Source organism: Bubalus kerabau, chromosome 16 (genome assembly GCF_029407905.1).
Source record: "Bubalus kerabau isolate K-KA32 ecotype Philippines breed swamp buffalo chromosome 16, PCC_UOA_SB_1v2, whole genome shotgun sequence".
NCBI classification, from domain to species: Eukaryota; Metazoa; Chordata; class Mammalia; order Artiodactyla; family Bovidae; genus Bubalus; species Bubalus kerabau.
The window spans coordinates 63,772,934-63,845,022 of record NC_073639.1 but is presented as its reverse complement, the minus strand read 5'-3'; the positions used below and the strand labels follow the sequence as shown (position 1 = coordinate 63,845,022).

At 42.6% G+C, this 72,089-nt stretch overlaps 1 long non-coding RNA gene across 1 annotated transcript; it reads right to left on the bottom strand.

Annotated features, from left to right (window-relative positions):
* Positions 1 to 36,102: 36,102 nt before the first annotated feature.
* LOC129629967 (uncharacterized) lies at positions 36,103 to 65,972 on the bottom strand. Its single transcript, XR_008703439.1, has 4 exons — positions 65,884 to 65,972; positions 56,550 to 56,637; positions 48,126 to 48,192; positions 36,103 to 38,942 (listed from the first exon to the last, which is right to left on the bottom strand). It is a non-coding gene; the product is annotated as an uncharacterized LOC129629967 (long non-coding RNA).
* Between the last annotated feature and the right edge of the window lie 6,117 nt (positions 65,973 to 72,089).

Genomic DNA, 72,089 nt, shown 5'->3' with positions numbered 1-72,089 from the left:
AAGTTCACAGAGCTGGTCACTCTCAGTACGAAGCAACAGACGTAGTGGTTAAGTGATGGTATATGAAGATTTAAAAAAGTAACCCAGGTCAGGTGCTTAAAAGAGAACCGATCACACAGGACATGCTGTGTATATGCTAGTGAGTGATACTGCTCAGGAAATTTTAACAATTTTGGACATTTTCACAAATATATATATATATATATATATTTAACAGCCATATATTAATACTACTCTAAGGCAGGGGTTGGGCTTCCCTGGTGGCTCAGAAGGTAAAGAATCCGCCTGCAATGTGGGAGGCCCTGGTTCCGTCCCTGGCTCAGGAAGAGCTCCTGGAGAAGGGAATGGCTACCCACTCTAGTATTCTTGCCTGGGAAATCTCATGGACAGTGGAGCCTGGTAGGCTACAGTCCACAGGGTTGCAAAGAGTTGGACATGACTGAGCAACTAACACTTTTCACTTTTCAAAGCAGGGGTGAGCAAATTGTGATTTGCTGGCTAAATCCAGTCCCCTGCCTGATTTTGTAAATAAAAATTTATTGGTACACAGTCCTGCCCATTCATTTACATATTGCCTATGACTGTTTTGAGAAAACAATGGCAGAGGTGAGGCGTTTCAGTCACACCCGACAAGCTTTAAGTCCCACAAAGCCTAAAATACTTACTACCTAGCTTTTCACAACTCTTTGCTGGCCTTGCTTATAATGGATAATAGCACCTATTGCTATACATCAGATTGAGTCAATTTATTCTATTTTTTAAATTGAAGTATACTTGATTTACATTATTATTTAAGCTTTGGGTGTACAAAATTGACTCACAATTTTTAAAGGTGATAGCTTATAGTTATTATAAAATATTGGCTATATTTCCGGTGCTATACAATATATCCCTATAGCTTTATTTATTTTGCTATTGTCTCTGTATCCATGTATTTTTGTACACTGATGCTGATTTATCTGTAGGATACATTGTTAGGTGCTGGATTGCTCAGGCAACTAAAACGTAGGGAGCTTCTGAGAGCAAGGGCTAAGAACAGTCACTTCCATAGAGTAGGCTCCTGACCCCCATTGTTTAGAGAGGAGAGTTAGCTATGAGTCAAATTCAGAGCTTTCTAAGTCCTTCACTCAGAGCTGCAACGATTCCAGCACAAAATCAGAGCAACTCAGAATCCACCTGACTATAATTCCATCAAAGCTGTATGCAGTGATCTGGTGACAGGTATTTTCATGGGACTGTTGTGGGTCAGGTGCCATACCAGGCAACAGGGATAAGAAATTCAGAGAATTCAAATTTTATTTTATTTTTTAATTGGGGTATTTACAGTATTGTGTTAGTTTCTGCTGTACAATGAAGTGAATCACCCATATGAATACATATAACCCCTCCCTCTTGGACCTCCCTCCATCCCAACCCTCTAGGTCATCACAGAACACTGAGTTGAACTCCCTGTGCTGTGCAAAAGCTTCCCACTAGCTATCTATTTCACACACAGCAGTGCATGTATGTCGATCCCAATCTCTCAGTTCATCCGATTCCCCTCTTCCTCACCCCCTTCCCTGCGTCCACATGTCTGTTCCCTGGGTCTGCATCTGTATTTCTGCTCTGCAAATAAATTCATCTGCACCATCTTTCTAGTGCAGGGAGTTTTAAAGGAGTTTAAATCTAGAAGTCATTTGAAAACTCACAAAAGCTATGGAGTCCCTATCCCTTAAGTTGCCCATTCATGTAAAGTTTTGCAAAAGGTTTTCAGGGCTTGATAACTTCCCCTGAAACACTTTCACTGACTTTCCTCCAGCTTTGGGGTTAGATGAGCTTTCCTCCTCATCTATAAGGAGAGACTGACCTGTAAAGGATAAAATCATATAAAGGATCTTAAATGGTGTCTCTGTAGTGTGTACACACTAGAATGTGTGTCCACAGAGTGAGAGACTCCGCACTGCTGTGTGACGGAGCACAGAGTAGGGAATATCAGGGAAGGGCTCTCATAGGAAATGGGACTCGGAGGGTGTGTAGGAGTCTTCCGGATTGTCTAGAAAGAGGAGAGGCAGTTTCACTGTGGAAAAATCAATTAGGGTGAGAGGAACTCTGAGAAGATCCTAATGTTGATGCCCAGAAGTCTGGACTATTTCTAGTTTGTCAACTGACTCCGGAAAACGAGAGCAAGTATCTTAACCTCAGTGTTCCCTCTCGTCTCCCTAGCACCCACATGGCTGCATCAGATGAGGACCAGCACAACACTCACTGACTTTTTAAAGTTGTCTGAAATCCACAGATTAAAGGCTCCATGTTAATAAAACATCATCATGAATGCCAAAAAGGGCCAGTTCCTTGGTTTCACATGTCATGGCTAAAGTTTTATTTTTTCCTCTCCACAGTCTCAGTCTGCTTCATCAGACTTCATTCAGCCATTTGGATGTCCTTCTTTTTGCTCTGTCGTTGACAGTTGGTATTTGAGTTAGGAAAATGGTAAGAAGGTTTCTTGGTCATACCATCTCTTTGAAGTGTGTGTGTGTCTGCTTGTGTGTATGTGTGCGTGTACACTTCTTCTGAAAACTCAAGTGCTCCGGATTACTGAATTTGGGAACATGAAGACCTTGAGGTGTTGCTGGGTAGTCACTCAGTTGTAACTGACTCTTTGTGACCCCATGGACTGTAGCCCTCCAGGCTCCTTCGTTCATGGGATTTCCCAGGCAAGAATACTGGAATGGGTTGTCATTTCTTTTTCCAGGGGATCTTCTCCACCCAGGGATCAAATCCACATCTCCTGCATTGGCAGGTGAGTTCTCTACCACTGAGCCACTAGGGAAGCCCAAAGACATGGAGAACTGATTCCAAATGTTTGACTTCTAGGTTACTGGTAAAGAGTTTGGGCTGATGTTCTGGTTCAAATCCTATCTCAACCTATCTCCCAGTGGTTTCCTGGGGCTTCTGGAACAAAAGACCACAGGCCAGGTTGCTTCATACAACAAAAAGTCTCTAGAAGTTCTGGAGTGCAGGAGGATGAAGCCAGGTGTTGGTGAGTGTTGGTTACTTTTGAAGGCTCTGGGGCAGATCTCTTTCATGCCTCTTTTCTATCTCCTGGTGGTGCCAACAATCCTTGGTGTTCCTTGGCCTATAGACACATCCCTCCAATTTCTGCTTCCATCTGTGTTCCCCTCTGCTTATCTCTTTGAAATGACACTATTCATTGGATTTAGGGCCCGCCTAAATCCATAGGAATTCCATCCTGGGATTCTTACTTACACTCGAAAAAATCTTATTTCTCCATAAAGTCTCATTCACAGGTCTGAGTGCGCATGTCTTTTGGTAGGCACTACTCACCCCAGCAGAGACATCACTTTGCCAACAAAGATCTGTCTAGTCAAAGCTACGGTTTTTCCAGTAGTCCTGTATGGATGTGAGAGTTGGACCATAAAGAAGGCTGAGCACCAAAGAATTGATGCTTTCAAATTGTGCTAGAGAAGATTCTTGAAAGTCTGTTGGACAGTAAGGAGATCAAACTTGTCAATACTAAAGGAAATCAACCCTGAATACTCACTGGAAGGACTGATGCTAAAGCTGAAGCTGCAATACTTTGGCTACCTGATGCGAAGAGCTGACTCATTGGAAAAGACTCTGATGCTAGGAAAGATTGAAGGCAAAAGGAGAAGGGGGTGGCAAAAGATGAGATGGTTAGATAGCATCACTGACTCAGTGAACATGAATCTGAGCAAACTCTGGGACATAGTAAAGGACAGGAGAGCCTGGCCAGCTATACTCCATGACGTTGCAAAGAGTAGTCATGACTTAGTGACTAAACAATAACATTCACCCCCACTACAACCACATCCTCTGTATCTTTGGGTATGTTCCTTACCCAATGCTGAGCCTTAGCAGTGACCTCATCTGGAACTCGTGGTCACTCATAGAAGCTCAATTCAGAAAATAAGATAATGCACATAACACTCTGCACCAAGCTTAGCACGCTCAGTGCACACACAAGAAAGGGCGGAGCTGTTATCTGCAGTAGCAGGAATGATATCAGTGTCGCTGTCTCTCAGCCAGGAGCTCTGACATACGGAGGGTGGGGCAATGCAACCTCAAACATCTGGACAACAAGACCATGGTGCTTTCCAACTCAGGCTGTTTGGCATCCTGTAGACCCCAGAAACAGATGACAGAATGTCAACATGATTGACTACCCTCTCCCCTTTCCCCCAGACACTGGCGGGTTGACTGAGCCTAAATGTCATGGATGTTTTCCACTTAAGACACACATGCTTATTTTCCTGGTCAGATGCCAGTGGTTCCCATGGACCATAGGATTCAGTGGCTGTCCCAGAATGGTGTCAGATCATACATAGTCTAGAGGTCCATCAAGGTCTATTACTCAGATGGAATGAGTGAGAAGTGTCATGAACTTCAGAGGTCACACAGTACTGTGGGTTTGAATCTCAGCAGAGCTACCTGGGAGCTGAGTGACATTGAACAAATTATTTTCTGCCTTTAAGCCTCACCTTTCTCACCCTTCAACTGGAACCAGTCCCAGCGTGATTCTGATGATTAAAATCACATGTATAATTTCTATACCCTGGAAGAGCCCATTAAGGCTTGCCATTTTTTGTTGTTATCATTATTCATAATAAATCATAAAGTGTATTAGTTCAGATGACTCACATGAAAGGATCATTGATTCAGTATCACCTGACAGTGTTTTGCTTGGCAAGTGAATTCGATGATTCCAGATCACTCATTCCTGGAAAACAGGCTCAGATCTTAATCCCTTCTCTTTCCACTTAAGTGACTTCCTGTCTTTGGAGTCTTGGTTACTGCTTTTACAGAAAGGGAATGTTCTTGTTATGAAACAGGGTTACTCTGGAGGCTCAAACAAAGGCTTAGGTGCTTATTTGTTGAGTCAGCAATCATTTGAGTCTTGACAATGTTTCAGGCTATGGAAAGACATGGGCAATATGATGGTGAACAAGACACAAATTGTTCTTGCTTTCAAGAAGCTTAGTAGAAGAGAGTGTGAGTAATCATGAAATGTACAAATGTAACAGCATTTTATTCTTGTTGATCATTATTATGCCTTTCCCTCTCACAGCTGATACATGTTGGTGGAATAAATTTAACAAAGCTTACTCAAATTTGTCGATTTGGGGATGTCAGTCCTTGTGTTCCACTGGATAATGTGGTAGGTTGATACATTCTTCTGCATCCTAGACCTCCTTGCCCACCATCTCTCATCCAATGGCAGCATTTGTGGGGCATTTTACAGATGCTATAAAATAGTTTTTTAACCCAGAACTTTTGCTGTGTAGGAATCTGGGTTTCTGGCTTTCAAAAATCTAATCCCTCTGAATTGCACACTTAGAAAATGGTTAAAATGGTTAAATGTTGAGGCATGTATCAGAATTTCATTTATTTTTATGGCTGAATAATCTTCCACTACGTGTATATACCACATTTTCTTTATCCAATCATCTTTTGATGGACACTTAGGTTATCACCACCTTTCAACTACTTTGAATAATGCTTCAGTGGACATGGGTTCATAAGTATCTGTTGGAGTCTCTATTTTCAGTTCTTCTGGGTGTGGAATGATGTGGAAGTACCCAGTCATATGCTAATTCTGTATTTAGCTTTTGGGGGAACTGGTAAGCTGTTTTCCATAGCACCTGCCCTAGTTGGTATTCCCACCAGCAATGTGCAAGGGTTCCAATTTCCCCACATCCTCTCTAACACTTGTTATTCTCCTGGTATTTGTTTTTGTTTTGTTTTGTTTTTGCAACATTATAGCCATTCTGGTAGGTGTGAAGTGGCATTTCTCTGTGGTTTTGCTTTGCTTTCCCTGTGTACCACAGCTACTGAACCAGCACACTCTACAGCCCTCAGGCTGCAACAAGAGAAGCTTAGCCCCTGCTCGCCACAACTAGAGAAAGCCTGCACAGCAACAAAGACCCAGTACAGCCAAAAATAGATACATAATACAAAGCATGGAAATTAAATAAGAACGCTCTCAATCTTGGGGTCATGCAGACAAGAAGATAAGAATTAGTATCTGAGAGTGAGTTTCTCCTTTAATTTGTCACCCTAGCTGCCTCTTGTCCCTTCCTCAGTGGAGCCCAGGTAGGTGGCAAGTCCCCTACAGGGAGCTGAAGGTGAGAAGTCTAACTGGGTTGCCTTGACTAATGGGCCCAAGATAATAGTCCAGTGAAGCTGAGCCTGGGGAGTGCCAAAGCCTTCTCATGGTCTCAAGAGTGGCATGGACGTAACTAAGGAAGATGGCAGGGCTCAGATAAGCCTGACAATGGGACTATGCAGAAGTGAATTTTAGGGGCTGGTCCAGAAGACAAGCACTGAGAATGCTGCACATGTGCTAGGGTGGAGAATGGCAATGGGGCTGAGGAGCCAGTGTGGCCCCACAATCAGATCTTGGCCCACAGAACCTGCAGATCTTAGCCATCATCCCAGAGAAGTATAGGGATGGAAAGGATCCATGTAGCCTAAGAAAACCCTGAATTGACTATAAGCGGCCTCAGTGAACTGACAAAGCTCTTGTGAGATCTACATTAAGGTCAGTGGGATCTACATTAACTGACACCGTAGACAAAGAAAGAACCATTGTGGTGTGAGATTCACACCATTTCCAAAGATGATCTCCATATGTGAGCAGAACACAGGAAGGTGATATGTTTTACCTCAATTTCATCTCATATTCCATGTCACTCATCTCCCCAGCAAGAGAGAACTGTTTTCTAACCTATGTTTCCATTTCAGGGCAACCATAGGCAAGCAAAACAGTGACAAAGAGGCAGAAATCTCTACAGCGGTGGTTTCTCCCTGGGGATGATTTTTATCATATTGGGGGGACATTTGACAATATCTGAAGATGGCTTTTAGTTGTCAGAGCTGGGGATGGGGCACTTCTGGCATCTAGTGATAGGGACCAGGGACACTGCAAAGCATCCTGTAAGATATAGGGCAGCCCTCTGTGACGAAATCCACTCCCAAATGTCAATAGTGGAGAGGTGGAGGAGCCCTAGTGTGCCGTGACGTATGTCATGCTGTCTCTGCAGACAGAACGTAACACATCATCACACTTTTCCTGCAGCACATCATCAGGTTGCAGAAAGAGCACCAGGTTATGAGATGTTAGGCTCAGGTGTCTCTGACTAGCTAGAAGCCTTGGGTAGACCCCTCCAACACCAAGAGATTCATTTCCACAGTGTAAAATGTGCATTGTGAGTCCTGCCCTGCCTTCCTCCCAGAGGTGGAAATGAAAGCTGTAAACTGTGAAATTCCAAAAAGCATCTTTATAATAGATAGCAATGGTGAGAATGAGCTAGCTGTCGAAAAAAACAGTGGAAAATTCTCCAAATTCTTCCAAACACTCCAGCAGGAGTCTAAATCCCAGCCCAGACTGACTTTCTTCTGGATGTTTATGTACTTCAGGAAGTGTAACACTAGCTTCTGTAACAAACAGCACAAAATGTTAGTGGCTTAATAACACCTTAGCAGCTTATATCTCGTTGATGCAATAATCCAACTTGATTGGGTAGCTCTCCTAGATGACTTTTCATGAGTAACAACTCAGAGCCTCAAGAGCCCGTTTGCCTTCCTTTTTCCCTTTCTTTCTTTACGTCTTCCATCTCAAGATTTGTGAAGTACCTTGCTTCTACTTTCACAGATGGTGAGAGAGAGTATGGAGGTTTGTCAGGGAAATTTTCTTGGGGGGCAGACCTAGAAGTGGCAGGTATCATTTCTTCCTGTTTTCCATTGGCCAGACCTGAAGTCACATGAACCCAGTTGACCAAAGAGGAGGCTGGAAAATGTAATCAAACTACGTGTGTGCTGAGGACAAAAGGGCAATGGATTTGGTGAGCACAGAGTACCTTCTGCCTCAGCATCTTTTTTTTCCCTCCTCACCAACACAATATATTAAACATAGGCAAATTCAGTCTGGATAGGGTTCCGAATCATGGAGATATGGGAGTTTATCTTTCATAAGCAACATATACTCCTCTTGAGGATGTTACACCTCCCCCAAGTCTGAGTAGAAAGACCATCGACCCTGGATCTTGCTTTGCCTGAGTGCAATTCTCTTCTTTCATTCAGCAAGGGTCTATGTAGTGCATGCTGTGTGCCAGAACCAATGCTAGATGCTGTGAATACAACGGTGAACAGGCAGAGGGAAAATCCTGTCTTTATGACACTTGCCATTAAAAAAAAAAAAAAAAATCCTGTCTTTATGGCACTCGCAGCTCCCAGGTGATGCAGTGGTAAAGAATCTATATGCCAATGCAGGAGACGCAGGTTCAGTCCCTGGGTGGGGAAGATCTCCTGGAGAAGGGAATGGCAACCCACTCCAGTATTCTTGTCAGGAAAATTCCATGGACAGAGGAGTCTCGTGGGCTACAGTCCATGGGGTCGCAAGAGTCAGGCATGACTGAGTGACTGAGCACTCCGCATGCACGGCATGGCACTTGCCTTCTAACTGGGGGAGACAGTGAATAAGCACATTATAAACAAACTAATCAGTGGACCGTTGTTAAATGCGTTCAGCAGACATCGGCCTGCCTTTGTTTTAAGACGGTTTGGACCAAGTATCCGTGTCTAAACCAACTGATCAGGGCCAGTTGGATTTTTCCCTTGGGAATCAGAAGTGGGAATTAAGAGATGCTACAATGTTGACAGGGAGGCCTGGCGCTGCGATTCATGGGGTCGCAAAGGGTTGGACACGACTGAGTGACTGGACTGGACTGAACTGAACTGAACATGTTGACAGTTCTGGAGGCCAGAAATCCAGTGTCAAGGTGTCCACAGGTTCGGTTTCTTCTGAGGATTCTCCATGGGCATGCCCAGCACCGTTCTCCCATCGTGTCTTCAACCGGTCATGTCTTCACGCATATGTATCTCCGGGGTCCTTTTCTCTTCTTGGAAGGACACCAGTCAAACTGGACTAGGGCCCTGTCTTAACAGTCTTAACTTAATTACCTCTTTCAAGTTCTTATTCCCAAATATTGTGACATTCTGAGGTTTGGGGGCTGGGACTTCAATATCTGATTTTGGGGAGAGGGGACGCATTTCAGTCCATAACACCTGGCCAGGGCCGGATTTTCTGTCCTCCCATTCTGTGAGAATGCTTTTTTCATTACACCAAGTCTTTGCTTTTTTTTTTTTTAAGAGATTTTTTTTTTCTGATGGGTACAATTTTTAAAGTCTTTATTGAATTTGTTACAATATTGCTTCTATTTTATGGTTGGTTTTTTTTTTTTAGCCCTGAGGCATGTGGGACCCTAACTCTCCAACCAAGGATTGAACTTGCACCCCTTGCTTTGGAAGGCAAAGTCCTAACTACTGGACCACCAGGGAAGTCCCAGGTCTTTGTATTTGGTTACTCTCTGTTCCTCTCTGTTGCAAAATCCCTGCCTATTTCTTCCTCCACCTATCTTGTACTCATCACTCATTTATTCTGCCACAAACATGCCTGGTCATATACTTTGGGACACACCCAGGGACACAACAATGAACAGAACTTGGTTGACGTCTCCAAGGAGTTGGTGCTGCAAGCTTCTGTCAACTGCAATCTCAGATTTTCCAGTAATAACTAATTTTGATGGCTTAGGCATATATGGTCTTGGACTGTATCATCTGTTAACTTGGTCTCCCCAGAGAGTGTTTCTCTTGACTTAGGAACAGATACCATGGCACTGGGTAAGTCTATGGTTTGTTCACTGAGTAAGAATCACATACACACAGAGTTTGGAAAGGTGCAATTTCACAAAGAGAGATTTCAGTTTGCTATGTACAGTCTGTGGGGTTGCAAAGAGACAGGCACTATTGAGCGACTGAGCATGCACGCACTGCTCATGTTAAATTGATGAGCCTTGCGCTTATCCTGACATGCATTATTACTACTATATTAGGAGGCCAGTCTAACTATAAAATTACAGATCTCAAACAGACAAATCAGAGGCATGATGAAATATTCAACTTCCCCAGCACCAAAATGAAAACAATGCAATGACTTATCATGTTTCACCTAGCAAAGTAACAATTTTTGTTTCTTTGTTTTTAATGAATTAAAATGTCCAGTTTGGGGCCAGAGTTTGGGAAAATGGACCACATGATAAGCTGTGATGGAAGAATATTGCTCAACCTTTAATTACCCAACGAATCCAGCTTTGCAAGAGCTTCAAAGTAGCAAATTCACTGCAAGGAATTTTTTTAAGGATAGAACACAAAAGTTCAACTATGAAGATGTCTATTGCCATAATATTTGCATTTCTAAAAATGGGAAAAGCCAAATGTCTAATTCAATCCTAATTACTGAGTACATTTTGGTATCTCCAAAAAGTGGAATGTTCAACCATCATTGACTGATTCTGTAAAAGGCTCTTTAATGACATGGAATATGTTTAGATGCATATTTGAGTGAGGAAATGAGATCATAAGGCAGGATAGAGAGTATGATCCCATTCTGGGGGAAAAAAATGAACGCATAGAAAAAACACACAAAGAACGGACACTAAAATAGAAACAGTGATTATCGTCAGGTGGCACGCATATAATTGGTTTTCATTTTATTCTTTTGTACTTCAGTGAGATAATGTGCCATGCTTAGCACTGTCTGACATGGAAAAAATCACTAAATAGATGATTACGTTTGATATTATTCATATGATGACTTGAGTAAATATCAACTTTTCAGGTTTGCTATTAGACGTGAGCAAGAGTGGAAAGTACCTGGTACACAGTTGGCCTTCAATAGATAATTTTTTTTTTTTTCTGGGAGACAGGGTTTTGTACCACAGTTCAGTTCAGTCACTCAGTTGTGTCTGACTCTTTGCGACTCCATTGGCTGCAACATGCCAGGCCTCTCTGTCCATCATCAACTCCCGGAGCTTACCCAAACTCATGTCCATTGAGTCGGTGATGCCATCCAACCATCTCATCCTCTGTCATCCCCTTCTCCTCCCGCCCTCAATCTTTCCCAGCATCAGGGTCTTTTTAAATGAGTTAGCTTTTTGCATCATGTGGCCAAACTATTGGAGTTTCAGCTTCAATATCAGTCCTTCCAATGAACACCCAAGACTGATCTCCTTTAGGATGGACTGATTGGATCACCTTGCTGTCCAAGGGACTCTCAAGAGTCTTCTCCAACACCACAGTTCAAAAGCATCAATTCTTCAATGCTCAGCTTTCTTTACAGTCCAACTCTCACATCCATACATGACCACTGGAAAAACCATAGCCTTGACTAGGCAGGCCTTCTTTCCCTGATAGCTCAGTTGGTAAAGGATTCGCCTGCAATGCAGGAGACCCCAGTTTGTACCACAGGAGTTGAGAATAAGGATTCTTTAGGCAGGTGGACTTAGATTCAAATCCCTCTCTTTGGCCCTTTTTTAAGCTGATTAGGAATGTAGGCAAATTAATTATGTCTTCTGAGCCTCAGTCTCTCCATTTGAAGACAGAGACAACAACATCTGTAGCTCAGGGGGCCCCCAACCTCAGGGATCTAATGCCTGATGATCTGAGGTGGAGCTGATGTAATAATACTAGCAATTAAGTGTACAATAGATGTAACGCACTTGAATCATCCTGAAACCATCCCTCCACCCCCACGTATATGGAAAAATTGTCTTCCATGAGACTGGTTCCTGGTGCCCAAAAGGTTGGAGACCACTGCTCTAGACTAAGGTTATTGTGAGCCTGAAAGATTATGGACAAACATCATGTAGCCCACAGGCAGTTTAGTCTCTGATTTCTACCATATTGTATGAAAATAATAAGCATTCTATCTGTCAAACCAAAACGTGCAGTTTTAAACATAAGAAATACATAGATCTTGAGGACTAAACCTTTTGCCTACATCTTGTTGCTATTCAGTACAGTGAAAATGCATTTGGCAAAGAGCTAGGACATTACCAGTTTCAGGAAAGGAAAAGAGTGTCGAAAGAGCTTACAAGAGCCAAGAGGTGATTTCAGGAGAGAGAAAGAAGGGAAGAAGCTCTTGTGACCTGAAAAGAGTCCAACTCAAAGTTTCCCCTCCTCACCGACTCCACAAGGCTTCCTTTAAGCTTTAAGCTAGATAGGAAAGGTGTTGGACACACGAGTCTCACCAAGTTTACTAGAATCATCTGCTTTCGATATTACACAAATCCCCTGTGAGCTCCGAAACAAGGTCCGCTCAATTAGCAAGCTGCCTTCATTTGACTAGTAAAGAAGTGATTTGCAAGCAAAATGCACAGATAAAGATATACTGTTAAGATGGGCATCATATATTATGGGTACACATACATGTGTATCTCCAAACTATCATCATTCCTTTTTCCCCTACTTAATAGGTTTCTTTATTTTTCAGCTTTATAGGGATATAATTGGCATATAACAATGTGTAGGTTTAAAGTATACAATGTGATGACTTCATAAACATATATATTGCAAAGTGATTACCACAATAAGATTAGTTAACATTCATTATCTCAAAGAGTTAAAATGCTTTTTAAAAATCTTTTTTTTTTTACTTTTTATTTTGTAGAGTATAGCTGATTAACAGTGTTGTGCTAGTTTCAGGTGGACAGCAAAGGGACTCAGCTATACATATACACGTATCCATTCTTCCCCAGACTCCCCTCGCATCCAGGCTGCCTCATAACACTGAGCCAAGTTCAATGTGCTATACAGTAGGACTTTGTTGGTTAGCATTTTATTTTTTAACATAGTGTGTGTAAGTCCATCCCAAACTCCCTAACCATCCCTTCCTACCATCCTTCCCCCAGAAACCATAAGTTCATTCTCTGTGAGTCTGTTAAAATGCTTTTTTAAAAAATGAGACTTTTAAGATCTACTCTCTTGTTTAGTTGCTCAATTATGTCCAACATTTTTGCGACCTCATGGACTGTAGCCTGCCAGGCTTCTCTGTCCATGGGATTTCCCAGGCAAGAATACCAGAGTGGGTTGTCATTTCCTTCTCTAGGGGATCTTCCCGACTGGGGAATCAAACCCGAATCTCCTAAAGTAGCGGGCCAATTCTTTACCACTGAGCCACCAGGGAAGCCCTTCTACTCTGCACTGGGAGCGCAGAGTCTTAGCCACTGGACAAGCAGGGTAGTCCCCATAACTCCTCTCCTGTTGTAGGGTAAATGTGGGCTGATACCACAAGTGTATTCCAGAGTAGGCGCGTGACCTAGTCCCAGCCAATCAAAGCATTCCCTCTTCCTGGTAAGTGATTGGCTCAGGAATGAACATGTGACTCTAATTAGACCAATGAGAGTCATTCCTGGGAAGAATTACTCTTGCTACTCTCTTAGCAACTTTCCAGTTTACCATGTTATATGTTAAATTCCTCAGAACTTATTCATTTAGTAACTGTAAGTTTGTATCTTTTTACAACCTTTACCCATTCCCTGCCTTATCCCCCTGTCCCTGGCAACCACCAATCTACTCTCTTTTTCTAAGAGTCAGGATTTTTTAAATTGCAAGGTATAAATGCTATCCTCAGTATCTGTCTTTGTCTGTCTGATTTATTTCACTTAGCATAATACCCTTAAGTTTCATCCATGTTGTACCAAATGTCCTTCTTTTTATGGCTGAATAATATTTCATTACACATAATTATATTAATTACATATATTATATATAATAATTAGCAATATGTCCTATTCCAGCACATTTATATACATATGTATATAAACAATATACATGTATATACACTCTGTAATGTAACATGCTGCTAAGTTGCTTCAGTCGTGTTCGACTCTGTGTGACCCCATAGATGGTAGCCCACCAGGCCCCGCCATCCCTGGGAAAGTATTTTTTATTTTCTTTATCTATTTATCTACTGGCAGACATAGGTTGTTTCTACATCATAGCCATTGTAAATAATGCTGTAGCTCCTACACTAACCCTAAAGCTTGGGGAAGTGAAAAGGTAGGGACCCACAGCAGCTGACTTTGACCCAGACAAGGCCAGGAGAGTGCCAGAGGAGGGCAGACTTCCCAAAATGAGGACATTTATTATTTAAACATTGATTGTTCTGTTTAAGTCACAGAGACGGAAAAGGCTTTCCATTTGTAAAAGTCATTTTTTAATGGCAGATCAAAATTGGCCCACATTTTGCTGGATCATGACTGCTTAGGGATGCCAAAGAGGTGTGTGTCCCGCCTGCCAGAGCAGGATTGCTAAGAACAGTACTGAACCCCACGCACCCATCTGGCGTAGATGTAACAAGCTTCGTCAGGTCCTTGTTTTAGTCAGTGTCCTGCCAGGAAAATAAAAACCGTTCTGATCTTTAACATGGAGAGAATTTAATATAGAGAATGAATTACCTAGGTAACAGAAGAGTGAAGAAGCCGAACGGTCCATGGCAAAGTGACAGATCAACAATAAAATGAGATGCTAGTATCCCAAGGCTGGAGGCACAACTAAAAGAGTCAGGGCTGGCTGGCAGGGATTCAGTGCACAGCAAGGGCTGCTCTGCAAGAACTGGAGCCAAGAAGAGACACTTGGTCAAAGTATGTCACAGGGCATACTTTCACGGGAAAGAGACACAGACTCCACCGCTTGATGTGTGGAATGGTATTCACATATAAGGAAAGAAGGAACTGATGGTGTCCATCTTTAGGGACTGTACCACAATAGGCATTTAGGATTATTATGCTGTCTTCATGAACTGACATTTTTGACCCTTTTATCATCAGCTCCAGGTGGCGCAGACGGTAAAGTATCTGCTTGCAATGCAGGAGACCTGGGTTCGCTCCCTGGGTCAGGAAGATCTCCTGGAGAATAGCATGGCAACCTACTCCAGTATTCTTGCCTGGAGAATCCCATTCACAGAGAAGCCTGGTAAGCTATAGGTAATGGAATCACAAAGAGTAGGACACGACTGAGCGACTAACACTTTACTAGGTATTCCCCATGTTTTGAATTCTACCTCACCTGATATTAATATAGCCACCCCAGCTTTTTTATGGTACATGCATGGTATATCTTTTTCGCCTTTTTAATCTATCTGTGACTTTACATTTATGGTATATCCCTTATAACACAATATAGTTGGTTCTTGCTTTTTCAGCCAATCAGATGTTCTCTGTCTTATAATCAGAGTATTCATTTCATTTATCTTCAATACAAATATACAGAGCTGGATTTGTCTACCACCTTGGTTCTTTTTTTATTCTATTTATCCTAGCTCTTTATCCCCCTTTTTCCTATATTCTTTTGTACCAACTGAATATTTTTAGCACAACATTTTAATTTCTTCTATTATATTTTTAGCACATGCATTGAAGATTATAATATGCTTCCCTAACACAGTGTAATCTGAATTAATATTTTACTTATCACCATATAACCTGAATTAATTTTATACCACTCATTTTATACAATACACTTGAATTCATCTCTGCTGTCCTTTATGCTATTGGTATTATTTATTTTACTTATATAAAGTTTGTAAGCCCCACAACATATTACTTTACAACATATTAGTATGTTTTGCTGTAATCAATTGTCTCCTAAAGAGATTAAGAAATATATATATTTTAAAGTCATTTGTATTTACCCATATATTTACCATTTCTGGCATGCTTAATTCTTTTGTGTTGATCTAATTTTCTGTCTAAAGAACTTCCTTTAACATTTCTTGCAGACAGGATTGCTGGTGATGAATTATTTCAATTTGTTTATCTTTGTCTTTACTTTTAAAAATTCTGTGCAACAAAGTGATTGACTTTGATCTTCTCATATGTATTTATTTACTTTTACCTGAAGGTACTGCCCCAAAAATATAAAAGGGAGAATGAGAAAGCTGGAAAAATCCAGGAGAGAAAAGTTCAGGTGGCATAAGTGTCTACTAATGAATCCATTTGTATCTGACACATACAATCAACTCTCTGATTCCCTATTGGGGTGATCCTAGCTTACATTTACCTCTTTCCTGGGTTCCTATCTCAAAACAGGGTTATAAAATTCAGTAGGGCAAAGTTGATGTTTAAAGTCATCAGAAGCCACTGCCTGCTTTCTCATTGGTCCTGCATAAGCGCTTTTCATGGTCATATTTTTCCTCACAATGTACAAAAATCAGGGTGAAGTCCCCACGGTCTTAATTCTGAACAATTTTCCTTGAATATCAAGCCACAGTTTGCTGTTAAGCTCTAAGCTTCCTAACCTGTTACTTGTTTTCTTGTCTTGATCTTCCTTGACCTTCTTCTTAGGTTCCCTTCCTTATACCAATTCAGTCTTCCTCTGTCAGTGTCCTGTCAGGAAACTCTGTTAATCTCCCAATGGAATGCTGTCTTTTGGTATAACGTGAACCAACATATTCTAATCACAGCATAAACCCTCAGACAGTAGGTTTCCATTTCTCTTTATCCCCTTTCCACTTTGTCCCAGATCTGTAAGTAAGATCCAGCTCATTTCCTTCAGTGAGGCAAGAGAATACTCTGGTTAAAACCATGGGTTTCAGAGTTAGACCTGGATTTAAATCTTGGCTCTGAAATTTTTGTAGATGAGTGATCTTGTCTAATAAACTTCACTTCTCTCAGCCTCAGCTCTGAATCTGAAAGGTGGGGAAATAAACTCTTATGAGGATTAAATGAGATGTGAAATATAAAACATCTAAGTCAGGACAAAGTCAGTGTTGTCAATCTTTAAAAACTCTTCCTGGGACTTCCCTGGTGATCCAGTGGTTAAGACTCTGCACTGACAGAGCAGGGGGCATAGGTTTGATCCCTGGTCAGGGAAGTAAGATCCCACATGCTGCACTGTGCAGCCTAATGATAGTAATAATAGTAATCAGGTAACTAAAAAACAACCCTTCTCCTTCCTTTTGTGTCTTCAGTATGAGAATAACAATGTTGGGAAGGTCACATACCCACTGCCATATTCAAAACGGATAACCAAGAAGGACCTGTTGTATAGTACATAGAACTCTACTCAACGTTATGTACCAGCCTGGACGGGAGTGGGGTTTGGAGGAGAATGGATACGTGTATATGTATGGCTGAATCCCTTTGCTGTTCACCTGAAACTACCACAATATTGTTAATTGGCTATACTGCAATAACGAAAAAAAAAAGTTAAAAGTTTGAAAGAAAATAAAATCCAAAGTCTTCACTTAAAAGAAAAAATAAAACAATGTTAGCTGCACCTTTTGCTTAGTTAGATTTGGGGGATTTTTAATCAATATTGAGAAAATCTAGACATGGTATCTCTGTTAGTTCACCCACTGTCCAAACAAATGGTTTATTACTGAACTTCTCTCTTTTAAGTTTCTTAAGACCTCATTCCCTCCCCTTAGGTCTCTAGTTCCAGTTGGTAGAAGTCAAAATGAACCACAAAAACAACAGAATCCTTTTCCAGGATTGCTCAATAAAATCCGATTATACCCAAGGCCCGGGGCAGTGACACCGATGCCGCAGACATGAAACATATCTTCTTCGAGGGGAGGATGATTTACAGGAATTCTCTGGACCTTTCTGGTTGCTTTCATGAAATGGTTCCCTTAATCCACTATCCTCTAGATGAATTGCCAACATTTCCAAAACCACCTCCCATAAATTATCTATATGGTAGAGAGTTAGCATTCGTAAGGGATAAAATTCATGCCAGACATTGGACAAAGTCCCTCAGGTAGATTATCTCTTTTTGACTCTTGAGTCCTGTAAGGTTTGTCCTTAGCTTCATTTTCCAGACGAGAAAACGGAAATTCAGAAAATGTAGGTTATTTGCCCAAGGTCAACTGTTAGTAAGTAGGTGGATCAAACCAGATTCAAACACAGTTCTGTTTGTTTCAACCCAACTCTGCTGCCTCCTTGCACAAACCTTCAACTTCCAAATCCTCATTGCACCAGGAACGAATCTATCACACCGTAATATTTTTCTGTTTCAAGTGTTAGTTTTCCTAGCCTCTTCCCCCATCCTACCCCTACATTCATTTTATTGTAATACATTCAATACCTGCAGCCTTTGAAAGGAGAAAAGAACCTGAAAGCTCCAGTGGAATGAAAATGCGCAGGCTTCTTCAAACTTAAGTGGCATTAGAAGCAATTACATTTGTGCAAATGTAGAAAAGCCTGTTGCTATTTTTGATCACCCCACACCCCAAGGCAGTAAACTAGGAGGAAAGCTGTTAACCATTTCAGATCACAGACTTCTAGCAGCAAAGACCCAGTGCTTTATTTTTCCACCCTCTATTGTCAGTATAATAGGATGGTACCTCCTTTTTTTTTTTTTTTAAGTGAAACCAGTATCTGCTTACTCAAATAAATTAATGTTTTTATTTTTCCTGAGAATAGTTTTACATGGCAATTCTGGTACATGTCTATATGACTCATCTGTTGGAAACAAGACACACTCATAAAACATAACCTTAAATCTTTGCATTTAGCAATAGTTTTTATACCTTTTCCTTTCTTTTTCTTTCATAATGGCATCTATGGACCTAAACCCAGTATTGTTTTTACAGACACAAGTGTACACCTAAAAGGAGAATCTAAGAGGATGATGAAAAATGAGGCAAAGCCAAATGTATTTAAAAATGTATGAAGATGTAAATAAGGCCACTTGAAAAGTGCGAAGATGTAAGTAAGACTTGCAAAGACGTGGACTGTTAAGTCTGAGAGAGAGGAAAAAAATTCTGCCCAGTTGAGTTCAGAACAGGAACAGTTGCTCTTAGTTATCTATTGTTGTGTTATAAACCACTCCAGAATGGAGGAGCTTTAAAAGGACAGTTTATTTTTGCTGACAGCTCCCCCATCGGGGCTGGGCTCAGCTGTGCAGTTCTTCTGATCCATGTCTGCTCCAGTCTGCTGCGGCTGGAATGTCTAAGATAGATGTGAAAACTTGAACAACTGGGGCTTTGGCAGGAATGGGTAGAATAGCTGGGGTCTACTTAGCCATCATGCTGTCTCCCCACATGGCCTTTCTCTTGAGTTCCTCAGGCTTTCTCATAGCGTGGTGAGCTTGAGGTCACTGGCAGAAAGGTAGAAGCTGCCTGGACTCAAAAGCCCCAGGACTCCATTTTTTTCTGTAAATGGCAGCCCACTCCAGTATTCTTGCCTGGAAAATCCCATTGATCGTGAAGCCTGGTAGGCTACTGTCCATGCAGTCGCAAAGAGTCAGACAGGACTGAGTGACTTCACTCACTCACTCATCCATCAAGCTAAGTCAAAAAGGCCAACAGAGGTTTAAGGGGAGGAGAAAACACTCCACCTTTGGAGGAGATGCCCAACCCATAGAGACAGGAAGAATTCATTTGATAGTGATCATTGTTGGACACATTCTACCACTTAGGAGCTAGCAGGCTGCTTGATAACAACTCTGTCGAACACAAGTTAAAATCAGTGGAATATGCCACAGCAATGAAAATGAATAAATTATAGCTACATGCAAATGCACTGGCAAATCTTCCAAACCTCACCACCCTACAAAAAAACAAAAACAAAATAATGCATAACCTATGATTCATTTTATGAATTTTAAAAGCAAGCATAGTAAACTACATTGTTCAATGATACATATATAGTGGCAAAACTATGAAGAAAAGCAAGAGAAAAATATCATAAAAGATTCATGGTCAATTCTAGATAGGATGTAGGTAGTTATAATCAGGAGGTGACATTGGAGGCTTCTGGGTGCTAGCAATATTTTTTTTCCTTGCCCTGGGTGATGGTCATATGCATATTTGATTTCATTGTTAAATTGATCGTGTAAGCATATTTTCTGTGTGTATGTTATACTTCTAAATTAAAAAAAAAAAGCAAAAAGTTAAATTTTGGCTAAAACATAAATTTGTCAGATGTACATTTGCTGTGTGCAGCTCAAAATTCTGACTAGCGTAGAGTGTGATAAAACAGAGAAAAGGGTGCAGACCTGCTTCTCTGCCTAAAACCTCAGGTTCACTCATGAGAATGATAGCTGACGATTTTGAAATTGCTGATATGTCCCAGGTTATCATTAGATGCTTTTTGTTGTTGTTGTGTTCATTCATTCATCTGTTCTTTATTTTTAAAACTTTTTATTTTGTATTAGGGTATAGCTGATAAAAAATGTTGTGATAGTTTCAGGAGAACAGTGAAGGGACTCAGTGATTCCTATACAGCTATCCATTCTCCCCCAATCCCCTCTCCCATCCAGGCTGCCTCATAACATTGAGTAGAGTTCGGCTATCCACTTTAAATATAGCAGTGTGTGCATGTCCACCCCAAACTTCCTAACTATCCCTTCCCCTTGGACTAGGTGCTTTAATACATTATTATACATAAGCCAGAGAAAACCCCAAGTGGGTATGATGTCCATTTTCCAGAGAAAGATACAATGGCTGGTTAAGTGCAGCTCCAAGGTCATACAACATTTGAGCCCAGTCTGTTTGACTTTGAACTTCCTCCACAGAAAAGCCCTTGGCATGGGGATCCTGAACATCAACAAGTTTTACCCATCTCCTGTGCTCTGGCTCCTCAGATCAAGAATGGGCAGCACCCAGGTCACCACCAGCACAAAAGCATCATTGTCCAGGCCTCGTTCTCACTGGGGACGTGCCCACCACAACTACTGGGGGACTTGGATAGGTGTCAGGCCCCCTGATGGAAGGCTCTCTGCTTGGCTGCTGGCTGTTGACAGGCTGAGTGGCTGCCTTGGCTGTGCCAGGTTGTAATAAAGCTGCCTGGCACCCAAGATCTGCCGACCAAGGGAGTACAAGGCCAGTGGAGACTGCCTCCAAATTCCAGAAATCACAGGGTGTTTATTCTGAGGCCAGCCTCCCATCGCCCACTACACCGGACGCTGCCGCGGTCTGGAAGGGCCGAGTCTGGACAGAATCCAGGTTAAATAATAGTGTAATAAGGAGCAGGTCTCTGTTTTGAGTTTTGCAGATTAGGCCATTTCAAAGGGACAAGAGGGACGTTTTAGGACCCTTATTGGGGTCTATTATACCATGACCTACTAAAATGTACTGGAGAAAAATCTCTTGTTGAAAAAGAAAGAGGAGGAGTTTTGCAATGTTTCTTTTAAGAAATTATTTAGCCTTATGACAGTACTTTTTTCTGGGTACTAGAAAAACAGAATACTGTGTTGTCATTAGTAACTTTGGGGGGTGGGGAACAAAGGGGGATGTTCTCAGTAATGACAATGCTTACGTTGTCAAAACTCAAATCCATTACTGTCTTCCCACTGCTCTGCAAGGGAAGTGGGTCAGATATCATTAAATTAAAAGATGAAATTAGGCATTAAAGGGGATCTTTTCTAGAATTCATGTTTAGAGACTAAATTATTTTATCTTTGCTTCACATTCAAAATTGAGGAAGAACTTTTTAGGGAATCATGATTATGGTAAAACTAACATGTATACCACTGATACTAACATTAAGATGATGAAGATGGAGAACGGGAAAGGGACAGGGAGAGACAGAGAAGGAGGAGGAGAAGGAGGAGGAGGAGGAGGAGAAGGATAGGGGGAGAGTGAGGGTAATAACTGTGTGTCTTAAGCACCAACTATCTCATGGACAGAGGAGCCTGGCAGCCTACAGTCCATGGGGTTGCAAGAGTCTGACACGACTTAGCAACTAAACCACCACCATCACCACCACCATGCATGGTTTATTATTCAAGGCTCTTTCTTACCTAGTCTTCCCTTGGAGGAGTTGCCCTCCACAGTTCCAGAAGGGAATGCCATATTGTGTATTGGCATATGTTGGCAAGGTGATCGTATGTTGGACACCCAGCTCAAGTTGGGTCAGTCCAACTTCTCTGTCCCAGGAATTTGGAATCGGGGACTCTGAGATAACTGACTTGAAACTGAGACTTGAAAGCTGAGACTAGGACTGCCACACTGGGGGAGACTGTTAACAGCAAAGAATAGCCCCCTACAAAGAGAGAAAAGAAAGTAAGAGTTGTGATTGGAGATGTACTGAGCACCCAGAGGAAAGGACAATGGAAATCAGGCTTTGTGAGTCCCAAATGTATTACTATGTGCAATTTGAGGGCTTTCTAGATCCTTCTTTCTCCTCAGTTAATTTCAACGGATTTCTACTTCTTGTAACCAAATGATCATGGTATCATCTCTGAGCCTTTCACCACCTTATCTAAGTTTTACTAGTTGATTGAAAAAGTACCTGAAGCACAGAGTGGGTAAACTATTTGCTCAGCCACATCATCAGTACTGCAAAACTGAGGCAAGAATCAAGGTCCCCTACAGCCTGAAATCTTTTCCTTACTAAAGGTGAAGCTGAGGAAATCCATAGTCTTCTGTGCTCATATCCTGGCCACTCTATTCAGGGCTCCTTTGGTTGCCAAAAAAAAAAAAAAAAATCATATTCAGGGTCATGTGAAAAATTTTTAAGAAACATTTTCTCATATAAGCTAAGTCTATTAGTTCCAGCCATGATTGCATCCATAGGCATAAGCCATGTTGGCTGAATCTATTTGTCTCCCCCTCAGCTCTATTTCCTGCTAGCTGGCTTCATTCTGAAACAGACTGTCTTCACTGTGAGACAGATGGCTGCATATAAGCTCCAGGTTTGTATCTTTTCAGTTTATCAATTCAGCCTGGACCGAGAAAGAGGGTTTGCTCATTCTTCCAGCACTCTTCCCAGGAATGGCTCTCATTGGCCTAATTTGAGTCACATGTCCATTTCTGAGCCAATCACTAGCCAGGAGGAGGGCATGCTTTGATTGGCTGGGACTAGGTCATGCCCCTACTCGAGAATACAGTGGTGGTAGTCCGCCCACATTTACCACACAACAGGAGAGGGGTGATAGGGACTATCCTGGTTGTCCAGTGGCTAAGATTCTGCACTCCCAGTGCAGGGGACCCAGGTTCAGTCCCTAATCAGGGAATTAGATCCCACATGCTGCAACTAAAGATTCTGCATGCCACAAGGAAGACCGGAAGCAGCCATATAAATTTATAGATAGAAATATCTAAAAAATAGATATTTTAAAAAGAGAGAGAGAGAGATGCTAAGAGAAAAACTGCTGGGTCTTGTTATGCAAAGAAAGGAGAATGGATAGTGAGTGGATCAAAGTGATAGACATCTAATACCTATGTGATCAATTAGTCCTGTGGTGGACCTATCATTATACAACATTATCTGGAATTCTCCTTTGGGTCAGTGGGCTTGGAGGGGGATTTTAGGAATTAGGCAATAGTAGATGTTTTGATGTTTTGAAATAGGTTAGCTCATAGTTGCATTTTACAGCTAAGAAGTGAAGAGACCTGCCCCAGGCACACATCTGTTGGGAAAGAGGCAGGCTTGTTCCTGATACCCAGGCTGGGACACCAACTTGGCCTCGTACCCTGGCGTCTTCCTTCCCAGGGCCACTTTGGCTCACCCAACAACCAAGCATCTGGCAGTTTCAAGATTTCTCACCATTTCCCAGCAAGACTTCTGGCAGTGCCTTGACCAAAAAGGATATTCCAGACACTATAACGAGATGATATCAGAAATCTAAATGCAAAACAGGCATTCCCATGTTCCCATTAGTCAATGTGACTGCATGTTACAAATCACTGTTTTCACATTTCACTGTTACCAACTAGTTCTCTTTTTTAAAAAACGTACAAAGAAGGGAAGGGACAGATGTAGTATCGATGAAACCATTCTTTTGGATGTTAAAGGAAGAGAAGTCACCTAGACGTGTCATGAAACAAAATCTTGAAATTTTTTCTAAAGACCTTTGAAAAAAATCAACAATTATTTGCTTTTGACAGTTGAATCTTAGATGAGACAAAGATCTAGGGACAGAAAACCACTACATTTAGTAACATTGGCAGGAATTGGGCAGTGGGTCCACCTTTTCTGACAAGAAATAGTTGGTGTATTTTTCCACAGTTTCTACCTCTCCCTTCTTCATCATTATGCAGCTGAGTCTTAGTAGTCACGAATCATTACACATGTACTCTCAAAATCCAGAGACATTCATCATGGTGATATCCCTGTACAAAGAGGTAAAATAAAACATTGTATATGTATGGCTGAGCCCCTTTGCTGTCCATCTGAAACTATCAAAATATGGTTAATTGACTATACTTCAATATGAAATAAAAAGTTTTTAAAAAATAAAAGTAAAAAGGTCATATAAAAAAAGTAAACATTGTCTCAAATTGTTGCATGTTTTATGAAAAAATGATAGAGGCCATAATTTCACTAACAGTGAAGAATGTTTTTTCTAAGTTGGATAGGCAGACCTATAGTCTTTTCTTACTCACTGTATTTGAGGAAGGTAAGTTCATGACCCAGTGATGACATGAGAAAACTGAGGCTCAGGGTGTAAGCAAGGCTTGATCAAGATTGTACAGTAAGCTAGTGTTGGCCACGAATGAGAACCTGGGCTTATTAACCCCGGGTTCCACATGCTTCATTATCTGGCAGTATGGGCCCTCATCCAGGAGATTTCCTATCAGATCAAAATTAATGGCACCTTTTGTAATGAACGTTCTGTAACCTCCCTTTACGAGGCTGGAATGAAAATGATAGATTATAAAAACTATGTATATAATTTAGAGATAACGTAACCTACATACACACATAATTCATACACACACATACATAACTGCAGTATAAATGAGAAATAGGACACAGAGGATGAATGACAAATAATCCTGTATGTAGAATTGCTGTGAATGCAGTAACTACTGTGGCTGATTGCTATGAGTGTGTGGTGCTGCGCTGTGCAGGCAACTCAAATCCTATTAATGGCATTTCCATCTTGTCCTGAACGCAGCCAAGTTCAGTTTTTCCTTGGATTACATGGTAGTGGCAAGTTCGGAAAAATGCAGGATACATCGAAACTGAGAAAAAAAAAGATATGCGATTATATTTATAAAACAGAGTAGGTTTTAGGCTCAGATAATTATTGACATGTTTTCACCTATGAAAATGTCTAGTGGTGGATTTGAAAGTCCTGTGAGATACAGAGTAATCTTTTATAGGGTTCTGTTTATTGCAGAACATCTCAAATCCCTGACCCTTGCCCATTAAATGCCAGCAGTGTACCCCGCAATCACTGAGACAGGTAAAGAAGACCCCCACAAATTTCTGGCACTCTCCTTAATTGGTAACATTACTATCATTGGAAACCACTGTTGTAGACCTTTCTCAGCTTCATTCTGGACTACTTGGTTGGATCTATACAGCTCAAGGGGCTTCCCAGGTGGCACAGCAGTAAAGAACCCACCTGCCAACGCAGGAGACTCAGGTTCGATCCCTGGGTCAGGAAGATGCCCTGGAGGAGGAAATGGCAACCCCCTCCACTATTCTTGCCTGGGAAATCCCATAGACAGAGGAGCCTGGCAGGCTACAGTCCATGGGGTCGCAAAAGAATCAGACACGACTTGGCGACTAAACCACCACCACCATACAGCTGCAGAGACGCCCCAGAGGATCATGAGATATTTTGGATCACTGGAAGCTATGCCTAATGACCCCAGTTCCTGGGGATTTGCCCAATCTGTTCAAAAAAGGAGCATCCTACAGAGATTACTTGGGAATGGATTCAGAGGAAATTCTGGGACGACCTGGGAATAATATTTCAAATGCCCACATATGTACTCTCAAGCAAAAGCAAACCTCCCAATGGAAACCAGTAAGAATGGGTGGGAATTGGGGGCCAGCCCTCAAAGCCTTTAGCATGGTGAGAAAAGATGATTCCAGAGGAATGCCAGGGCCCAAGAAACAGGTAAAACAGAGCAGAAGTCCTGTGCAACCAGAAGACAGCCCGGAAGCTGGGCTTAGGCTATTGTTATGCAAATGAATGCACAGAAAAACCCCACGCTCCAAGTATTCCCTTGAACAGTGGCTTAAGAGAGCCCTCAAAGATGTTTTTACCACATGTGCAAGAAATTAAAATTAGGCTTAAGCTCATCTGAAGAGCCACTTTGACATTGCCATATGGTGGGAGCAAAGCTGCGTTTTGGATTTAGCAAACATCTTAAACTATTTTTCAAATGATTTAGGCTCAGCAAGACCCAAAATGTATTTTTTTTTTTCCTTCAAGTACCTTTCCCCCTGATTTTAAACCCTAGGGTATTTTGGAGAAAATTCAAGCCACATGGTTCTGTTTCATTTACACTTAACTCATCAACATATTGTTTTGCAGGAGTCATTTGATGTCCAAAAGGACTTTGTAAAATATATGCTAAATGTATGTGTACACACACACACTTAACAATACTCTCCCGAGGAATAAGGAACTATGTTTTGCTAAGAATTAACACCAAAGAAACAAAGTCAGATGAATCCCTTCAAGTTCTCAACTTGGCAAAAGAAAGTCCCCCCTTCCAGCTAAAGGCAAACACCGAATGTTTGTGTGGCAGAACAGCCAGGTCCCCAGGGGCCAGGGAGAGTCCCATGACTGTAGGGTGCATGCATGCTCTGACTCTTGGCGACCCCACGGACTGAAGCCAACCAGGCTCCTCTGTCCATGGGATTTCCCAGGCAAGAATACTGGAGGGGGTTGCCATTCCCTCCTCCAGGGGATCTTCCCGACCCAGGGATGGAACCTGCATTGCAGGCGGATTCTTTACCTTCTGAGCCATTGGGAAATGCATAACTATAGGACCAGGACAAAAAGATGTAGGGAGACTCCTTGAGCATGGGAAGCCAGAGACTTTCCAGACTCTGGGAAGACTGTGAATGGTCTCAGCTTTGCAAAGAAGTGTTAATGAAGGACTTAGATCTATACCTTTATGGAAATCTATCCTGCCCATGCTGGTGGGTTGCTTTGAGATAGATGGATGGATAGACAGACAGGAAGAAAGAAAGAATAGGTAGAAAAAATAGATAGATAAATACATATAGGAAAGTGAAAGTGTTAGTCACTCAGTTGTATCCAACTCTTCGCGACCCCATGGACTGTAGCCCACCAGGCTCCTCCGTCCATGGGATTCTCCAAGCAAGAATACTGGAGTGGGTTGCCATGACCTTCTCCAGGGGATCTTTCCAACCTAGGGATTGAACTCAGGTTTCTGGCATTGTAGGCAGATTCTTTACCATTTGAGCTATCTGGGAATGCATATGCATATATATTTATGTGTGATGTATATATTTATATATATTCACCATCATCATGATTGTCATTATCTAGGAGGGAAAAAAATCCTTCAAAAAATAAACAAATCTTACAAGTTACATCAATATAGAACGTAGATGAAATCAGTATTTTTCATAGATTAAATTTACGGCATTCAAAGGTTTATATATCAAACATAAAATCAGACACTGGGAAAATGAGACTGTTGTGATGAACCTATACAGTGAAATCAGTTATTAACCCTGATATTTGGAGTCTTGTACAAATTCATTCAACTTCTTACTGTATAGTTATTAGTTATCACAAAGTTATCAACACACTATGGCTTAAGAGATATTGGGCTTCCCAGGTGGTGCTAGTGATCAAGTGCCAATGCAGGCAACTTAAGAGATGCAGGGTCGATACCCATTCCAGTGTTCTTGCCTTGCAAATCCCATGGACAGAAGAACCTGCTGGGCTACGGTCCATAGGGTCGCAGAGTAGGACACGACTAAAGCGACTTAACACACACACACAGTAACTGCAAATGGTAACATTTAATAAAAAAAGAATAGAATCTCAGGATGTCAAAGGACAGCAAGAAATTCACGCTTTAGGATTGCATCCCTAAAATGCTTAATAAGTATTTCTTGTATAATACATACAAGTTAGCTAAGAAGTAACTTAATTTACTTCTAGAGCAGTAAGCACCCAGAATAAAATGCTGCCCCAATGTCATGTGGTCCACATTCAATTTTTATTGCAGCCCAGCATCTTAAGGCAAATCCGAGCCACAAGGATATCTCTACCCTCATGACAAAAACCAAATCAAACCAAACAGAACTCAAATGAATTAATATTACCACTGATTCATAAGGACGTGTTTCATAGAAGTAGCTGAAAAGTGGATCAATGGCAGCATAAGCAATTAAGATATTTAATTATCTCGTGTTATTAATAAAGGCAAACACAAGAAAGATCACAGGATTGTTGTCTTTAAAAGAAGCACCATATATGCCTTCTACATTGTGAATGAGTTTATGTTTGTCTTGCTCACATGAAACCTTCCTCCAAAGTGTGGATGGATTTGATTTGACAAGAAGATGACCAGGTATTACAACAGAGAGACAGAAAGGCAAGAAAACATTATCCTAACTGCCAACATGCCCTATGATCTGGCATTTGCAATTTAAATCTCACTTCCCTTGCCACTCCACTCACCTGAGTCAGAGGCTTCACCCTCTGGGCCACCACCAACAGAGAGCATTCAGCTGCACCAACCAGGCTCCAAGTCTTTGCCTGAGCTGTTCTGTGTGACACTCTTCTTGCAGATCCTGAAATCCAGCCTATCTTTCTGTATGCTAAGAACTGGCTCAAAGGCCTAATTCTCATGAAGCTTTCCCCAATCCTCTACACTAGAATTAATCACTCTTTGAGTCTCTCCTTGTAACTCTACCATAATTACTATTACTCTTATTAATCATTGCCTTAGGTGATTTGATGACTTGTGCCAAAACCTGTGCGGGGAACCTCACAAACATTATGTCATTTAATACCCACAACAACCCACTGAAATCATTTCTTCTTCCTCCTCCCTGTTCTCCTTCTTTCTCCTCCTCTCCCTCCCCTTTCCCATCTTCTTTCTCTTCTTTTTCCTCTTCTCCTCCTCTTTCCCTTCCTCTCCTCCCCCCTCCTCCTTCTCTTCCTTTTCTCCCACATCATCAGCATCATTTTCTCTCCCATCTCCTCTTTATTCTCCTTCTCCTTCCCATTCTTATTTATCATTATAATTCTAATTTTGTAAGCAAGAAAACAGAGATTCAGAGAGGCTTAGCAACTAATCTAAGCTGGCACATCAAGCTAAGTGAATGAACCAGGCTTTGAATCCTAGCTGGACGTGAACTGCTTCTGTCAACTTCTGCTAACCATTGTACTCTATAGCATCTCCATACTCCATGCTTTAGCCAGGCTTCACAGCTAACCACACACCTGCCATCTCCCTGCCAGCCTATCAGATATTTATGGGCAGTGATCTTTGTACTCTTCATCTTTAAGTCTCAGTAAATATTAACACTTATTTTAAAAACTAGTTTTGAAGGGGAAAATCATTCCTGTGGCTAAATACACACACACACAGGGTAAAAAGGGAAATAGAGTGAAAAGTCTTTCATCCCTGACCACCCTCTCCCCCAGGCACCTGGTTCCCCCTGCTCTGACCCAGTTAGTTACATTGACTTCTTATTCATCCTTCTAGAAATACAAGAAAGTATGTAAATACACCTCCTTCCTCCTTTCTGTTTTTCAAATTTTATTATTATTATGCCATACCATGAGGCTTGTAGGATTTTAATTCCCGGATAGAACCCAAACCCTTGACAGTGGGAGTGCGGAGTCGTAACCACGGGACCACCACGGAATTCCTTCTTTCCTCTTTTTTAAAACATAAATTGCAGTAAGGTGTAAACAGGGCTTCCCAGGTGACTCAGTGGTAAATAATTCACCTGCCAATGCAGGAGATGCAGGTTCAATCCCTGGGTTGGGAAGATCCCCTCGAGAAGGAAATGGCAACCTACTCTCGCTTGGGAAATCCCATGGACAGAGGAGCCTCCTGGCCTACAGTCCATGAGGTTGCAAAAGAGCTGGACACGATGTAATGACTGAACAACAACAGTGTAAATATCGTTCTGTGCTTTCTCGTTAACTACTTATTCTTGCTGTTATTATTAGTTATTTTTCATCTTATTGACAAGGCTATCTAAAAAAAAAAAAAACAACTTGTTAACCTTTCCTTCTATACTGAGCATAAATATTTACTGAGGTCTGATTCAGTTTGGAAGGAAGAGAAGAACACTTTCTTCTAGTATCTTGGTGTGTTCACTACTATCCTCCCAATTAGACAGGAGCCCCTCTGGGCAGCCCTGGGATCTAGTTCGCAGTCCTTTCTACCCTCTACCCAATTTGGAAACCCTCGTGTTTGCTGGGCTTCCCTGGTGGCTCAGAGGTTAAAGCATCTACCTGGAATGAGGGAGACCCAGGTTCGATCCCTGGGTCAGGAAGATCCCCTGGAGAAGGCAATGGCAACCCACTCCAGTACTCTTGCCTGGAGAATCCCATGGAGGGAGGAGCCTGGTAGGTTACAGTCCATGGGGTCGCAAAGAGTCGGACACGAGTTTGTTAGTCTGGCCTAAACCCCAGAGGGAGGGACTGAAGGTCCAGGCTCCAACATTCTGAACGCGGCCAGAAGCACTAACTCATGATGTTCATGCCTTTCAGCAGGTAGGTCCCGGCAGTGTGCAGTGGATTTGGAAACTTGGAACTACACAGAGGCTCTTGGTCAATGCACAGCGGCTGCCCAGCTTCCATATGGGGCTCTAGCGCACCCTTTCTTTAATCTTGTAAGTTCTCTCTGGTTTTAGCTTTGATTGGCAGTCTCACTTCTACTTTCTGTTCCTATTGTGAGAAAGCCAGAGGGTCTCTGAGCAAATTGATGGCTTTCCCTTCCATTAGATGGTCCCATCAACACCACTTAAGTTGAGGAAAGAAGCAAATGATGTGGCATCATTTTTTGCTTCTGGTAGAATACGCCTTCGTCCTGTTCCCATGGTGGTTTTTCCAAATCCTTAGAATGTAGTGAGGTTAACAGCAAGGGAGGGGCAGGGGGCAGCTGAAGTCCACAGGTTTCCAGCAACCGGAGAATAGTTTCCTTACACTTCTCTCCTTTCACCAAACCTCTTCTCTGTGTCTCCTCCAATTTTTATACCTTATGCCCCTGTTCTACCACCCAAGATGCCTGGCATGGGACTGGCAGTCTCTGACTCAGAGTTCATTTTTTACACTTTTTCTACCTCCCGAGTCCTAGCCTATTGCCCACACTAAAAACTGATTTTAGCATCAGCCGCCTACTCAAGGTTACATTTTCCGGTGCAATTTCCTTGAAATAATCCCTCTCTCCCCCAAGCAATCCTCACGACTGGAGTTTACACCTCTTCTTTTCCCACCCCTGCCCCCTGGATCCCTCTCCACATAATTCCCCATTTCCCCTCCCCACGATGACCCTACTTTTCCAATGAAGATTTGCAATCTGTAAGTGTTTGGGAGAGCTGATGTCTAAGCTAGCAGCTTCTGTTAAGTAGGTTTTAAGGGCCCAGACATTTTTATATGAATTCAGATGGCTGGAACACCCAGCCACGAAGGGTTTTATGTACTGTTGGCATAGACTTCTTTGCCAACTAAACTTCAAGACGTTTATAGGTTTGGTAGAGTTACGCGGCCAGTCTTGGAAGGCTTTCTTGCAGTTATGTAATCATTGGAAGAAAAAAGAACGGTGTGGGGTGTGTGTGTTTCCTGCCTCCTTGCTTTTCTTCTTTAAGAGAAAAAAAATCTTAATACAAAGGAATGTGTGAAAGGCCCAAATGTAAAAGCTTCAGGGCCTTTGGATGACGACTGAGGAGTGAAAGGCCAGGATGTGTTCAGCGCAATTGTCTACATTCAAGCGCTGACAAGATGGAACAAGTCTTAAGGCTCCCCGGGGATTCTGGCAGAACAGCCTGCTAGATCATTCTCTCTCCTCGACTGTTTTAGAACATGCATCCCCACATGTATTAATGAATTGATTCTGTAATGACTTTTTCAAGAGCTGCCTTTCCTGGAAAAACAAAAGCTTCATGAGGCTAAGATGCTTGCTTTTGTTCTTTGGTGCTGTTCAGTTTCTAAGTTGTGTCCGACTCTTGTGAGACCCCATAGACTGTAGCCTGCCAGGCTCCTCTGTCCATTGGATTTCCCAGGCAAGAGTACTGGAGTGGGTTGTCATTTCCTCCTCCAGAGGCTCTTCTTGACTCAGGGATCAAATCCTAGACTCCGGCATTGGCAGGCAGATTCTTTACCGCTGAGCCACCTGGGAAGCTTGATCTCATGTTTAATCACTATACAGGCAGAACTCAGAGATACTGTGGGTTGGGTTCCAGAACATTACAATAAAGTGAGTCCCACAAAGTTTTTGGTTTCCTAGTACACATAAAAATTACGTTTACACTATACTATAGCCTATTAAGTGTGCAATAGAATAATGGCTGAAAAAAAAAAAGGTTTCCATATCTTAATTAAAAACTCTTTATTTGCAACAGTAACACCAAAAGTCGCTGATGGCAGATCACGGTGACAAACATAATATGAATGAAAAAGCTTGAAAATTGTGAGAATTTTCAAAATGTGACATGAAGACAGGAAGTGAGCAAAGGCAGTTGGAAAAATGGTGCCGACAGACTTGCTTAACACAGGGCTGCTACAAACCTTTCATTTATTAAAAAAAAAAAAAGCAGTATCTTCAAAACGCTGTAAATCAAGGTGTGCCTGGATAGCAGTCCAGTAGAGTATCTGACATGCAGTACGAGTCCCCCAAAATATCTGTCTGATGAGTGAACACATTTGGATCCATAATTACATTCCCAGCATCCAGCATGCTTGGCACATAGGAGAAGCCAATAATATTTGTGAAATAAATGAGTGACTGAAGGCTTTTTTCAGGTCAAACTGTTTTGTCTTTTGAAGGATTATGTACTGTGTCCTGAGCATTGTGACTGGCACATTCTGGAATTTCTGAACTCTGTTACTGTCCACTGAACTGTCCTATTAACTATAAAGCTCACATTTGCACAGTGGATGATAGCTACAAAGACTTTTCACAATTTAAGAACTGTATTTTATTAAATTCCCACAGTGACACCATAGAGTAGTTTTATTGTCATCTCTTTTATATGGGTCAGAAAACAATTGTTCAGAAAGTTAAAGGGAACTATCAAAAAATCAAAACGGCACATAGATTGCTAAGCATTAGGCTGGATGTTTGACCTTTTAAGTGCAGAATTTTTCATTTATAGCAGTTTGGTTAATCTGCTGCTATACCAGGTTAACCAAAAGATCTCTGAGGCTTATCAGAATATAAGCTTATTTCTTGCCCATTTAAGTGATCAACTTCTCCCAGATTTCCCAAAAGCTATCAGTTCCCAGAACTAAAAATCTTTGCACTCATAACTCCTTGAAGTTCAGGCAAACCAGGATGTTGGCCACCCTGTTCACTCAATAATAATGCAAATTGGGACAGTTTCCCACCATTTTTAGGTATGCCTTCTGGAACATATGGCTTCTGAGATCCTAACAGGAGAAGAAAGGACTAGGGAACCACATGGAATATTTTTATGGGCTAGGTGTACAAATAGCTTATATGACTTCTACTCAGTTTCCATTGGCTAAAACTCAGTCATGTGATAGCAGTCTAGCTGCAAGGGAATCTGGGAAATGTCATTTTCCTGTATGTATAGGAAGTGTTTCTACTTTACCATACACTGTTGTGTCTCTCATTTGGCATTTTCTACAAGGTTCAATATGGTCTCTAGTAATCTGAGGAAGGTGGAGAAGAAAATGGCAACCTACTCCAGTATTCTTGCCTAGAGAATCTCGTGGACAGAGGAGCCTGGTGGGTTGCTGTCCATGGGGTCACAGAGTCAGACACAACTGAAGTGACTTAGCATGCATGCAAGCAATCTGGGGAAGCACAAACTGTATGTTTTAAAATATAACTTTTATTGTATTTTGTGCTCTCTAATAATCAAGCAATTCATGTTATTATGTGAAACATAGAAAATACAGCTAAAGAGAATAAAAACAAAATCACCCCAAATGTCATCATTGCCATAATATATTAACATTTTTTAATATCATTTTTATACTTTTTTCTATATATGCAACCACACTTTTTCCCCACCAAAGTATCATAGCATATTTACATTTTATATTGTTTTCTCACCATCTGTAACATTTTCTGGATTATCTTTTCATAGCTATATACATACTTTTTAATGGCAGAACAGTATTTTATTTTATAGATGGACCATAATTTATTAAGAGAATCTCATTTTTAGGGACACTTTAGCTAAGTGGACAAGCTCTGGAGCCAGGGTCCCTGGATCCAAATGCTGGCTCTAATATCATTGTTACGCTTGAGTAAAAGAAACCCATACTCGGACAAATATTATATGACTTACATGTAAAATCTAAAAAATAATACAAATGAATCTATATACAAAACAAAAGCAGAATTGTAGACATAGAAAACAAATTTGTGATTACCAAAAGGGAGAGGAAGGGAGGGACATTCCTAGGAGTATGGGATTAACAGATACAAAGTACTATACAAAAATAGACAAGCAACAAAGATTTACTGTACAGCACAAGGAATTAAACTCAATATCTTATAATAACCTATAATGGAAAATAATCTGAAATATATATATATGTATATATATATATATATATAAAACAATAATATATAAGTGTATTAGTCACTCAGTCAAGCCTGACTCTTTGTGACCCCATGGACTATGGCCCACCAGGCTCCTCTGTCCATGGAATTCTCCAAGCAAGAATACTGGAGTGGTAGCCTTTCCCTTCTCCAGGGGATCTTCTCAACCCAGAGATTGAACCCGGGTCTCCTGAATTGCGGGCAGACTCTTTACCATCTGAGCTACTGACTAAACAATAATTCAGTGAGCAGTTTTTAAACTGAGTATTTGTTCAAATCCATAATTATTTCTTTAGGGCCAAAAAGAAAAAAACCCCACATTTGCTACGCAGGAAATTTTAGGGTCAAAGAGGGTGCACATTTGAAAGTCTTTTGATATGTTAATGAGCTGCTTCTAGAATTAAATTGGTTGAACATATTATTCATTAGTTATAATTCCCTGACCATTGAGGGTTTGGACACTAAATTACCTAGGTTGTTAGTGACATTTCGAACTTAAAACTCTTAGCGGGAGAAAATAAGTCCATGAATGAAAAGCTGGATTAACCTACACAACAACTAATTAATAGCAGTCTGCTGGCCCAGGAAATCAAAAAGCATATAATGAAGGCAAAGGGAAAGCCCAGAACTTCTTTAGTTCACTATGGACTGTGTTCAGTAAAGAGAACATTCTTTAGATCGCTTCCTGTTCTTGGAAAAGGCTATGGCTGCAAGGTTTTATTCTACTCTCTCCTACCCCCTTCCCAGCTTTCCTCATCTGCCTTCCCACACAGGGGTTTTCATCCCGTGTGTGGAGGAATTCTGCATTCACTTTGCTCATCTTTCCCTTGAGAAATCACTATGCTTCTGTGACTTACCGTCAGCCCCCGGCAGCTGGAGGTTCAGAGAGGTGGCCTTGGCAGGTGGAGCTTTGGGGCAGGTGTTATTTCCTTTTGGAAATGAGCTCTGGGAAGGTGACAGAAGCCTATGGAGTGGCGTTTGGGGTTTAGTTTTACTCCAGAAACCCCAGGAGGACAATATATCTCATGCATTTTCATCTGACTTTTGGAATGGCTCATTTCCACCTGTACCAAGTGTGGGAAATAGGGAACACATGAATAGAGCTATGCTGTTTGCCCAGGTCTGAGCCATTCCTTCTCCAAGAAACTAATCTGCATGAGCTGCCTCAGTGGGCCCCTTGCCCTCTGGCTTCCATTTGGGTTTAGCCAGTGGGAGGCTCCAGCTGGAGAGGTGGAGGGAGTGGGGAAGAGGTTGATGTGTTTAATCCTATGACTTCCTCCTCCTTTCTAGGGGCAGGTTTGCAGTGGTTGCTTTCTTCTCATAGCTCTCCTGCAGCTTTAGCTCTCACCAAGTTTTGATAACCTTGCACATGCAAGTTGAGTAGACAGCATCTTCCTGATTTTCCAGAGGGTTCTGCATCATTGCTGGCTCATTTTTCTTAACATTGTCCACAGGGTTCTGAAGAAACACTCCCCTTCAGGGTATGGTGAGTCCTGCCAAGGCTCTGTTTGAGGCAAAAACTCTGTGGATTCCAGAAAGGGGCCAACTTGATACTTTTCGCAGCACAGTCAAGGGACAAGAGAATTTAATGGTTAAGAGACTGGGCTCTGGAATCCAAGAGGTTTAAGTCCTGCTTCTATTACATTCCAGTTGTGTGGCCTTGTACATGTGAATTCATCTCCCTGATCCTCAGTTTCCTCATTGCTAAAATAGACACAATAATAATACATACCTCCTTGGGTTGCTTTCATGAACCAATGAGATAGTGCCTCTTAAGTACGTGGCATTTTATTGCTGTTGCTACTTGTTCCATTTACCTATTACTGCATAACCAACCACTTCCCTCGTGGTCCAATGTGGTTAAGACTCTGTGCTTTCAATGCAGGGGGCCAGGGTTTGATCCATGGTCAGGGAACTAGATCCCATGTCACAACTAAGACCCAGCACCATCAAATAAATAAATAAATATTAAAAGTAAGTCAGGTTCAAAGTTTCACCCTTCTAATTGTCTTTCTGGTCAACCTGTCCCTATCCTGAGTCAATGCTTAGCACAAACTCAGGTGTGATTCAGGGGCCCCATGTATAACAAAGACACCCCTATAATTAAGGAAATTCCAAAGATTTAGAGTCTCCAAACCAGGGACAAAGGTCAATCAAATTATTATACAACACATTATTTCATATAATGTACAACATTTCTGTAAGAAATATCATTTTGTGTACTTAAAAATGAAGGCATTATGAATATCCTGAAATATACAGGATGTGAGCCTGAGCTTTCTTGAGCCCATGTTTTAATTTTTTTCTTACTATCCCCCAATGCCTGCCTTTAATGAGAAAGCTATGCCCAATTAAGTGCCTCAATGGTCCTCATCTCCAACGGGAGAGTCTTGATTGTTCCATGCTAGGTGAATAGTACTGTTTAATGAGAGAATTTGATTTAATCCTTCTCTCTCTCTTTTTTTTTTTTACAAAGGATTCTGGGCATTAAAAGACTTGAGTTCTTGTCCCAATTCTGCCCATTAAGTACAGTTTGATGAATGGCTTTATCTCTCCAGGCTCAGTTTCCCCCAGAAAAACAAAGAGACTGGACTAGCTGTCTCAGAGAATCTTACAAGCTCTAAAAGTTTCAGAACTCACTGTTACAAAACTCTCCAAAGTGGAGGTATCATTTACAGTTGGTATGACCTAAGATAATAAATAATACCTTCCAACAGGAGAAGTTCACTTTTAGACATTCCCTCTTTTCTTCATCTTTGCACAAATATTTCTGAGTACTTGTATGTGCCAGGGAGTCCATTAGATGTTGGGGATATAGCAAAAGAAAGGCAGGTATGGAGCTTACCCTCAAGGAATTAAAGACTGCTGGAGCCAAACATTAAACCAACCATTCAAAATGTGATAGACAAAGTGTGGTGTTTGGGGCACACAATAGGAGACCTAACTTCATCCAGAATTGGCGATGGCTTTCAAGAAGAAGTGGTGTTTAAACTGAGACCTAAAGGATTTGAAAACCTTAGGAGGTTTCTTTTAAAAAGAAGGTCAGTCACTTGTGTTCCAGGATATTCCAGGCACAGAAAGGAATCTCCATGAAGGCCAAAGGTTGACATATCAAAGTTTTTGCTATTATAGACAGAATAAGTGCCCAGCCTATAGTTGGCCCTTGGATTTTCTGATTGAATGAGTGACTGCATGAATATATATTAATTCCTTAATTAAAATGTAATCTTAATTACAGTGCCAGGCCAATGAATGCTTTTAAAATCCTACAACCCAATGCTGGGAACACTTCAGTTTTTCAATAAATTTCATTTAACAAATAGATATTGGTGTCTATAAAAGCTAGTGGAGGGAGGAGGCACAGCTTGAAACTGATACTCACTGACTTCCTATATTCCTAGCATTGTTCTAATTTCTAATATGATAACTCATTAAGTTCTAATAATCAACATCTATAAAATGCCCAGGCACAGGGAAGCTCAGTAACTTCCCAATGTTCACAAAGTTATGAAATGCTAAAGCTAGGATTTAAATGCTGGCAGTGTGCTCTTGGCTATGACATCATGCTGATCATGTTGGAAAAGAAGACAAGTGAGATCTCAGTCTTCAGCTCAGAAGAATACCACATCCTCAGATATTTTGACTCTAAAGACCACCTGGACCAGACGCATTGGGCCAGACAGTAAAGAAAAATATCAGCTAACATTTTAAAAATGTGCTTATGTACCGGATATTAAGGAAAGGAAATGGTTAGTTTGCATAGTCTCACTTCATTCCCAAATTAACCCTAGATATAGGGGTTATTATTGTAAATCCCACTGAAATTGAGGTTCAGAGAGGGTGAATAACTTGCTCATGCTCGCCCAGCAGAAGGGACAAGGTCTAACTAGTCTACGTGAGTATAAGAGTCTAGCCACTCAACCGTTGTTAACGCTAAAGCCAGTGTAGACACAACCCTAAATGGGACACCATTGGAAACCCGGCAGTGTGGCTCAGTGTTTCATATATTTTTAAGGACTGATGCTCACAGGAGATCTTTGGCTGGGTCCAGACACAGCCTGGAGCCACGAAGGTGTCTGCCTTCACTGATAAGTTCCTCCCAGCTCTTGTACAGACAGCCAAATGCCTCACACCCTCCCCTGGCTCCTGGAGGAATCACTTTCACACTCGAGGGAGGTGGAGATGGTTCTTATCTTGACACTTCAAAGAAAACCTTCCCCCTTGACATCTTCCTGCCCTAAACAGTGCTGATGTGGAAGCCGGGTGATGAAGGGTTTGCCTCGTTCCTTTGATCCTGGGGCAAGTTGGGTGACTCCTGCTCTTCCAGGCCTGAGGAATGCTGGGCCCCACTGACTTTGCTTTTTGTTTCCTCTAATATTTACAGCTTCCAGTGGCTCCTGTGCTTATTCAGTTTTGGAGTTTTCTTTAGCCAAAACAGGAGTTAAGGACCAGATCTCAAAAACGAAGAGAAGTATGTATCCAGTGGTAGAGTGTGGACTGGTTTCACCAGTGGGAGAGTTCGGATGTTGCTCGATGCTTCTTAATGCTCACATTCCCATTTTGCTTCTGCTCTAGCCAATGGTTTGTAATTTGGGTATCATGCATCCCCATGATAATCTATTGAGAGCTATGACATCTCTTTCAGAAAAACCTGTAGGCAAACAGGGAAGTGTGTGAATGTTATTTCAAAGGGCTCACAAGCTCCCTGACACAATCAATTGCTGGTTTCCTTGATGGGGTTGGGGGCAGAGCAGGTCTATGGAGTCAAGTTAAGAACTTTTATTATTTATTTATTTATTTTTAAGATTTTTTTTTTTTACCTGGACCATTTTCAAAGTCTTTATTCAGCTTGTTACAACATTGCTTCTTTTTTGTAATGTTTTGGTTTATGGCCCTGAGGCACGTGGGGGCTTAGCTCCCTGACCAGGGATTGAACCTGTACCCACTGCACCGGAAGGTGAAGTCCCACACGGATCACCAGGGAAATCCCTAGTTAAGGACTTAACAAAACAAAACAAAACACCACTGCCACTCTGAACAGGGTAGTGGCTGAGCAGTCTATCCTGGAGTTAGGCAAATCTGAGTTGAAATCCACATTGTGACCAGTTCTTCCCACTTCAGTCTAAAATTATCTAATCACTTTGACCCTCGGTTTCTCTGTCAGTAACTTCTGGCCCACATCTTGTATAGTTGTGAGGATTGCAGGAGTATGGTGGAGAAGGGGGCAGCAGAGAAAGAGATGGTTAGATAGCATCACCAACTCAATGGACATGAATCTGAGCAAACTCCAGGAGATAGTGAAGGACAAGGGAGCCAGGCATCCCACAGTCCATGGGGTCACAGAGAATCAGACGTGACTTACCGACTGAACAACAACAATAATTAATATTCACAAAATTCATCAAGTGGAACCCATATTCAAGGATTCTTTCCCTTGATTTCTTGGAATAAGAGGATAACACAGATATAAAGGAATTCCTTTAAATTTCAAAGTTGAGAGAGAGACAAGGACTCGAATATTCATTGAGCCAATACATGTATCTGACCCCAATTCAGCACACCTAAACAGCTCAAGAGAAGGTTACAAAGAGAAGACACTGATGAAGAAAGAAAAAGTGATCCATAGAAGGAAGACACTTTGATTCCCAGAATGCCCCTAGCATCCATCCATTCCCCAGTGGATTGATGGTGTTTTGAATGACAAGCTCTATCACAGACCCTGGAGAAACCAGGATAGTTTCTTTAAGGCCAGGCTGTCCTTAAGGCTAAGACTCTGGCTTGACCTTAAGGAACTGCCAGGATAATGAGAACACCAACAACCATCAAAGTCAACATCATGTCCCGCTCTTTACGTGCATCCATTCACTCAACAAATATGTACCGAACACCTCTTATGAGTTGGGTGCTGATGTCAACCCTTCTTTCCCTGGTTTCCTTGATGGAGTCCTTTTATCTTTGGCATGAACGCATGAGGGACGATAAAGATGAAACCAGACAGAGAGGCACTGAAAAGCCAGCCAGGTGAGGGGGAGAGAGGGAGCTGTCAGCCAACAAAATTTAGAGGACTCTTGTCCGGCCAGTTCCATGAAGACGTCGTTTCGCCATCCACATCATTAGCAGACAGTTGCATGCGGTTGTGGGCTAATTTATGACCTGAAGATTGCTGCCTGTGGCATAATTTACTCAGGGAAGTAAGGCCTAGGTCAATATATGTCTAAGTAAAAAGGTTCTGGAAAACTCCCAGGGTTCAAGCTGGGAAAGAGGCTTCTGATTGCCAAGGAAGAAGCATAGGTGGAAAGGACAGCAGGCAGGCAGGCAGGGAGGGAGGTGAGAAGCACTGAGGCTCAGTAAATACAACTATTTTATGCCCAACGGCTAGTTCTGTAGCCACGTCAAAAACTAGAGAAGCCGAGGAAATGAACTTGGACTTCATCTGCATCCTTCCTTTTGTTTAATCTATTTAATGAACTAATCTATTCAACATGTTTCCACATAACAGATTTAATATACTTAAGAAATTGATTGTGTATCTAAGAGAAGAGACAATGTCATGCGTGCATGCTGTGTGCCAAGTTGCTTCAGTCGTGTCCGACTCTGTGACCCCGTGGACTGTAGCCCTCCAGGCTCCTCTGTCCATGGGATTCTCCAGGCAAGAATACTGGAGTGGGTTGCCATGCCCTCCTCCAAGGGATCTTTCCGACTCAGGGATTGAACTCGTGTCTCTTATGTCTCCTGCATTGGCAGGCGGCTTCTTTACCACTAGCGCCACCTGGGACACCCCAAAAATGTCATATATATAGATACATGCAAATATATGTATATACATCCTTATCTATCTATCTACAAACAGACACAGACTACATTGACAGGATAAACAGTATGACAGAGATTCTGTATTTACTATTTTATTTGACATTCTTTTAGTTTTTATTTTAAATTTATTTCTAATTGTAGTATAACTGCTTCACAATGTTGTATTAGTTTCTGCTGTACAACAGTGTGAATCAGCTATATGTATATGTACATCCCCTCCTTCTTGAGCTTCCCTCCAACCTATTTCCCCACCGTGCCACCACTCTAAGACATCACAGGGTGCCAGGCTGGGCTCCCTGTGTTATGCGGCAACTTCCCACTAGCCATCTATTTCACACATGGTCGTGTATGTGTGTCTCTCAGTTCGTCTCCCCCTCTCCTTCCCTGACTGTGTCCATAAGTCCATGCTCTACATCTGCATCTCTATTCCTGCCATGCAAATAGATTCATAGGTACCATTTTTCTAGATTCCATATATATGCATTAATATACGATATTTGTTTTTCTCTTTCTGACTTACTTCACTCTTGACAGATTCTTTAATGGCTAGCTTTCAAAGGGATCTGAAAAAGTTACAATATTTATTTACATTTATACACTACTTATGGCAATTAAAGCAGTTATGCATTGCCTGGCGGCTCAGATGGTAAAGAATCTGACTGCAATGCAGGAGACCCGGGTTCAATCCCTGGGTCAGGAAGATCCCCTGGAATAGGAAACGGCAACTAACTCCAGTATTCTTGCCTGGAGAATTTCATGGACAGAGGAGTCTGGTGGGCTACAGTCCATGGGGTTGCAAAGAGTCAGACATGACTGAGCGACTAACACTTCCACTTTTCACTCCTTACGGCAATTAAAGCAGTTGCGCATTGCATTAAGAACTATATCTGTATTACAACATCTCATCCAAGTGCTGAGAATAACCCTGCAAAAGGTGTAGAGTTAGCCCCATTCTATAAATGAGGAGTGAAGGTAATGGTGACCTCCTTCAAAACGTCCCACATACACACTACTGCACTCAGTGCCCCTGACCCTGCACGGGGCCGCTGGGACCCACGCCTCCGCCGCAGGTGAGCACTCGCCTGGAGCCAGACATCCTGGAGTGTGAAGTCAAGTGGGCCTTAGGAAGCATCACTACAAACAAAGCTAGTGGAGGTGATGGAATTCCAGTTGCGCTATTTCAAATCCTAAAAGATGATGCTGTGAAAGTGCTGCACTCAATATGCCAGCAAATTTGGAAAACTCAGCAGTGGCCACAGGACTGGAAAAGGTCAGTTTTCATTCCAATCCCAAAGAAAGGCAATGCCAAAGAATGCTCAAACTACCGCACAACTGCTCTCATCTCACATGCTAGCAAAGTAATGCTCAAAATTCTCCAAGCCAGGCTTCAACAGTATGTGAACCAAGAACTTCCAGATGTTCAAGCTGGATTTAGAAAAGACAGAGGAACCAGAGATCAAATTACCAACATCCATTGGATCATAGAAAAAGCAAGAGAGTTCTAGAAAAACATCTACTTCTGCTTTATTGACTATGCCAAAGCCTTTAACTGTGTGGATCACAACAAACTGTGGAAAATTCTTCAAGAGATGGGAATACCAGACCACATGATCTGCCTCCTAAGAAATCTGTATGCAGGTCAGGAAGCAACAGTCAGAACTGGACATGGAACAACAGACTGGTTCCAAAGGAGTACGTCAAGGCTGTATATTGTCACCCTGCTTATTTAACTTATATGCAGAGTACATCATGAGAAATGCCAGGCTGGATGAAGCATAAGCTTGAATTAAGATTGCTGGGAGAAATATCAATAACCTCAGATATGCAGATGACACCACACTTATGGCAGAAAGTGAAGAAGAACTAAAGACCCTCTTGATGAAAGTGAAAGAGAAGAGTAAAAAGTTGGCTTAAAACTCAACATTCAAAAAACTAAGATCATGGCAACTGGTCCCATCACTTCATGGAAAATAGATGGGGAAACAAGGGAAACAGTGAGAGACTTTTATTTTTCTGGGCTCCAAAATCACTGCAGATGGTGACTGCAGCCATGAAATTAAAAGATGCTTGCTCCTTGGAAGAAAAGCTATGACCAACCTCGACAGCATATTAAAAAGCAGAGACATTACTTTGCCAACAAAGGTCCATCTAGTCAAAGCTATGGTTTTTCCAGTAGTCATGTATGGATGTGAGAATTGGACTATAAAGAAAGCTGAGTGCTGAAGAGTTGATGCTTTTGAACTGTGGTGTTGGAGAAGATTCTTGAGAGTCCCTTGGACTGCAAGGAGATCAAACCAGTCAATCCTAAAGAAAAACAGTCGTGAATATTCATTGCAAGGACTGATGATGAAGCTAAAACTCCAGTACTTTGGCCACCTGATGCAAAGAACTGACACACTCATCAGGAAAAGACCCTGATGCTGGGAAAGATTGAAGGCAGGAGGAGAAGGGGATGTCAGAGGACAAGATGGTTGGATGGCATCACCGACTTGATGGACATGAGTTTGAGCAAGCTCTGGGAGTTGGTGATGAACAGGGGAGCCTGGCGTGCCACAGTCCATGGGGGCACAAAGAGTTGGACACAACTGAGCAACTGAACTGAACTGATAGATGAGGAAACTGAGGCTCAGAGAGGGGATTTTTTCCACTTACATCCCTTGCCTCTTCATTTTTCCCCATGAAATATGGGTTTAACCCTGTCTGCCCTCATGTATATTGCAGCTCCTTTTAGATTCATAGCCTCATCTTCCCTAAAATCAGAGTTTGAATGGTGCTAATCAGTTCAGTCAGTTCAGTCGCTCAGTCGTGTCCAACTCTTTGCGATCCCATGAATCGAAGCACGCCAGGCCTCTCTGTCCATAACCAACTCCCGGAGTTCACCCGGACTCACGTCCATGGAGTCGGTGATGCCATCCAGCCATCTCATCCTCTGTCGTCCCCTTCTCCTCCTGCCCCCAATCCCTCCCAGCATCAGAGTCTTTTCCAATGAGTCAACTCTTTGCATGAGGTGGCCAAAGTACTGGAGTTTCAGCTTTAGCATCATTCCTTCCAAAGAAATCCCAGGGCTGATCTCCTTCAGAATGGACTGGTTGGATCTCCTTGCAGTCCAAGGGACTCTCAGGAGTCTTCTCCAACACCACAGTTCAAAAGCATCAATTCTTCGGCGCTCAGCTTTCTTCACAGTCCAACTCTCACATCCATACATGACCATGGAAAAACCATAGCCTTGACTAGACAGACCTTTGTTGGCAAAGTAATGTCTCTGCTTTTGAATATGCTATCTAGGTTGGTCATAACTTTCCTTCCAAGGAGTAAGCGTCTTTTAATTTCATGGCTGCAGTCACCATCTGCAGTGATTTTGGAGGCCAGAAAAATAAAATCTGACACTGTTTCCACTGTTTCCCCATCTATTTCCCATGAAGTGATGGGACCAGATGTTGTGATCTTTGGTTTTTGAGTGTTGAGCTTTAAGCCAACTTTTTCACTCTCCTCTTTCACTTTCATCAAGAGGCTTTTTAGTTCCTCTTCACTTTCTGCCATAAGGGTGGTGTCATCTGCATATATGAGGTTATTGATATTTCTCCCGGCAATGAACAGTGCTAAGAGATGAGCAATTACAGCCAGGCTCTAGACTTGGTTGAGGAGTAAGTGAATTTTGCAAGAACTCACTGCCCTTCGTTCAAGGAGCCATATGATGCAACTAAACATTTGACTTGGGGACACTGCCAGACATTTATCTATTGGGGGGTGTTAACCTGGTATAATGGCAGCAAAAAGTTATCATGTGTCTACTGCTATCCAGAACCAGAAAACAGTCCTTTTAACTCCCAGTCTGGAGACCTATTTTTCAAAGGTTAAGTAGAGAGGTTGGGAAGATAAGGAGGAAGTGTGCAGGTATTATTACCCCACTTGACAGGACAATATATTGATGTAGAAAAGTTTCAGCATTTTGAATTCACAGGCTGGCATGCCCTCCAGATCTGGCTACTTAGCTGCATCCCTTGGAACATAAACACCTACAGATCTTCTTTCCATCTATCTTATCTACATGAATCTTAATGCCCTTATAATTATGGGTGGTTCTGGCTTCACATTTTTGATGCTCTGTATCTAGGTTCTTTTTTCCAGGAGTTTCTGGAATTAGGCTCCAACATAACGCCTATCAACCAAAGTCAACGTTTATGTATAAATACCCTTCCTCCTTTAATTCTAATCTATTGTCCTGGTAAATTTTGGAAAACTGAACTTCAGCATGGCTGAGCTACTGTGAGAGGATGCTGCGGGCTTCGTGTTCACTACATGAAAAAATGAAATCCTAACTGCCTTAGCTCTGCAAAGGAAGCCTGGAAGATGGGCCAAATGTTTTTCCAGATCCAAAATTGGAGACACAAATCTGGCACAGTGCTAGGACTGAATGATGTAACACGTAAAAATACAAGATGCTGGGTAAATTCAAATGCAGAGAAATGATGACAAATATTAGTATATCTCTTGTAATATTGGGGATATACTTGCATTAAATCACTTTTTTATTTATCTGAAATTCAAATTTAGCTGCATATTCTGTAGTTTCTCTGGCATTCTCAGTTGGATCCAAAGCTTGAACATTGGTGTGAATTTAGAAGAAATTATGAAAGAATGGGAAATTATAGCAAATGGGTAGGCCCAGCCCAAATATTTCATGTTAGAATGTTTGTGGCATCTTGAATATGAAACCAACACTGATTGAGTGATTCTAGGCAGGAGTCTCTAAGATAAGCACATTACATGCAGGCACTCGGCAGCTGACCACAACTCCATGAGAGGGGAACAAACAGGGCCCCCATTTTGCAGAATGGAAGACCGAGGTCTGCATAGCTTACAACCAATAAGTGGATTTTTACTAAAGCTAGAGCACTTTCGGGATCCAGAGGCCCAGACCCCTTGGTATGTCTTATAGATCACAGAGGCACAGAGACTGCAGGTCACTTGTCCCTAGTCCCACAGTAGTCTTCAACAGAACCAGGGTTCTGACCCTGCCTGTGTACTTTACCAGTTCTCTCTTAATTCCTTCCAAATCCATACCAGCTTTGATCCAACTCAAGTTCCATTCAGCCAGCTTTAGAGAAATTGAATTTCCTTAATAGGTTTTCCTAGACAAATCGCTTGAGAGCCAGGAAAACTCCAGGAGAGAATCAGGGAGATGTTAGGAGTCCTCCATTCTACTTCTGGCTCTGCCACAAACAGGCCGTGCAGACTTGGGACAATTGCTTGCTCTCTCAGAGGCTCAGTGTAGGGTCTGGCAAACAAAGGGGGTCCTAGGCAGGGACCCACAAAGTCCCTTCTGCAGTGGCAGGCTGCAATTCTAAAATGCCCCATCTCTGGCAAGCTTCTGCACTGGAGCCCAGCCCTCGCACGCCCAGCATCTTAGGCTGATACAATAGACAGCAGACAAATCCCATTACAGACCACTCTGCGAGTCTCCACTTTGTCACTGACTGTTATGTGACCTTAAATAGGCATTCTCTCCTAATCTCCCTGGGCCTGGCCTCTCCTATTAGCAGCTGGAGACAAGGATATTTACCTGTAATAAAGCTCTTTGAGCTCCTCAGATAAAGAGCTTTGCATTAACAAAGCTCAAATCGGATTTTTTTTTTTAAATGGACCAGCACACTGGCTTTGTTTGTGTTTTTGTGTTTCTTTCCCCCCTTACACTCTACAGAAGTGCAAAGTCGTGTTCGCCTTCCAAATTCTCTCCGGTTTAATTCATCTGTCTGCTTCTAGGGTTGAATAGGTCTTTTTTCCTAGACCAGATGTTCCCAAACTTTCTTGGTTCATAGTATCTTGGTAATTTTTTCATTATGTCCTTCACAATTGTGTTTATGAAGTCATTCACTTCAAAAAAGTTAGTATGTATGCCCTAACAAGTTAGTATCATTAAAAAAAAATAACACTCATGAATTTGAAGAAAAAAAGTATTATTTCATGCTTAAGTAAACCCAATTACTTACTAATGGGATATGTATGCCTGTTGCACCCTACTACAATTTCTTAAACCTTGGAATCAGATTGATCACTGTCAATTTCATCTTCCACATTGATTATCTGTGAGGTACCTGTTTGTTTGGTTTTGTCTTTTAACATGGTCAGTCTCAAAAACCCAGCTTCTCAAAGACATGGAATTGTTGAAATTAATATAGTGAGTGAGACAAGAAGGGGTAAGCTCATCCTCCACTCTATCACCAGGCACACCTGCTTTTAAAAAATATTGCCAAAGAAAGTTCTTCATGTACAAAAGAAATGACAACAGAAAGAAACTTGGAGAATCAGCAGTAAAGAAATAGCAATAGAAATGGTAAAAATCTGGGTATATATAATAGATTATTCTGCTCTTGGTTTTCAAATCTGTGTTCAATGATTGAAATATGGTCTACTGTGGTCCTCAATGTACATATTGGTTATATTTACAAAAACTATATTATAAAGAGAAAAAGGTAAATGGACATAACTGGTAAGATTTCTAGGTTGTGTTTACTGGAATTCATAAACTGTTGATACTAGTAGACTATTATATACATATACATTATATAAATGCTGAATATATAAGATAATATATTCACTTAAAATATGAGTATGATGTAACATATTAATATATTTCATAAGTATAGTATCAATATTAATATATAACTTATTCAAGATTATAACACATTCTATGAATATTGAATATTACATATATAAAAATTCATAGAGCAAACACTAAAAATTAACACAAAGAGATACAAACAAATACTATAGATAAAAGTAGAATACAAAACCATGTTCAAGTCCTGCAGGGAGATAAGCAAAGGGAAACAAAGGAGTCAAAGATGAAACTAAGCACTCAGTGAAGATCATTTGAGTGGATGAATAAATGAATGATCGCAGGTTTTGGTTTATCAGGAGATTGTTTGCTCTTAAATAAGAAAGGCGTTTTATATGCTACATTATTAACCGTATTCCTATAACATCTTCTATCTAAAAAGGTGCTTTTACCACCACTTACATTTCTATGTGGATACAACGCCAACCTCGGATGTATTCATCATCAACACATCTTCTGGATAAAAGAACTGAAACAAAAGAAGACATATAAACAACAAGATTTTGAAACATCTAAGTGAGAGATTCTGGAACTTATTCTAGTAAGACATTTCATTTTAACAGAAAATACAGCATATTTTAAATATTTACATCTAACGCATGAAAATATTTATACAAATAAGCAACACAAAACAATCATGCTATATACAAAATAACCAATCCTTATGTACAGCCAATGTTTAGAAAAGGCATCCTTGTTTTAAGGTTATATGGAATTATACGAGGTGTATCTATGGGAGTCTACGTTTAACCTCATTTGAAGATAATGTCAAAGCCCCAATTTGAGACCTCTGTTTTTCTAACTGAAGTATAATTACATCTAATAAAATGCACATATCTTAGGTTTATAGTTTGATGAGTTCTGACAAATGTATATACACATATAACTAACATCCCAATCAAAATGTAGTCATTACTGTTACCCTACAAAGTTTCTTCACAACTCTATTCTGTCTATCCACTCACTTCCTGCTTCCAAAAAGCAACTACTATTCTGGTTTCCATCCCCATAGACCAGTTTGCCTGATCTCAAACTTCACATAAAACTTCAGTACAAAAGTACTGTTTTGTGCTGATTTCTTATATACTGTGCTCAATATGTCAGTTCAGTTCAGTTCAGTCACTCAGTTGTGTCCGACTCTTTGCAACCCCATGAATCACAGCACACCAGGCCTCTCTGTCCATAACCAACTCCCGGAGTTCACTCAGACTCACATCCATCGAGTCAGTGATGCCATCCAGCCATCTCATCCTCTGTCGTCCCCTTCTCCTCCTGCACCCAATCCCTCCCAGCATCAGAGTCTTTTCCAATGAGTCAACTCTTTGCATGAGGTGGCCAAAGTACTGGAGTTTCAGCTTTAGCATCATTCCTTCCAAAGAAATCCCAGGGCTGATCTCCTTCAGAATGGACTGGTTGGATCTCCTTGCAGTCCAAGGGACTCTCAAGAGTCTTCTCCAACACCACAGTTCAAAAGCATCAATTCTTCGGCGCTCAGCCTTCTTCACAGTCCAACTCTCACATCCATACATGACCACAGGAAAAACCATAGCCTTGACTAGTACATATATATAAGGGCTTCCCTGGTGGCTCAGAAGAATCCACCTGCAATCCGGTTTCCATCCTTGGGTCAGGAAGAGCCCCTGGAGAAGGGAATGGCTATCCACTTCAGTATTCTTGCCTGGGAAGTCTTACGGACAGAGGAGCCTGGTGGGTTACAGTCCATGGGGTGGCAAAGAGTCAAACGGAATTGAGCTACTAAGCACAACTTTTTTGAGTCTTCCCTGGTGGTTCAAATAGTAAAGAATATGCCTGCAATGCAGGAGACCCAGGTTCAATGCCTGGTTCTAGAATGGTCCCTGGGTTGAGAAGATCTCCTGGAGAAGGGAATGGCAACCCACTCCAGTACTCTTGCCTGGAGAATCCCATAAACAGAGGAGCCTGGCGGGCTACAGTCCATAGGGTCACAAAGAGTTGGACACAACTGAAGTGACAGCACACACTCATTCTGTTTTCACGTTTACGAATTTCTGGGATATGAGTCAACATGGACTTAATTTAAAATAATGTGAAATAAATTATAGGATAGGTGGTGTACACATGATGGGTTGTTGTTTGGGAAATGTTAAATTCTGGTGTGGGAGTTAAGAGTGCAGAGGCCACGGTCACAGTTCCCTGGGTCCCTGGGTCTCACCCATTCACTAGATGGATGGGTAGTAAACTAAAAGCCTCAGTTTTCTTATTTGTAAAATGGATATGATTTTACTAATCCTCAATGGATTGTGGTGTGAATAAAGCAATATTTTAAAAACTTAACTCAATGCTTGGCACAGACCAGTGACTCAATATGTGGCAGATCTTATTAGAGTCATGATGGTTAGGAGGTTAAATTATTAAGGTTTTCTTTTTAGCCTTAGGGCTAGAACCATTTGTAGAACACCTACAGACTACAAATTTCTTGGCTACCTCTTCTTGCTTTCCTTTAGGATGAGCTCCTAGCACCTTCAACTGGAAAATTAGAGCAGCCGTGGTTGCTCCAGTATTGGTGGCTGCTCCAGTGCTTCTCAGGGCTATAGAAATTCCCATTTCCTCAATTACAGCCATTAGTTTCACACTTGAGCTGTGAATTAAGAAGATATTTGGGCATAATGTGCTTTTCTAGTGTTTTACTGTGCAGGTCAAATTTCTCACTCTGGCTGGAAGCTGGAAATCCAGTCTCTATTCTCCGTTACATCAGAAGATTCTCTCTCAGCATTTCTCTTGTGCACATGCTCACCCTTACTGTTTCAAATCCGAGTCTTGCCATTTGGAATAATGTAGAAGCCCATCTTGATGTTAATTTTGCCTTCTGATCTTCCCCACTACGATGGTATGGATTGGGTCCACATGCAAAGCTCATTGGTTCCTTCCTCTACTGAGCCTCATTTTAGAGTCCCAGAAAGAGCCACACCCTCATGTGGTACCCAGAACCTGTCTGGGGCTGTCTTTCTGGGCTCATCTCCCATCACTCTGCCCTTAGAATTTCTTTCTTTTTTTTAACTTAAATTTATTTATTTTAATTAGAGGCTAATTACTTTACAATATTGTATTGGTTTTGCCATACATCAACATGAATCCCCCACGGGTGTACACGTGTTCCCAATCCTTAACCCCCCTCCCACCTCCCTCCCCATACAATCCCTCTGCGTCATCCCAGTGCACCAGCCCCAAGCATCCTGTATCCTGCATCGAACCCAGACTGGCGATTTGTTTCTTATACGATATTATACACATTTCAATGCCATTCTCCCAAATCATCCCACCCTCTCCCTCTCCCCCAGAGTCCAAAAGACTGTTCTATACATCTGTGTCTCTTTTGCTGTCTCGCATACAGGGTTGTCATTACCATCTTTCTAAATTCCATATATATGCGTTAGTATACTGTATTGGGTGTTTTTCTTCTGGCTTAGGTCACTCTGTATAACTGGCTCCAGTTTCATCCACCTCATTAGAACTGATTCAAATGTATTCTTTTTAATGGCTGAATAATACTCCATTGTGTGTACGTACCACAGCTTTCTTATCCATTCGTCTGCTGATGGACATCTAGGTTGCTTCCATGTCCTGGCTATCATAAACAGTGCTGTGATGAACATTGGGGTACACGTGTCTCTTTCAGTTCTGGTTTCCTCGGTGTGTATGCCCAGCAGTGGGATTGCTAGGTCATAAGGCAGGTCTATTTCCAGTTTTTTAAAGAATCTCCACACTGTTCTCCATAGTGGCGGTACTAGTTTGCATTCCCACCAACAGTGTAAGAGGGTTCCCTTTTCTCCACACCCTCTCCAGCATTTATTGCTTGTAGACTTTTGGATCGCAGCCATTCTGACTGGCGTGAAATAGTACCTCATTGTGGTTTTGATTTGCATTTTTCTGATAATGAGTGATGTTGAGCATCTTTTCATGTGTTTGTTAGCCATCTGTATGTCTTCTTTGGAGAAATGTCTATTTAGTTCTTTGGCCCATTTTTTGATTTGGTCATTTATTTTTCTGGAATTGAGCTGCAGGAGTTGCTTGTATATTTTTGAGATTAGTTGTTTGTCAGTTGCTTCATTTGCTATTAACTCCATTTCACTGTCCATCAGTATTGAGCTACATAGAGCTCCTTTTACATTTTACTTCTTTCCTTTATCTCCTTACATATGCTGATTCCTCTGCATAGGAGCCTTTCCTCCTTGTCTGTTCAGCAAAGGCCACTTCATCTATCACAACTCTTTTCAGGTGTAACTTCTGCGAAGCTTCCCCCCATTCTCTCTCTCCTTCATTGCTGACTGCTTCTGTTAATACTTCTATGGGTTCAGCTATTGCAGCATTTGGAGTGTCTGCCTCTCCACTGATATTAATAAAAATTAACATTGAGCGGTTACCAAGGATTAGGAACTGCTCTAACCGCTTTATAATTTTGCCTTATTTATTTCTCACAATATCGATCTGGATTGAATTGGTATTACTATCACCCCCATTTCACAGATGAGAAAACTGAGTGAAGCCACTTCTCCAGGGCTCCGTGACTTGACAGTGAGCTCCATGACTGGAGAAATATAATAAATACTGGACACCCACCCTTACAGATGCGATCAAGATGGTTGGAATGTTGGCAAGCCTTTCAACTTCTGTTTTCTTTCTCTTCTGCTTCTTTTTTGGTATGATTGGAGGAAAGACAGCTGTATGTCTGGACAAACCATGTATGGCTCCTAATTCAAATTTCACATTCAGTCTTCCTGGGCCCTGAGGTCAGAGGCTAAAATGAGAGTTCTTGGTCTCAGCTCTTCTAGCTATAAGCTGGTAGGATTGCTAGATTTAGCAAATAAAAAATAGGATGCCCAATTAAATTTGAATTTTAGATAAGCAACAAATACTTTTTTAGTATAAGTGCTTGTGTACATGTTAAGTAGCTTCAGTTGTGTCCGACTCTTTGCGGCCCTATGGACTATAACCCGCCAGGCTCCTCTGTCCATGTGATTCTTCAAGCAAGAATACTGGAGTGGGTTACCATCCCCTCCTCCAGGGGATCTTCCTGATGAAGGGATTGAACCAGTATCTCTTATGTCTCCTGAATTGGCAGGTGGGTTCTTTACCACTAGCACTACCTGGGAATCCCCTTTAGTGTAGGTATGTCTCCAAAATTGCATGAAACATACTTATACTAAAATTAGTCATCATTTGTCTGAAACACAAATTTAACTGGATGTGTTATAATTTATCTGACACCCCTACACTTGAGATAACATTACCTCCCTGGCCGGCGGGGCAGGGGCTGGGGTGTGTCCCAGCAGTCACTAGAGGGGGGGAACCTAGTCTCATTCTGTACCTGCTTTTTGCCAAGTATCTGGCATTAAATTCTACATTCATGAATTTAATCCTCCTAATAAATCCACCCTCTTGGGTGGGTGGGTTGGTAGCTATTAACTGCTCTATTTTATTGATGTTTTTTCTAAGTAAGAGTTATCATTTACTGGCTTCTTATGTATCTACAGAGCTTCCCTTGTAGCTCAGCTGGTAAAGATCTGCCTGCAATATGGGAGACCTGGGTTTGATCCCTGGGTTGGGAAGATCCCCTGGAGTAGGGAAAGGCAACCCACTCCAGTATTCTGGCCTGGAGAATTCCATGGATTATATAGTCCATGGGGTCGCAAAGAGTCGGACATGACTGAGTGACTTTCACCAATGAGGCAGATTAAAACGGATACAAATTCTTTGACATTCCTTCTATTGAGAGGTGGGGACTTATGACTATTCCCATTGAATCCAGAGAGTGTAGTGGTATGTTACTGCTTTGACCAATAGATTATAGTTCAAAGGACACTTCCACTTCTCATCTCTTGGAACATTCATTTTGAGGCAAACCAACTATCCTGGTAAGGAGTCCAGTGACTCTACACCACTGTGTTGTGAGGAAACCCAAGACATATGCTGAGGATCTGGAGGATGAGATACCATATGGAGAAGGTGAAGTGCATGGGAGTATAAAAAGGCATCTTGAAAGTGGATCCCCAGCTAATTCCACATGGATCATAGGTGAACCACCCAGCTGAACCTTTCTCAAATTCTTGCCTATAATATCATGTGCAAAATGAGGTGGCTGCTTTAAACCACTGAATTCTGAAGTTGTTCATCATGCACCAATAAACAATAGGACTGAACCCAAGATCACTGAATGAGTTCTGGACATACCATTTATTAGCTCTGTGACCTGGGTCTCTATTTCCTTGCCTATAACATGGGGATACTTTCCAGTCTGTAAAAGAAGCAGTTGAGGCTCTGAAAAGCTTAGTAACTTGCTGGAGGTCACAGAGCTACCAAGAAGATCTGGAAAAGTCCTCATGTACCCAGATTCAAAGTTGGGCTAATATGTCTCCATTTCTTCCCCCTTCACACTAGCTTTGAAATCTATGCCTCAGTTTCCCCATCTGTAAAACAGGGATGCTAATAATACCTTCTTTACAAAGTGTATTTAAAAAAAAAAAAAGTCAAGTGCTTAGCTTAGGGCCTGGCACATAGTAAGCAGCCAGTAAACATTCACAGCTATTATTATTTTATTATCTCCTCTGCCGAGGCTGACAGCAAACATCTATTCTGTGCCTGCCTGCTTCCTCCAGGTCTCTAACTTGTGGGAAGCCTCATCAGAGGGCATCTTTAACTGAACAATCCAGAGTGCTACCTCTTAATATTTAATGAATTCCTGAGACTCTCGGAAAGCAATGTGAGAAATATCCTGTAAAAATCTATTCATGTTAATAAAATACCACCCAACAGGTTGGCCATTACCAAGCAATTCAAATTTTCAAGCAGGTCAAATAACTCCTTGCAATGATTTGTGCGGCTCCCTTCCCCACTCACCTTTCTTCATTTTTGGGGAAGCATGTATTATTTCCATGGTTAAGGCGCTGGACCTTGGGCTATCCTCCTTCCCGATTCCAACCAGTGGTTTCAGATACTAACGAGGTGTTAGTGTTCCCTGCTCATCCATCACAGATATGTGAACTTTGAGCTCCAAATAATAGCTGAGAAATTCAAAGTTGGCTGCCAAAAAACAGACCTTTCCAAAAGGAGCTCTCTTACCTTTCCTGGGCTTTTTTTTTTTTTTTTTTACTATGTATTTATATGGCTGTGTTGAGTCTTAGTTGGGGCATGTGGGCTTAGTTTGCCCTATGGCATTGGGATCTTAGCTCTGGACCAGGGATCGAACTTGCATCCCTTGCACTGGAAGGCTGATTCTTAACCACTGGACCACCAGGAAAGTCCCTTTTCTGGACTTCTTAAGGTTGAGGGAGGCAGGAGAGGAGGAAACAACGTACTGTTCCCTGATGAGAGGAGAGAAGAAAATTCATGTTTCCCTGGTGGTTAATACATGCCAGGACCCACAGTAGGTACCATCACATGCATCCCTTATAATATCTTCAGAATAAGACAGAATGGCTTTATGGACTCATTTGCCAAATGGAAAAATAGAGGTTCAGAGAAGTGAAGCTCCTTACCCTAAGGTCACACAGCTAAGCAAGGGTAATGTCAAAACTGGAACCTGGGTTTTTAAGATCCTGAAGCCTCTGACAGTCATTAACTACAGGCACTTTTCATAATCATCTGGGGAGCATTTTTGACATTTGTGTTTTCAAGCTTTTTCTCTCTCTCCTCTCTTCTTCTTCTCTATCTCCCTGACTTTCCCTCTCCTCTCTTCTTTCCTCTCACATATCATTTTTCATCACATTGCATTAACTGAAGTCCTACTATGTGCCCACATTAGCATCCAGGTAAGGTCCTTTGGGCTTTCCTGGTGGCTCAGATGGTAAAAAATCCACCTGCAATGCAGGAGACCTGGGTTCAATCCCTGGGTTGGGAAGATCCCCTGGAGAAGGGAAAGGCTACCTACCCAGCCTGAAGAATTCCATGGACAGAGGAGCCTGGCAGGCTATAGTCCATGGGGTTGCAAAGAGTCAGATATGACAGGGCAACTTTTACTTTCAAGGTCCTTTGGTCAAAAACTACATAAATCAATTTCAGCTAGCTAAGGAAAAATAAAGGACATTTGTTAGGATGACATGGAGGTATCTCAGGATGTCAGCATATAGCTGGACAATAAAGATCCAGGAAAGGAAGGGAAAAGGGCAGCTCTGGGGTCTTCACGGAGGCTCATGGACCTTTACCCCACCATGCCACCGCTGCCATGCCTTGCCGCTCACCAGTTACTGGTTTCCAGGAAAGACTCTTATTGGTGACTGCCCCTGGACCTGATGAGCAAGGTCAGGTGATGCCTCACCTAGGGTATATCTGGAAGGAAGGCAAGATGTTTCCTCCAAGGAGAGAATCACCAAGAAGCTGGCATTCACTTCAAAAGGTGCCCACAGGCATATACTGGGCTGCTGGGATGGAAGTGAAAGTCTGCCTTCAGGGTGATGAGTATCTGGCATAAAGGCAGCCACAGGTTGGGTCTTAAGCATCCATGGTCACTCTTCATTCATTCAAGCAAGAGCATATGCAGTCCCCAAAATGCAAGCTCCTTTAAGTCCGTGAATATGACTCTGACTCAAGACTGTGACTGCTGGGCCTGACTTAGAGCCTGGAGTATAGCTGGTACTTATATTAGTTAAAGCATGCTAGGTTCTTCTGGATTTTTACACATAGTATCTTTTCTTTTTCTTTTTTACCCATGCATCATGTGGAATCTTAGTTCTCCAACCAGGGATCAAACCCATGCCCCCTGCACTGGGAATGTGGAGTCTTAACCACAGGACCACCAGGGAAGTCCCTAACCTCTGTGTCTTAAATTAACAAATATTCATTTCTCACACATACTTCCTGTCTGTTGCAGTCGCTCAGGGGTCCATGCAGTCACTCAGGGATCCAAGTTGAAGGAAGTTCACCATGTGGAGTTCTTTGGTTTCTGCAGCAGGACAAAATAAACTATATAGTATTATCTAGGGGAGTTTCCTTGCAGTAACATATGTCATCTTTGCAATATTTGTTTGGTTGCAACTAATCACATGACTCTAATTGCAAAGAGGCTGGGAAGTATAGATGCCTACAGGCACACCAGTGATAAGAGAAATATCTGTCACAGTAATCAATTAGTATTTTCTCAACACCAATAAAAGGCTAAAAATAGCTGACATTTTTGAGCCTTTACTATGCCCACACATTGTGCGGAATGCATGACTTATCAACTATCTCCTTTAATTCTCACAGCAACCCTGGGAGTTAGTGTGGTTATGGTTCCTATTTACAGATGAACAACTGGAGACATAGAGAACTAGGTCAATTACCCAAGTTTACATGACAGAAGTAGAGGAATGAGGCTTCAAACCCAGGCTATCAGACCCCAGAGCCTGCTCTCAATAGCAAGTTACCCATTTTAATGACTGGGCAGGCATACTGGCTATTCACAATACTGGGAGGCAGAATGTTGCAAGTATGAAAGAGGCCAGGGAAGAAAGGGTGAAGAAGAATGGGGTTGGCTTTTCCCCAAGGAGAATGGTCATGGAATGAACTGGATGGGTGGGGAGTCAAGGTCTTTGAGCTGGATTTCGGTTCTTACAGGAAGAACTCACCAAGGAGATAAATGAGAGAAGTATATCTAGTGTGAGAATGTCCACTCCACCGGGTCAAGGTTTTGCCATGTTCACCGCTGCATCCCCAGTGCCTAGACAGTGTCAGTCTAACACAGAGACAGGACTCTGGCAATACAGAATCTGAACTTGGTACACACTCATCAAACACTTGCCCTTGGTGAGCCATGAATGGAATGAAATACAGCATAAGCTCTTCCGAGTTCCAAGTTGCAACTGTCAGGGAGAGAAGGGGGAGCTCGAACCATGGCTAAGCAGGGTGCAAGAAGCTGTCTTTCAAGAAGCTGGTGTGGGGACTTCCCTGGGGGTCCAGTGGCTAAGACTCCACACTCCCAATGCAGGGGGTCTGGGTTCTCTCCCTGGTTGGGGAACTAGATCCCACATGGCTCATGTTCGCATGCTGCAACTAAAGATCCCACATGCCCCTACTAAAAACATCCAGCATGCTGCGACTGGGGTCTGGTACAGCCAAACAAACAAAACAATTTTTTAAAAGCCTCTGGAAGAGGTGCAATTTACATGAACGGCAATCTCAGATTCCTGGGTGGGTGTCTTTCTGAGCTGGAAGAAAGCAAGTCAGACAGGTCCCAGGGGCATCCTGCTCTGAAGGCGCAGGGTTTGGGAAGCACCCAGATGTTTCTGATCATGACTGAGCTGGGGATCTGCCCCGTCAGTGTCCTCCTGTTTGGGAGACAAGAACAGATGAACGGAATGCGGAGGATGGACGTGAGCAAATGTCATGCTTGCAAAGCAACTGCTGGAGGGTCACTGAGATGGGAGACTGGAACTTTATCTCAGTTAAAATCCCACTGAGTTTTTCCCAGATTAGAAAAGAGGCTTTTTTTTCTTTAGAGGCTTGTTTTGCTAAAGTTTGCCTTCTCGGCTGGTGACATTTTATAATAATGGTAATAAAAAAGGGAGTGGTGGTGGCTATCTCCCATCCTCTTTTTTAATAAAGGAATTTTTACGACATCATTTTAAAATATGATCTAGTCATTGAGTCACTGGACTTTGAGAGTCATCCCAGGAAAATTAGTTGTTCTCATGTTGGTGTCTTGATTCACAGTCCTCTTTTGGCAGGTCTCTTATGGGTAATGTAACAGATTAAAAAATGTGTTCAAAGCCCACACATGACATCTTCTGAACCTGATTTCTCAGACTCACAAACCTTTTAGATCTGTGGTCCTTGATGATCTGCTCCCAACTGGGCCCTACCCATCAGCCCATGAGCTGGACACTAAACTTTTGTTTAAGCTGTTCTTTTTATTTTATGTCTGAAAGCTTCCTCTCTCCATCTTTATATATGTCGCCTAGCAAAATCATTACTAATCTTTCATGTGTGCCTCAGTTACCATCTCCTCTGAGCAGGTGCATATCTAAAGGTGAAGCTACAGAACCAAGAACCTTGAAGCCAAGCTCCTTCTGTCACTCCACATTGCAGAAGAGTAAGAGAGAGAGAGAGAGCAAAGCAGAAATTTGGCTGCGGTTTTCTCATGATGTCACCTAACAGTATGGAACCCTATGTGCCAGGCACTGTGGACGAGGTTAGTTGGCGTGGGGTGACCAGACAGCCTGGTGACTCGGGACATCTTATACTCAATGTCCCAGGGCGATTATTTATAGTTTAACCTTTCCCTCTCAAAATTCCCCTGGTTTACAAGAAAAACTGCAGGTTCCCCTAATTTTTCAATAATAGCTTTGTGAGGCAGATGCTATTATTACTCCCATGTTACAAAAGAAGAAACTAGGACTCAGAGAAGTGACATGACTAGCCTAAAGTCACACGGCTAGGAAGAGCTAGAACCCAAACTGGAATCCTGACAGATTCAGCCCCCATCACGGGAGCTGGAATACTCGTCATCTCCAAGAATTAAAGAAGAGACGGTGATGTGTCATCGGGAATCTGGGAAGCATTTGGACACTGCGAATGGCTCTACAGAAGTCAGGGTTGGATTTGATCCTTTCATCTATTCATTTAATATGTGGTTATTGGGCATGAGTGTGTGTTAGCACGCAGGTGCAGAGTAGTGAGTCTGCACAAACACACACACACACCCTCTCTGCCCTTAGCAAGTATGAATTCTGGAGGGGAAAACAGATAAGTGACCACACTGATTACCCTACCAGAGCTTTCTCCCATAGTCCCATTTAATTTTTAAAAAGAGGCCGAGGAACTTCCCTGGTGGTCTAATGGTTAGAACTTCACTTCCAATGGTGTGGGTTCAATCCCTGGTCTGGGAGCTAAGATCCCACATGCCTCATGTCCAAAACACCAGAACATAAACAATATCACAACTAATTCAGTAAAGATTTTAAAAATGGTCCACATCAAAAATAAATCTTGAAAAATATTATGAAAACAACAACAACAACAACAAAGGCCCAAACAGGCCTCTTTCCAGACAATTTTTTTCAGTGGCTGTGCTAATATACAGCCCAGGTTCTTCCATGGCAGGAACTGGTTGAGGGCAGTAGCAATCCTTTAAATGAGAATTATACTTTAGAGCTTAGCAGAGCCCCATGTGGGTCACAAGAATCTTTATGTCACCTTCCTGGTAGTTTACAATTAGTTTACAATTTCCGTTTACATGTAGCTTCTTCCCTACGTTTTCTGGTGGACTTTTTTCCACTTAGGTTTTAAATATACTTGTTTAATGAATTTCCTATTTATTCTTAATATGTTGAATTCTAGTTTTTGTTTTTGTTTTTTTTTTTTTTTTAATAGCTCTGCTTTTTAAATACCTCTGAATTCTAGGCATTTTTTTTTAATAGCTCTGGTATTTCTTTTTAAAAAAATACCTCTGTTTATGCTGCTACACCTTACATGATGTCCAAGGCAGACATCGCTAATCAATCAGGACCCTCCTGCCCATAGAGCCTGAAGAGGCTCCAGTGCTCATTGCTTTCCCCGCAAAGCTCCAGGCAGCCACTACAATCAATCAGGAATGGAATATACAATGAAACCCATTTATTTTTACTATCTTTGCATCTACTCAAATGCCTTAAAGGCTGAGATGTATATTTGATTCTTCTTTACTTATCCCCTGTCCCTCAAGGCAGGTCTAAGGCTGAGACTTTCCTAGTGCAGTAGGGGAATTAACTGTTCTGTGGGAGGCCAAGTCTGAGCCCATCTGTCTGCCCACAGGGCTCTACTTATTGGGCTTTGGAAAAGGGGCCAAGACTCCTGAAGCGAGGAGAAGAGAAAGAAGAAAACAGCTCCAGTTAAGTGTCCCTTTCTCCTTTTCTTCTCTCTCCTCTTGCAAAAAGAAAAGAACAATACCAGCCAGCCGAAAGCTCATTAATGCACTTGACCTTCCGAAAGAAAATTAATTCCAACTTCACACCTACCGGCTGTGTTGCTCAGCTTTGTCAAAACGTTGGCATCATTAGAGAGGAGATGACATGGCTGGAGGGCTCCGAGAGTCTGCCACCTCCCCACGCTGGGCTGAGTGAGTAGGAGCTGGCAGGAAGCACGCGGAGGCGCCGGCCCTGTCAGCTTTTCACTGTGGATTAAGCTCTCTGCTGTTGGCTCTGGAAATTGTTATCACTGTCGAGCTGCCCCAGTGATTCTTACCAGGCTCCCTGACAGCACAGGCCCACAGAGCAGCAGCCTTGAGGGCCTTCTGTTGGAGGGAAGGCAGACTGTGTGTGTGTTGTGTGTGTGTGTGGGGGGGGGTTGTAGGAGAATGTGTGTCTGCATGTATCAGTGTCAGCGTGTATGAACATGGGTGTGTGTGTGCACATGACAATATGGGCATCTGTGTGTGTGTGAATGTGCATGCACGTGCATGTACGTGTACAGCTACACTCGAGTGGGGACCTAGAAGAGCGTGCTTGGGTATGTGTGTCTGTGTGTGTACATCTGTTGTTGTTTAGTTGTTAAGTCATGTCCAACTCTTTTGCGATCCCACAGACTGTAGCCCGCCAGGCTTCTCTGTCCATGGGATTTCTCAGGCACAAATACTGGAGTGGGTTGCCATTACCTTCTCCTGGGGATCTTCCTGACCCAGGGATCAAACCCACATCTCTTCCATCTCCTGCACTGGCAGGCGGATTCTTTAGCAATGAGCCACCTGGGAAACTTGCATGTACATTTAGGTGGATACAAATGTCATCCTCTGCATTGTGAGTACATGTGCCTTGCCAAATGCATACATACATATGCACAAGGGGACACATGTGCAAACATGTTCAGAATGTGTGTGCTCATGTATATGCATATGTATGTGAACAAAGCATAGAGACTGGGTGCAAGTTTAAGGGTGAAACTGTGAACATGTGTGAACATGTGATGGGGTGTATGTTTCTATGTGGACATGTCCATATTCACATGTACAGGAGATTGTTTTCAGTGCTACAAGATCACCTACAAGTGTCAAGGCATGTTTGAGTATGAGCAAATCATAGACACCAAATCCCTCTCTCATTTTTTAATGACCCTATTTGATATTGAAAAAAGTTAAGGGAATTATGGTGACAAGTGGCAGAACTTCTTAGATTCTTAGACTCATTTTAATTTTAAATGATTATTTTGAAGTTTAGGAGAGCTGGAGAGAACATGTCTTTTCATTGTTTGGAGCCTAATCTGGCCCCAGTGAACACATGGGCTGTGACATTGTACATGAAAGTGTGTGTGTGTGTGTGTGTGTGTGTGTGTGTCTGCACACAGGCAAATCCGTATTTGTGTGAGTATTCATATAAGAAGTAACTGTTGCCTGTGTAGGTAGTTCTCCATGCATGTTCTGGTTCAAGTTTCAGCTGAATTTATGTATGAATTGGAAATATATGCAGTGTTTCATCTGTATCAGGTACCATTTCAGGTGCAGGAGAGAGAGAGAGATTGAGAGAGGGAGACTGACAGAGAGAGAGGTAAAACCCTGTTTGTGTCCTTGAGAAGTTTTCTCTTATTTTCCAATTCTAAATATTTACCAGTAGATCCTCATGGCTCTAGATGGAGTTGGATTCTGAGGACATGTCCAGGCTCATCAAGAAGCTGTTATTGATTAGTGATGTATGCCACAGACGTGGGATGTGAGATTTGTAGCAAGTATGTCATTTGCCAGAGAATCAGAATATCACACCTAATATGGCTGTCTGTAATCCCGGGTTCAATGTCTTCATTTTATAGCTGGGTAAGCCACGGCAGAAAAGGAGAGGGAGTTGCTTAAGCAGCGTTTATAGTGAAGGAAGCGAGGCGCCTAGGCTGCAGAATTTAAGGAGACACTCAGGTCTGTGCAAATGCTCCCCTCATCTGCCTGACCCTGACAGTGAGTGCCTCCTTAAATGTGTGCCCTAGATGTCTCATTTGTTTCACCTTAATCCCAGCCCCGGCTCAAAGTCACATTGACAGAATCACCATGTGCTCTATTTGGAGACAAAGTTCAGTGACTCTACTTACAAGCACTTGTCTGACTGAAAGTAACAGAAATCAACTGAAGCTTAAGAAAAATGGGAATGGAGTGTCTCAAAGAACCCAAGGGCAGAGGTTTAAGTAGGGTGAAGAAAGGTCTAGAACCGGGACCCTGGACAGAATTCAATCTCTGTTTCTTACACTAGTTTCCATTATTCTTTCTGGGCTGAGTGGCTTTCCCTGCTCCACCAGTTAGCAATTCTGTGCATGTGGGAAATTTTCTTGCTTTTTTCATCTATATAATGAGAATATTATTCATCACTTCCTTACCTCCTTACCTGACAGGACTGTAAGGTGTAATATATGTAAATCATCCAAGTGGCTGACAGACTAAGTGATATCAGTCATCCTCACCAACCTCATCACCACCACCATCACCAGTCTTTGTCTCTTCCTCTTCACCATCACCATCATCGTCATCACGTCATTACTAACACAATCATCATCATCATCGCTTCATGGAAAAGCACTCTGATTTGTCCACACTGGGCTAATTCTGATCCAGTTAATTATGGCCACGTTATATATGGAACTTCTGGGAGCCAATCCCTGTTGAGTGTTGGCAGCTGGTGCTTAAGGGTATGAACAAGGCAAATGCTCCCAAGTTCTGGGGTAGTCTCTGGTTTGGTTTTGTTAGAACAGCACAGTAGGGGGTTCTCTGCTGTTCCATTTGGATCTGTTGTTCAACCCTTCCCCTTACCCCTACCTGCTGAAGATCCCAATAATGGTTCAATCTGCTCTACAATCATTCCTGCCTAGCTGCAGGTTTTGAGGTTTAAGTCCATTAATTAGTCCATAATTGATTCTAATCTAGGGGATGCCACTGAGTCCGCTGGATCCAGGGCAGGTAGGATTTTGTGATGCAGGGGTGAAGGGACAGTAGAACCAGGGAAGGTCTGAAGCTCTGGGTATAGCTGAATCTCTGGAGGTGGGGGAGAGGAGAAATCCCAAGTAGAATGAGGACCCAGAAAAGGAAGATGGCAACAGAATGTGGAAGGGAGTCTTGAGTACAGTGGCTCTGTCTGATAGAAAAGAAGAAGAAAAAGAAGGGGGGGGGGGAAGGAAGGGGAAGAAAAAGAAGAAGAGGAAGAGGATGAAGGAGAGGAGTGAACAAAAGCAGCAGGTGTAGCTGATGAGAAAAATTAAAGCTGCTGCTGTTGATACATCAATGAAACTGATAATGATGAACATGAAGATAAGATGTTTCTGAGTGACACTCAGCCTCGGGGAAGCCAAGTTCTAATTAACACAGACTTCTGGAAATGGCCTCTTTCTCCCTCATTATGCTCGGATCTGTAATGCACACCTGCCCTCTGCGCCATCCCCCAGGTCCCCCTCACCCAAGAAGAAAAGAAAGAACCCTGAGGGCTCCCCTCAACAATTTCAGAGTTCTGGTTCAAAGGAGGGTGCTCGGGCTTGGAGAGCTCTGCCCTGTGGTGGAAAGGGGGCTTTGAGGGCAGCTGGTAAATCATTTACCCAAGTGGCTGGACAGAGGAAATTGCTGATCCCATATCACCAACCCCTGGAGGCGGAGACGAGGCCCCCATAACACAGGGGTGGAAAACAGGGTAGTGGCCTTGCTTCTGATGCTGATATGAATAGATTTCATTTCTTTTATCCAAGAAAGCTGTGGAGACGGTAACTAAACTAACTGCCGTGTATTGAGGGATCATCATTTACTGGGTGCTGTCTTCCGCTTTTACATATCCTTTGATCTTCATATGAGCACTATGAGAGTGTTGTTTTTTTATTCAATTGAAGCTTATGAAATTGCTGACATTCAAACATTGCTGAAGTATAAAACTGGCAATTTCATATGATTCAATCTATTATTGTTGTTGCTACTGGAATCTCAGAGGGGTGAAATAACTTACCCAACGTTACCCAGCTCCAGTGTTAGGCTAAGCTCCTTACCCTGATCAGGAAATTCACATGTCCTGGATACTATTACTTCCCCGGCCTCCATTCATAGCTGCTTCCCTCTCTCTGCTTCTTCGAGTCTCCATTTCCTCACTTGTAACTGAGGCTGACAAAGAAACTGCCATTTGCCAAGCATTTAGTAGGTTCCAGCACTGTGCTGAGTCCACTACCCTTGTCACCTGATTTTCTGCTCCTAGCCCCTCTGTGGTACAGGAATTGCTCAGAGCCGATGCATGCACAGGCCTGAGCTCTGTGTCTGCACATAGTAGAAGCCCAGCTAATGTCCATATTCTTATGACCCCTCTTTCAGGAGCCACAGAATCAGAGCAGGAGGGAAGAGTACACTCTGTGACCAGGAATTAAGCCACATCCTCCTGGCCAAGTGAACACATGCCAGGCATGCAGAGGTCCCTCCTGTGGGTTCATTCCTGGGAAGTGAGAGGTGGGAGAGGAAGGCAAGTCTTCCAGATATCTTATCATGAAACACTGACACATCCCCCTTGCAGACATGGATGAGCCCTCACAGTGGGTGAGTTTGGTGAGATGTTATGCCAGATCCCCTTCCTACGGCACCTGTCTGGGAATGAAAGGAAGGGTCAGAAGGAAGCAGACACTTGTCTTGCACTTTTGGGTTATTCGGAGCCCTTTGTTCTATTGTTGGTTCTTTGGTCAAGCCATTCATTTGCTAACCATACAAATGAATGTTGTACCACTGTTCTAGGCATGTTCACGAGCTTCTGATCTCACCGCTTGCAGATTTGTGTGTGTTTGACTCCCTGAAGGCTGTAGCTTGAGACAGTCCCCTGGCAGCCGCTCTGCCAGCAGCTTGGTCCAGCTCCCTGTATGCTGCAGGTGCTTTGACGCTGATGGGTGAATTAGATTGTGTTACACTAAGGAAGGAATGGAGTAATACACCTGACAATGCAGGAGACACGGGTTTGATCCCTGGGTCAGGAAGATCGCTGGAGAAGGAAATGGCAACCCACTCTAGTCTTCTTGCCTGAAAAATCCCATGGACAGGGGAGCCTGCTGAATTACAGTACATGGGGCAGCAAAGAGTTGGACACACTGAGCGACTGTGCACACAGGCAAGGAAGGGACGACTACTTGCTCCAGTCCTCTCGCCTGGGAGATCCCATGGACAGAGGACCTGCTGGGCTCAGTCCAGGGGGTCACAGAGACTCAGACACGACTGAGGGACTAACACGCACACACTAAGGAGCACGGTACTGACCTCTGTGTGTTCTCATCCAGGCACATCGTAGGCACACTGAAACATCCAGATGAATATTTGTCAGATGGAAGTGAATTGGAGCATAGATGTTCACATTTCTTCCCCAGTCTGGCTGGGGTTTGGGGAGAGGCGGGGTAGGGCCTGTTTTTATTTGCTGTCGCTTTGGTTTGATTTTCACCATATCGACTTCCCTGGAAGGGAAGGGGCCCCTCAGGTGAATGGCGAGGAACCCCAGATCAGGCCTGGCTTATATTCTCATAACTTTCTCATATTACCAGCTCTGGATACCACCACACAGGCCACCTCATTGTGTAAAAAAGTCCCCCCAGATTCCTGCTAGACCGTGCGACCATCCTAACTTCCCCCAAAACAAATCCCCTAAGCATAACCGCCAGGAATTCCCTAAAGTGAGTGACCCTCAGGCACACAAGAGGTGCACCAGAAGCAAAAAATAATAGACTGCCTTCATTCGCCTGAGGCCCGTGATGCAACGCCATAAAGCATATGATTTAGGATATTAAATGCCGTTGGTGATGAGAACGTCGTGTAAGATTTGCTTTGCGACGTCTTTCTTCTCAAAGTGTCATTAAAAATGATTTACAGGGGAGCCTGAGTCTAAGAAACAACACGATTAGAACTGAGGGTTGGGGAGATCGGGTTTCCCAGGCAGTCTTGCCACGCTGTCCCAGGGAAGAAAAGCCTGCGAGCGACTGCAACCAAATGTTTCAAAGTCGAGTGCACGCGTGCAGAAGGAACACGGGTTCCCTGCTGAGGGGAAAACAATGAAGCCTTGTGGGACATTATAAAGTGCTTGTTTCAAAAGGTGAATTCCAGAGGGCCAGCCTGGAGGAGGCTTCTTTGCAGAAGCCCGGGGAAGTGAGGTTTCACCCAAGACCACACTGGCCGCTCTCCAACCTGGATTTGAAATGCTGCTGTCAGCTTTTTACATAATAAGGACATAAAGGTCGCATGTGTAGTTTATCTTTATTACGTGCCATGGCACTTAACTCAAGCAACCCTAGGAAATCAAATGTTATTATCATTCCTATTTCACAGATGAGAAAACTGAGGCCCAGAGAGGTGAAGTATCTTGCTCACAGTTGCCCAGTTGGCATGAGAGGATTTTAACACAGGCAGCCACACTCCAGAACCCAGAGGCTTAACCCTCCATATCCACAGAGTCGTAACTTCTAAAGTTATGCCGAATATCCCTTTTGCTTCACTTTGTCCATATCTCTGTCTCCCCAAAGGTTGCCATTAACTAAGCACCAACTATGGGCTGTTCCTCTGGGTGCTTGCCCTATGTTATGCTTGATCTTCATTACAACTCTGCCATACTGGAGGTGTGCTTGACCCTGTTCAACAGAAACTTGAGGAGTAAAGTCCCATATCGAATAAGTAGCTAAGCAGGGAATAAAATCAAGTTAGCCTGATTTCAAAGGAAACTGGTTTGCCTGGAGGCTGTGTTATGCAAAACGTCACAAGGCATCATTTTGAGGTCTGAGGGTTAGTATGCTTCTTATAGATCAGAGTCTTCTGACCTGTAAGAAATCTCTAAGAAATCATGGCAGGGTTTAGAAGAGTGGGTTCAGGGCTGGGAGACCTTCTGCAGCCTGTCTGCTTTGAGGTCTGCATTGCCTCTGCCTGGTGGACCAAAAAGGTTGCACGTCTCTGGTTGGGCTAGTTGTCTGAGGACAACCCCCACTATCTCACAATTACGGTTTTATTGCCGTTGCTACTGTGGTATGTCAGAGCAGCTTTCCCTTGTAGAAAATGTTTGTTGGATGTGCCAAATGAAGAGCGCTTATGACACAAGGAAACGTTTGAAGCGAGGAAAGAGAAAAAGAGGAGAAAAACAATTCATCCAAAACTGCAAATCAGAGCAATGGCCACAGACTTGCTTTGTGTCATCCGTCTGGTGTTTGCATCAGTCATGGTAAGTTTGATTATACTGCAGCAACAAATAGCCCCCACGTTTTCGGAGCAAAATAACATTTACTACTTGCTCTTCTAACATGTTCATTGTGTTTCTGCCTGTGGTGGGGTCAGTGGTGGTTCCTTTGCTGGTTTATTATAGTAACTCAAGAACTGAGGCCGAGTTCTCAGCACTCAAGTGCTCCCATTGTAACTGAGGCAATGAGAAGAATCTGGAGGGGATGCTGTACTGGCTTTTACAGTTTCCACCCGGCAGTCATGGGAGATTTCATTGGCCACAGTGAGTCACATGACCGTGCCCAACTTCAAGGGCACATCCATCTTGTTCCCGGGCACGGCCACCTCCAGAAATATCTGGCAAATGGCCCCAGTGAGAACCACAATGTTGATGCAGTTTTTGGTGGTGGTGGTGTAGTCGCTAAGCCATGTCCAACTCTTGCAACCCCCTGGACTGTAGCCTCCCAGGCTCCTCTGTCCACGAATTCTCCAGGCAAGAATACTGGAGTGCGTTGTCATTTCCTTCTCCAGGGGATCTTCCCAACCCAGAGATCAAACCCAGGTCTCCTGCATTGCAGGCAGTTTCTTTACCAATGGAGCTACAAGGGAAGCAGTGAAGGGCATTTGTAACCAGATATTTCTGGCTCAGAGATCTAAGAACTGGGAAGTTTGGCAGCAGTGACCCAAGCCGTGGTGACCCTTAGAAGAGGCATACATGCTCCATGTTGCTGCTGGCCCCACATGGCCCACTTCACTCATTTTGGTTAGGTGCCTGGCTCCTGGGAGCATTTGCCGTGCAGACGTCTGGTTTGGAAGGATGAAAGGTGCCGCTCCAAACTCGCTCCATATTTCATTCCCATCACCAGATGCGCTTGTAATCTATTCCCATCCCAGAGATGAATACGCTAATACCCTGGAGGTGCCTTGCACAGTCCAGGGATAAGACCTGCTGGCTGTAGCGCTCAGGCTTGTTGGCAATGGTGGGATTGCCTAAGCCCATGAAGGGTGTGTCTAGAGGATTCATGAATTTGGGGGAGGGAGTAGGAGGAACTGCAGAGCCCACGCCCTTGGTGAGGCCATATCCAGCCAGTGGGAGCTAAAGGGGGCAGCTGCTTCTCCTGGGAATCTCCTGTTTCCTTTGAGCTGCTGCTGCCCATACAACTCCTCTGGGTTCCCTGCAGCCCCATATGAAAGAGGTGCGAGAACCTTTCTGTGCAGTCAGCAGCGTGGGGTTGAGCCAAGTGTTGTGTTCTCACCCAGTAGGGGTAGAGGTAGAGGGACTACAGTGGGAAGATGTAAGGTTGTACTCAGCAAAAGAGAGTACATCAGTCAGGGGTGCTGTTGTTGCTCAGTCGCTCAGTCGTGTATCACTCTTTGTGACCCCATGGACCACAGCCTGCCAGGCTTCCCTGTCCTTCACCATCTCCAGGAGCTTGCTCAATCTCATGTACATCGAGTCGGTGATGCCATCTAGCCATCTCATTCTCTGTCATCCCCCTCTCCTCCTACCTTCAATCTTTCCCAGCATTAGGGTCTTTTCCAATGAGTCAGCTCTTCACATCAGGTGGCCAAAGTACTGGAGGTACACCTTCATCATCAGTCCTTCCAATGAATATTCACAATTGATTTCCTTCAGGATTGACTGGTTTGATCTCCTTGCAGTGCAAAGGACTCTCAAGAGTCTTCTCCAGCACCACAGTTCAAAAGCATCAATTCTTGGGCACTCAGCCTTCTTTATGGTCCAACTCACACATCCATACCTGACCACTGGAAAAACTATAGCTTTGACTAGATGGAACACTGTTAGCAAAGTAATGTCTCTGCTTTTTAATATGCTGTATAGGTTGGTCACTACTTTTCATCCAAGGAGCAAGTGTCTTTTAATTTCATGGCTGCAGTCACCATCTGCAGTGATTTGTAGGTTAGATTATGTTGCAGTAACAAACCACCTCAGAATCTCAGTGACTGAAAACAACTAGAGATTATTCTCACACACTACTTTCACTTCACTTGACATATGGATCTTGGATCAGCAGGACCCAAGCCACCTTGGCTCCATTTCTGGTAGTCACTTATAGTAGGATAATGAATTAGCCACCATCTTCAAAATTGTCAGTCCCCCTCCTAAAGTCAGAGAGCTCTGGAGGGTGCCAAACAGTTAATCAAATCTGTCCAGAAGTGGACAGGGAAATCTCCTCTTCCCCCCTTCATATGCCCCACTCAGGTACTGGGGGACCAGGAAATACAGAGATTCCAATATATTTGCTTAACAAATTTGTGAATGACCACCACATTGGGAGGAGAGGCTATTGCTTTAATAACCACTACTACTAAAAAGACAGTATTAGACAAGGTTTTAAGTGTCATCAACAATTCAATGCATCCATCATCAAGGCCACCAGACCTCTGTACTCCCGGGTCCAACTGCGTAGACCACCACTCCCTCTCCTCTTTGATGTGCTGCTTCTCATCATGCAGGCTAACTTCCATCATCTTGTAGAAGGCCTTCCTGATCACTCTGTTTCAACTGACTCCTCTTTGCAACCGCCCCCCGCCCCACCCCATCCCACACATCATGTTTGAAAATTTTTCTTTATAGTCCTCATCACTCTCTGGGCTGATCTTTCAAAAAATTCATGTGTTTGTATATATTTATTGTTTTTGTTCGTTCTCTCTCACGAGAATGCAAACACCATCAAGGCAGAAATGGGTGGTCTTCATGGCTATATTCCCATCATCTTGGGTAATGGCCAGAACATGGCAGGTGCTCAATAAAGCCCTGTGAAATAAATTAGAAAAAAATACAAGCCCCCTAAATATGCATGGATGAATGTAGGAACGACTGTGACTCATAGAACGCATACTTTTCTACTCTCCTCATTCACCTCGCCAGGCAAGCATTAGAATCAGTCCCATTCTGCAGAGGACTGAAACTCAAAGAAGCAAAATGATTTACATGAAACCAGAACTAGAAACTGAGAGAGTCTGTATTTAAACCAGGGCTGCTGAAGCTTCTGCCATTTCTGTTGGGCTGCCCTAGCCCTCAAAAGGCAGCCATTTATGAAGCCTCCAGGGTTTTAGGCCTGGGGCTAACTGCCAAGGGGAGGGGATAAATTCTAACCCATGGTCTTTGCCTTCTTTTCAACAGAATTCCTCTTTACTCGCCTAAGGTTTCAGTGATTCCCTTTATTTAATATTTGCTATATGGGTAGTAGAAGGTTGAAAGGTGGACCTCTAGAAAGATACATCCACATCCTAACCCTCTCACAAGCCATGAGTGTGGCTTTACTCGGAAAAAAGGGTCTTTTTTATTTTTCTTGTGGAGAAAGAGAAAACTAGGAAAGGGCAAACATTCAGAAACTAAATGAAGAAAGGAAAAAGTGATCAACTGGAACAAATGCTGAGAGGTTTGATTAAGATGAGGCAATGAGAACTGACGATGGATCTGAAAGGATGTGGATGTTGGTAGCGAGGGGTGGGGGGAAAGGGTCTTTACCAATATGAGTAGGGCTTCCCAGTAGTTCAGTTGGTAAAGAATCTGTCTGCAGTGCAGGAGAGCCAGGTTCGATTCCTGGGTTGGGAAGATCCCCCAGAGAAGGAAATGGCAACCCACTCCAATATTCTTGTCTGGAGAATCCCATGGATGGAAGAGCCTGGCAGGCTACAGTCCATGGGGTCTCAAGAGTTGGACACGACTTAGCGATTAAACCACCACCACCACCACCAATGAAAGAAGGTTCAAGATCTTAAAGTGTGGACTTTGCTGGTGGTGCAGAGGTTAAGACCCTGCACTTCCACTGCAAGGGAGTGGGTTCAATCCCTGGTTGGGCAACTAAGGTCCCGCATGCCATGTGGCATGGCCAAAAATAAAATAAAATAATAAATGTTTTTTAAAAAAGTAAAAAGAAGAAAAAATAATTTAAAAAATAATATCTCAAGGTGGACTCATCCTGGATTACCCAGGTGGACTCTAACCTCAAAGACAAGTATCCTTAGAAGAGAAGGATGAGAAGAAGATGAAGACACAGACACAGAGGAAGATGGAGGCAGAGGTTAGGGTTACGTAGCCATGAGCCAAGAAAGCCAGCGGCCACCAGGAGCTGGAGGAGGCCAGCAAGGCTTCTCCTCTAGAGCCTCTGGAGGGAATCCAGCCCTGCTGACACCTTGATTTTTGGACTTCTGGCCTCCAGACTAAGAGAGAATAAATTTCTATTAGTTTAAATTAAAGCCACCAAATTTGTGGTTATTTGTTACAGCAGTCACAGGAAATTAAT